This window comes from Ostrea edulis, chromosome 4, assembly GCF_947568905.1.
Source record: "Ostrea edulis chromosome 4, xbOstEdul1.1, whole genome shotgun sequence".
Classification (NCBI taxonomy): domain Eukaryota; kingdom Metazoa; phylum Mollusca; class Bivalvia; order Ostreida; family Ostreidae; genus Ostrea; species Ostrea edulis.
The window spans coordinates 40174509-40240368 of record NC_079167.1 but is presented as its reverse complement, the minus strand read 5'-3'; the positions used below and the strand labels follow the sequence as shown (position 1 = coordinate 40240368).

Here is a 65860-nt window from a genome sequence, read left to right as displayed (position 1 = left end):
CGCGAATAGGTACCCTTAGTTCACGGCATGAAAGGCTGCTGACAGCGACTACTTATCGGGATAGCCGTTTAGAGATTTGTTCAATTGAATTAAAGACATCGTATTAATTGCGCATAGCTAAAACAAGATTTTTAAGGATTTTCTTTATATATTTGTATATTTTAAAAAAAAAACCGGGGTAGGATGGGGCCACAATAGGGGATCAAAGTTTTACATACAAATATAGAAAGAAAATCTTTAAAAATCTTCTTCAGTCGGGAACCATTGGGCCAAAGAAATTTACATGAAAGCTTATTCCTGACATAATGCAGATTCAAGTTTGTAAAAATCATGGCCCCCGGGGGTAGGTCGGGGCAACAATACGGATCAAAGTTTTACATGCGAATATATAGGGAATATCTAACGAACAGTGATCAACCTCATAACTCCTATAAGGAATACGAAATAGAGAGTTGGGCCAACACGGACCCTTGGATATACCAGAGGTGGGATCAGGTACCTTGGAGAGTACTAAGCATCCCCTGTCGACTAGTCACACCCGCCGTGATACCTATATCTTGATCAGGTAAACAGAGTTATCCGTAGTCAAATCAGTGTGCCAAGAACAGCCTAACAATCGGTACATGTATGAAATACGTCAGACAACATTTGACCCAATGATAGGTTGTATTGGCAAACTAGATCGTTATAACGACCATAGAATTTGCGAAATGCTGACTTAAAGGGAAACATCTGTAACATCAACTAGTTTGTCAGTAGTCTACCTCGATTTACAAACTGATCATACGTAGAACAAGCTCTTGCGTATCGAATCGGTTGAAAGATATAAACACCATATGCAGGTGATAATGGAATATTGCTACATAAATGTAGGAAGTTGACGATGGAGAAGCTGAAATCATCCCGTTTGTCATACAGTTGAGTTGCTACCATGACGATAGGGTGTCACTTGTACTGTCTGTATGGAGTGTAATCTCTTTTGCTAGCGAAGATTCAAAATTAGTGTGTTCGTTGATTCATCCCGTTTGTCATGAAGTTGAGTTGTTAGTTTGTTGTTAATATCTACTTTCAATAAAATATCTAAGTAATCATGGTAAAAGTAATATCCAAACAACATAGAATATAAAAACCTGAATAAACATCAGGCTCAGAACATCGAAGGCCCCAAACTACGGAAATGAAATAAGACCAATACTTTCATTTCTAATGTTGAGTGCTTAGTGAAAGAACCTTCACTACCTATTCTAAACTTTAAATGTTACATCATGATTAAAAGACATTATCGGTGCGTCTTTATGAACACGTGAAGATAACAAAATCCTATAAAATATACAAAAGTAAGAGAAGGGCAAACACGGACGCTTCGAAGAATTAGCAAAAGTAAATGACCTTGAAATAGTGCACATCCTGTTGCTGCATTAGTTAACAGAAAAGGTAAAGATAACGAACATTGATCAACCTCATAATATGGAATATAGAATTAAGAGTTGTGCAAACACGAACCTCTGGACACACCAGAGGTGGGATCAGGTGTCTAGGATGAGTAAGCAACCCTTGTGAACCGGTCACACCCGTCATGATACCTATATATTGATCAGGTAAACGGAGTATTCTGTTGTCAAATCACTATTTAATAAATGGCCTAACAATTGATATGAAACACGTCAGACAGCATTCGACCTAAAGACGGGTTGTATTTGTAAATTAAAGCTTTATAAGGATCATAGAATCTGCGGAAGTGTTCACGATAATGGAATATTGTTCCATAAATACGGGAAGTTGACGATACAGACGATGAATTCATCCTGCCTGTCATAAAATCCAAGTTGTTAGTTTGTCATTAACATCTCTGTTCGATAACATATTCAAATATGAAGCAGATATGGAAGACTCTGTGGTACCTTTCAATTCGAGATGATCGATATCGACATATGAACGAAAATGATTATTATTAACGGATAAAACGTCGCTCTATTTAAATGTTGAGTTGAAGGCCACAGCAAGATATTTTTTCTTCTCTTGTAAAAGGTTTTCAATATATAAGAATACGAAAAACAGGTCAGATCTGGTATCAGTTCTAATCAGCGGACTCCTCACCCGGCAGCAAGAGATGGTACCAGCAAGATATTTCAATGACAATAGTAGTTAGGGATACTTGATGTTTGCAATTTTTATTCATTTTCTCTATCGTATATTTAGGATTGATTTCGAACTCGGAAACTAGAGATGGTACCATCACCATATCCCACAGCTGTGATACATGTTATGATATAGAGTAAATTTCATATTCCTAGTTACGGGTCTGCGGTGTTTAAACAGTGTCTTTATGGATAGAAAAAACTCGGAAACCAGAGATGGTATCATTACTATATTTTAGCAGCAGTGGAATCTTTCAATGGAAATCATATCCTGTAACGTTATGGTCCTTCAATGTTTCCGAGCCCGATGTTTATTCAAAATCTATAGAAAATGAATCATGTTTTAGTAGCAGTGATATCTCGTATTGGTTATGCTATCCTGTAAATTTTTATTAAGGGTCTTCGGTGTTTACTAGTTTCATGTTTAATCAGTACTTTTATTATATAGCTGGGATAGACCTTGGAGTTGGAACTCGGAAACTAGAAATAGTACTATCACCATATTTAAGCAGCAGTGATATAAATGATGCTGATGATATTCTGTATATTTCATTTCTCTAGGTAGGGGCCTTCATTGCTCACCATGATGTTCACTTGAAACTCAAAACTAGAGAGGGTATTATCACCATATTTTTGCAGACGTGATATCTTACAATGGTTACGATCTCCTGTAAATTTCTTTTGAAACTTTTTATTTCACTTTTTGGCCTCACATGAGGCATTAAAGTACAAACATATAAAACAAACAGCAACAAAAAGGTAAATAATGAGTAAAAAAAGTATGATAATTGTCAGGATGATAGTGGAAGAAATATATTTTTTAAAGTTGTATGGTCCGAATTACAATATTTTTTTCCATCTCGTGAAAACGCTATTAAATCATCGCACATATGTAGTTATGAGACTGTACGACACATCATAAATTATTTCACCTGTTTTAATCCAAATAATTTGATTTTAAATCATGTTTACAAATAACCGCGTCACTCTGCCATTTCAAGTGACAGTCACGTGACCAGTTCAAACTTTCGAATCATTGGTGGTCTTATCTGTGTAAAGCTGTGTATTTTGTTATAACAGTACCGCACCATAAGTTTAATAGAAATAAAAATATCAAATACCTTTTAGTAATTCGTTGTTTTACGCTCTTTCAGCCTTAAAACTAGACAGTTGCGTATGAGTTAATACATCATGTTGGGATTCCCCTGACGCGCGTGGGTCTATTTATAGACGTCTATTATGGGATGATTTATATATGTAGCCACTATATTTACTTTCTAAATAATATTCGCACTGTTTTCTTTTACATGCAGATGTTTTCAAGCATGTAATTAAGGGAAAGTTAATAACTTTATAAAGTAATTAATCTGCTTTAAAGTAATTATGTACAAAAATAATACATGAACATCGGGTCATACAGCTTTAAATATTGACATTACAATGGCCTACATTTTTGCAGTTACTCTCCTTACACCGGAAGTTGGGGGGGGGGGCGCACTTACGATTGCGGTCCTAAGCTTCACATAAATAGTATTAACAAATAGTGTATAGTAAAGCTTATGTTACCAAATTCTATAGTATACCAAGTTTTAACAGGTTGTATTATATCTATGACAAAAGCAAGGTTTAATTTCCATAATTTTATGGAGAAAACGTTTTATACTATGCACTTCGTCAAATTGTAGAGTTTGGAAAAAGGGAGGGGGTGTTAAAGGTGTATTTGACGTTTATTTTTGTCCAAATTATGCAATTAATACCTGGGAGTTCATTAGTAATCTGTTTTTAAAACAACAGACACCTAGAATTAAAAGCACATAGATAGTATGTGATACAATCAGGCACGTAGAATCGTAAGGGGGGGGGGGGGGGGGGGGGGGGGACTTCATAATATTGTCTAAAATTTCTTGACAAGTAAATTAAAAATAATAATAATAATAATCCAAAGCTCGAGAAGGAAGGTGGCAAGGGTTGATTTTTCAGTTCCATTCATCGGTTAAATCTTACATTTTCACTACTATTCACGACAATGTTTTTTTTATAAGGGGGGGGGGGGGGGCTATCCGACTATAGATCTATCTCTGCACGTAAAAATAACATAAGAGGAGGCAGACCCATTGTTGCTAGGAGCCTGATGGTTGTTTTTGTTGCTAGGAGCCTGATGATTGTTTTTGTTGCTAGGAGCCTGATGATTGTTTTTGTTGCTAGGAGCCTGATGATTGTTTTTGTGCTCATTTGAGTAATTGAAGTGCAAGAAGAGGTGCAAGTTGATGTACACAAAATCTAACTTTCAAAAGATTGAATCACACGCGAAAAAGAAATATTCTAACAGAAACATTACACTAGAGATACTAATTCGGGATAATTAACATGCTTTATATATTGGCACCTAGTATACATTTAGTAACAAGTAGTTTTGTTCATTGTGAAACGATAAATTGATAATGTACGTGTATGCGTTGGTTTTACATGTGTTTTTAGGCATATAGTATTGCATGGTTTTTTGTGTTTTGGTTGTAGAAAATATTGATGAAAATTGATAATGAAGAATTGCTGATATACTAAGGACATCATGATTCTGATCTAAAGAAATGGAGGACTAGGAAATATTTACATACTTTATTACATCATGATCATGCATTGCTTGTGAGAAAATCACACAAGGGACACATATAAATGTAATTAGTGACGAAGATATTTTGTTCAATTATACTATTTTTAAGTCATTACACTTAATTGTTAGAAAAATTCCTTTACTGGCGATTGATTGCAATCAAAAATTGTAAATTTTCTATTTATTCCTTATATGGCACCGTCAACTGAGGACCGCAATTTGCTGCGTGCCCTCTGTAATCAGGGGGAAATAACTCGCATATCGTTGTGAAAAAATGTAGGTCATTCTACAAAATTTGGCCAAACCGATAAGAGTGAACCTGTCATCACTACTAAATAAATTTGCAAAACTTATAGCATTCCCTAATTAAGGACCTCTGTTGTTTCCGAGTCCAATGTTGTGTTGGTATCTGTAGGAAATCAGGAAATCCGGACTTTGTACTCGGCAGTTAAAGATAGTTACATTACTCTACATGTATTTTAACAGCAGTGATATATTACAATGACAATGATATCATGTAAATTTCATCTCCCTAGGAAGGGGTCTTCGATGTTATCTAGCACAATGTTTCTGTATCTATTAATAGACCTCAAACTTGGTACACAGCGATGATGGAATCACCGTATTTGATCAGTAATGAAATATTACGATACTAATTATATCCTGTTATTTTCAATTGTCTAGAGATTCCGTGAAGATCCTAGTTAAAATAGGTCCTCAGTACCCCTTGCTTGACGAAAGAGGCGACTAAATGGGGCGGTACTTCCGATGAGACCGCAAAAACCGAGGTCCCGTGTCACAGCAGGTGTGGCACGATAAAGATCTCTCCCTGCTCAAAGGCCATAAGCGTCAGCATAGGCCTAAATTTTGCAGCCCTTCACCGGCAATGGTGACTTCTTCATATGAGTGAAAGATGTTAAACAATATACAATCAATGAATCATTTGTCTAGATAGAAGCCTTCGGTCTTTCCGAGCCTGATGCTTATTCAACATATTTATTAAAAATCAAAGATAGACATCGGACTTGGAACTCGGAAACTAGAGATAAAACCACCATTATATTTTAAAACTACGGTAGTGGTATATTACAATGGTAATCACAGGCTGCAAATTCGATATCCCAGGTAAGGGGCCTTGGATGAAAGAGGAAGATAACGAACAGTGATTAATCTCATAACTCCTATAAGCAATACAAAATAGATAGTTGGGCAAACACGGACCCCTGGATGTTTCCGAGGCTGATATTTATTCAGTATCTTATATTAAAGATAGGCCTCGGACTTGGAACTCGGAAACTTGAGATGATATCATCGCCATATTTAAGCAGCAGTGGTATGATATAATGTTGATAATATCCTGTTTTCTTTTCATAAACTGACAATTATATACAGATTTTCACATAGAAGACTGACATTTTTGTAGCTCGCTTTTGACTTAAAGTGTCGCTGTAACTTGAGATATGAAATATTTTTGAATTTGGAATAAATGATGAGCACTATCCTGACAGAATGGGAATATGGTTTTCTCTGCTAGAATCTGTCAGGGCTGTATCACAGTGACAATTAGTGGTTACAATAAAACTGACGGATCATAAATCAGTTCTCAATTCTGTGGTTTCACTTATTTGTTACCGTGCAAAAATTAAAGTGTTACAAAAATAAGTCTTAATTTTGTCCGAATCAAAATAACAGCTATGATTTTTTTTCTGTAATGTTTTATACACTGTTTAAAAAACCAAATACAGCATTTCAGTGTCTAAACTTTGACATTTCCAATGTTTTTGCCTTTTATATTTCTACAAACTGTAATGATATCTATTTCTTCATGAATGCGTTGCCATTGTAAACGATGAGTCTACCTCAACGCCTTGGAATTCCGACAGAAATGAAAGTTGGAATTGTAGTGCAAAAAAATGTAAATATAAGAAATAAACTTTATTTTTGAAAATATAACAAGCTTCATAAAGTACTACTATGCTGGCGTCAAAAATGAAATTTATTTCTTAACACCATGATCCGATCAGAAGGGGGGCAGCAGAGGGTTTTACATTGGATTCTACGGGAATAATTTCAGAATCTCTTCAAGAAGAATGAATATGCAAGAATCTTCGTATAGAGTAGATTGAAGTTTGTTCATATCGTGAAAGTGGGGCTATAGAATATATATGTTGGATAACAATCTAAAAGATCTTCTCATGAAAAAGAGATTTGATATTAAAACATCTTCAGATTGCAAGATTCAAGTCTGTTCAAATTACTAGTATGTCATCTGGGTGAAACCTCAATAAGGTTTTAATACATTTGTATTTACATAGAAAAATATAATCCTTTTTTTCACGAACCTAAAGTATAATTGATAAGGAAGTGTCTTTCCGTTGTGTAGAGTACATTTTCGTCATTCCATGGCACTATAGTCAGCAATAATAGTTCAAAGATGCTCCAAACATACAGGTCTTTATCGTTCTGCTAGCAAGGTGTCGTAAGTCACACTTTGGCCCCTGGGCTTCTTAATGTTCTAAAATTTATGACATGTTGTCATACGGGAGAAAGTTCATGAATAAAATACATGTAGTGCAACTTGATTTAAGTTGATTGACTAATTTTTGTCCGGATTTTTCGTGAATGAAATTATTTTAAAAGCGTCACACTGTCCACAACACTTTCCTTGGCAAACCTTGTGAAATTTGAATCCTTTCTTGTTTTTCAGACTGAGCTAAGGCCGTATTTCAATTTAACTTTAATCTGCGCTTTAGGAGACTGCCTAAATGGTCAAAGTTATATTTTGAATACGATCTAAATATTCCAACGGGTAACATCTGGACCTCTACTGTTAGTCCACCCTAACCACGGGAGACAGAAATGTATCCAAACTACTATGATACTTACATACTGCGCTACCCAAGTAAAACAATTGTTAGCTTATTGTCCTTTACAAAGCATTCTTTACAATATTTTTCATATCTGTCCTAGTCCCGTGGTGATCCGAGTTAGAATAAGTCCTCAGTACCCCTTGCTTGTCGTAAGAGGCGACTGAATGGAGGCGGTACTTCGGATGAGACCGCAAAAACCAAGACCCCGTGTCACAGCAGGTGTGGCACGATAAAGATCCCTCCCTGCTCAAAGGCCGTAAGCGCCGAGCATAGGCCTAAATTTTGCAGCCCTTCACCGGCAATGGTGACGTCTCCATATGAGTGAAATATTCTCGAGAGGGACGTTAAACAATATAAAATCAATCAATCTATCCTATTGGCCTGAGATGTCATACTCCGTGCAGTACATGAGTGTTCTTGAGAGCATTATTAAGATTATATCTCAGCTTCTCAACCTGGCTCTCTGACCCATGCCTTGTACAAACTGAAGAATATTACTGTAAATATGATGATACCCAATTATCATTTGACAAAATGTAGACTTAATGTTTTCAGAACTGATTTCACTGTGCATTCCTTTGTAAAACTTGTCTCCATCATGGCGCAATCCATCTTAGCTCCGGGGTCTCGAATGTCGACCTTACATTCGGATACTTCCTAAATCAGTCAACAAAGAGTACCTCATATATTCCTACGTACAATCCAACACCCCAATGATTATAGCGACCTATCTAAGAGGGATTTGAGAACACTGATTGAAACTGTTTGATAATTCCCGAATATCATTTTCAAAAATATTGAAGACTTTACTCTACACATTCATGCCATGCACGCTAAACTTGTTCTCTGAGGTCATGGTATGCACAAATTTAAATGAACACTATTAGAGGGTGACTGAATATCACTTTGGCAAATACGGGCCTTAGTCATTTATCTTTTGAACTATAAAGTCTCTCATAAGTGAAGTTGATAAAGGCAATTTATTGAATAACCATAAACTATCCTATGACATTTTTATCCTATAACTATGTCAAAATATTGTCATTCATCCATTATTTTTAATTCATTGTAGTTTTCTTTTTCGAGGAGGTTTTACTTTTCATCCTACTTCCTTCACAGTTATAATTGTTTTGTTGTTAAATGTATCACGTATCATACTTAACATTCAAATAATCTTCCAGTAACTGTGATTTCAGAGGTAATTTCTATCAATTAATTGGGAGGTTTTTTAAGGAAAAGTTCACTTATATTTACTGTCACAGATCCAAGGGCGCCTTGCAAAACGTTCCATACGTTGTAGTTGAAGAAGTGAGCTGTAAGTTGTGTAGTTGAGTACACTAATTATAAGCCTTGTAGTTGAAGAAGTGAGCTGTAAGTTGTGTAGTTGAGTACACTAATTATAAGCCTTGTAGTTGAAGAAGTGAGCTGTAAGTTGTGTAGTTGAGTACACTAATTATAAGCTTTGTAGTTGAAGAAGTGAGCTGTAAGTTGTGTGGTTGAGTACATTAATTATAAGCCTTGTAGTTGAGGACATGAATTGTAAGCCTTGTAGTTGAAATTAGCTGTTGGCATTGTAATTGAGCATGTGAGATGTAGGGCCTGTAATTGATGACCTGAGCCGTAAGCCTTTCAAGAAGGCAATGACGTAAACTGTAAGCTTTGTACATGTAGTTGAAGTAAGCTATTGATATTTAATTGAGGACGTGAGCTATACACGTTGTAATTGAGGACGTGATTTGTTGGCATTGCTTGTATATTGTTTAACGTCACTCTCGAGAATATTTCACTCATAAGGAGACGTCTGTTGGCGTTAAAGTTGGGGACGTGAGTTTAAGTTTTGTAGTGGAGGACATGAACTTTGAAGTTGAGGACAAGATATTCACCAGCTCTTACAACAAGTGCCCACGTTTTCTTATTTCTTTCCCTTTTTTAAAACAAATTATTAGTTTTCAGATTTCGCAGCTGCCATGACACGAGCGAAGCGCGAATCACGACCTCCCGATCACGAAGCAAACACTCTACCAGTGAGCTACCACGAACGGCTTGATATGACATAAGAGTTACAATATATATTTATATATGTATAAACTCTAAACACTTTCTAGAAATATTTCGACCGTGTTACCGGTCTTCTTCAGTCTTATTTCACGTGAAACACTACTAAAGAAGACCGGTAACACGGTCGAAATAGTTATAGAAAGTGTTTATAGTTTTTTATTTTAGATTTTACTTCGAAAGAAGAGACTCTATATATATATATATATATATATATATATATATATATATATGCAAAGTTAGCGTTCAATAAATTCTCAGGATATTGAACGCTAACATTCTCTAGATTTTACGCAGATTTTATAATAGACTATTTATATATATATATATGTGTGTGTGTTTTACATATATCTGTAAATATATATATAGATATTTATATCTGTGTGTGTATCAACAATGTATGTTCCAAACACAACTAATTTCGAGAAAGCTCAACCATGTGACTACCTCGGTGGTCTCTATGGTGGTTTTGAGGGATTGTAAATGACACCCATAGAGACAAATTGAAGATCATTATACGGCGAAGGCTCCATCAAATACAATATCATTGTAAAACAAAACTCTTATAGCATTACTAGGGGGCCTAGTTGTATTGAATCGAACTATCCCGTCTCGGTAGATAAATACATCGGTTTGCTCTGATAGACGCCTCGGATATCCCATAAATAAAACATTTTTTTTTTTTTATCTTTGCGCATTAATCTATCACGTATGAACAAATAAGCCAGAACTACTTATCCGTATACCTTAGTTGAGCCAGAGGCCCTCATCATGAGGTATCCGCTCCTTCCAGCGGACAATAATAATCAGACTTTTAACAAATCGTAAGATTATTTCAGATGAATTATATTCAAGATGTTGAACAAAAGACCTATTAATATTCACAAATTTCCAATCGGGAAATATTTTATTACGTACTCCTGACAGAGTTGAAACGAGAGCAACACTTACGCCACAAAATACGCCCTTCTAATATGAAAATAACAGTGATCAATCTCATAACTCCTGTAAAGAATACGAAATTAAGAGTACGACAAACACGGACCCCTGATACACCAGAGGAGGGATCAGGTGCCTAGGAGGACTAAACATCCCCTGTCAACCGGTCACACCCAACGTGAGCTCTATGTCTCGACCGGGTAAATAGAGTAATCCGCAGTCAAAATCAGAGTGTAAAGAACGGCCTCAATAATCAAAGCCGTTAGGTCACTTTGATCATTCCTTTTTGTTTGCTTGGAGTACAAAGACCGCTCAATTTATTTTGTGTACACAAAATTGATTTGATACCCACCACCCCCTCCACACCCTCCTTTGTAATGTCACTTTGATGCTAGTGTGTGTGCCTGATTTATTTGTAAAACCCACCTTAATTGATTGCAGGCAGCTTTATTTCATATGTGCTGTAGGGGGTCAGATTGCATAATCATACCTATGTGATACACATGATCTTGTATTTTTGTTTTTGACTCATTCTGACCCCAACTAGCTTATTCAGCTATATAACTTCGTCATTTTCAAAATAAATGACAATCTTTCAATTCACATCAGTGTCCTCGTTTCACTGCCTTTATCAAGCAACAAGCAAAGGCTACTTGGCAGGTCATATTAACTAAGGAACATAAAGGATTATCATATAAATAAACCATTTTATTAAACAAAAGAACCACCATGCGGAATATGTAAACCAGGTTTGATTACCCAAGCCTTATTTATACTTATTAGCACTGTGTTTATTCTTCCCACAAGGTGCTAATGGATGAACAGACGGACACAGATACAATTATCTGACCCCCAAGGTGCTGAAAGACGAACAGACAGTTCTGCGCTGTATCGTGATACGGGCGTATAAAAATATAGAAAATATGACTTCGATACAATGCATTACAAACATTGACTTGTTTAACGGTTTTTATTTGGTGTGTAGGTAATATGCAAGCTGTATGATTTACAGTTTCCCATATGTAAATTACACACTTTATTGATACAGATTAGCTTCTTGAAGGTTAACAATTGTTTTGCCGTCAGAACGAAGTGATTGGATACTTACAAAGAAGACAAAACAAAGAATTCCTTGTTAGATAGTGAGGCTCACAACCTGCGGTTGCTGACCTGTCATTGTTAACAGTGTCAGCCTATGTTAATTTTTGCCTCAGTAGAATGTCATATCATTGATGGTATTTTTTTCAAACTAGAAAAATGATGCAATAACAATTTAAGGAACATGAAAGCAGTAGTCCTACTGTACTTTCCGAGTTTGCAGGTTCCTGTGTATACAGTACTTTTTAGTGTACTCTCGTCTTCTTACCCCGACATTAGAACAACCCACGTATTCTATTTCCTTATCAGTCCCTTTTCGTCTTAAAATTGTAAAATTCTAGATAATTGAAAACGTTATGCAAATCCTTACACCTCCAAATATGTTTTATGCATAATGTACATATATAAATGTCTGCATACTTACCTCCAGGCAAATACAAATTACAAATTACGGTAAAAAATTAAAATCATGGTTCCTTGGGCAAGTTTCTGGTTTATTAGATTCATTCAGTTTTGATTCACTGATACAAGAGGGAGAAAAAATTGAAAATACGTCGATATTTTACGCCGTAATTTCATAATTCCTGTTTGAGGCCTTCTTTGGTGACATTTTCAGGTATTGAACTATTGTACGACTTAACAAACATATTAAAATTTCATTCTATTTGCATTGCCTGTTACTGTAATCTGTCAGTTTAGTGAAGCAGTACATCAATCAGATTCCTGAATTCTAATTAGTATAAATGCACACACTAATACGCGTTCACAGATGACGGAAAGTACTGGCTTGATGAGGAAAGAGGAAATTCCTCACAGTTTTATTTAGATTTTGAAAACAAACAAAGCGAAATTGGTATTATCGGAGATTGACATATATCTGTGAACAGTAAACATTGTTTTTGTGGTGTTCAAGGAAATTATATTCATCAGAAAGTAAACATCATTAATTGAATGAAGACAGAGGGAATGATACTGAGCAGTGTGTCTTCATTGTATATATACACGTGTAATGAATAAACTATTCTAACGACAAGAATAAATCACAGGACACCGGATGTTAATGACAAAATAATTTCCAAAATCAAATAAACAGTTTATTTGATGATAAGAATACGTTAAAAACACTTAACATGCAAGAGTTAAGTCTGAAACATGCACTTATATATATGCTTCACTTGTGTGTGTATATATATATATATATATTCACATGAAGAAAACATAATGCCATTTTGCTTTCCAACTACTTTCTAGTAAACAGTAAGGGGTATTAATGGTGTACAAATTATAATTGGGAAGGCAGATGTGTCTTGATTAAGAATGAAAAAGGTGAAAATAGCGACCAAAGATATTTCAAATCCTAGAGAGAATACAAAATTAAGAACATGACAAATATGGAAACTTCCTAAGTGGAACCAGGTGTCTAGGAGGAGTAAGCGCCCCCTGTTTACTTGTCACGCCACCGTGAGCCTTGCACGTATGTTTCTGTATGTCGTTAGATATACGTATTTCCTTTGCAAACCATACACGTCGTGTTTGATTACGCGCGGTCCGTATTTTTAATTAATCAGTTGTGTGAAGGTAATTTAGACGAAACTTTCGTAATATTGCGTATTTATTGTAAATAACCCAACGCGTAAATTTCCAAGTTAACAGTAATCCGTAGTCAAAATCATTATGCTAAAAACGGCCTAACAATTGGTATGAAACACATTAGACAGCATTTGAGCCAATGTTATGAGTCAAAATTAATCAATAGAAATGCCGGCAAAAATCAACAAGATTTAAATATTCAGCTTATAATCATTTACAATGAAATATATATACTAATTTATAGTAATAAAAGTTCTCAAAAGAATGTCCCTTGCTTGTTTACCGCCGAGCTAATTCACATACGAGTATTTAGGCCTATTTATGACGCTGTCGAAATTAGCCATTAAGTCCAGTACCCAGTAATGTAATATCCAATGATATCCCCAAAATGTTCATTATCACAAAATTAACAAATTTCTAGAGAATTTTATTTCTAGAAGGTATACATTACCAGTAAACAGGTATTATATCATCTATAGGACTCTCAAAGACCATTCTAGCAAAAGATTATCATCTAAGTCACATGTCAATCAACAAAAATACGCAGGTTTCAAGATGCGCACGAGTTATTTCCCTTTATAGAACTCTCGCACACAGTAAGGCAATTTGTTTACATGCGGGAATGGGACAAATACCAATCACTAAGTGAACATGCTCAGTAAGTTTCTCATTCGCTGTTATATCACCCGAATTCGACTGATACTCAACTAAGTTAAGTGATAGGTATTAAGGAGGTATGCTACACCAGAGAAATTTGATATGGATGAAAAGTGGATGATATGTACAACAATATTGAAATTCAAATCTTTCAAATTTACTTTATCTAGTCAAAAATGCAGTTTTAGTAGAAAGCAATTTGGAAAAAAAAAATCAAAACCCCTGCTGGACTCGAACCAGTTCAACAGTCAACGTGCTTCTTTTTTTTTTTAGCAGTCGACGCGCTAACCTACTGAGCTATTCAGCTAGGCGATGATTTTTTAAGTAAATACACAAATATTGCTGATATTTATATTTTCATCCATGTTTTGAAAGGAAGTCGACCATTATGACGATGTAGAGTACCTCCTTAAGAGAGCACTTGAATACTTGAAATTCTTATTATATCACGTCATTTCGTTGCTCGTATGTACTATATCTAGGATATTACTTGCAAACATGATATTGTTTTTATGTTTTCACATTAGTAAAACATTTCTCTCGATAGTATTTTGTATTTCTTACTTTTTCATATTTAAAGAAAAGCCATTTTACATTTTATCGTCTTCCTCACTGACTGTAGGTCCACTCCGTCCCATTTTGTCCCATGGAAAATACCCCTAAAAGCACCTCCTAGTGCTCTTCCGATGATCGATTATAATCGTAAATCGATAAATTATTTTATTCTAAACGATAATCGATTATTATTTTCAATAATCGATTTTTCAAAATGTGTTAACATGTGTGTATTATGGAGATTTTTCAATTCCATTTTGAATTTCCTCTTTGATCGTCTAGTAAGCAAAAACTCCATAGTTTGGAAATATTTTGGGTTAAAAAAAACCAAAATGGTGGGACACCATGAAAACATAATCTTAACATAGCAATCTATGCAGGAAACCTTGCCAAAACAAAGCTAAGCGCGAAGTACTAAATGTAAGAGGAAATTTTCGGACAATTTTAAAATCTAGTTGTTAGATTTAGTCTAGTCACTGAAAGGAAGCCTGAATTATTTGTTTGCTGATTTACGATTCTTTGTTTTTATTTATAATTGTTATGTTATTACACTTACATAAATATTACCCCCCCCCCCCCAAAAAAAAGTCTGAAAATTTCTTTTTAAGTAGTCTTTGATATAATTTTTCTTTGATGTGTTACATCTAATAAAGTTTGGTAAACAACCAAATTCTTACCAGATAAATATATAAACATGTCAAATTTTCACAAGTTCATTTAACTTAGAAAGTTAATTCATTTGCTTCTAATTAATACATATTGAGAAACCGATTATAATCGATAATCGCATCGAAAGGCTTCTCCGATTATTCCGATTAATCGGTTGTCTTTTTTTCATCCGATTCCCAACACTAGCACCTCCTACAAAGTAGAGCTCTTATCGCGAAACTGACGTATGGAAGGATGTGTACTGCTATGTACATAAGCAGTACACAACAATAATTACAGATCATGTATCTAACTACATCATTATGAATTTGCGAAATGCTTACTCTAAACCAGACAGTTGAAACATCAACTTATTTGTCAGTAGATCATACGCAGAACATGCTCTTGCGTATCTAATCACTTGAGAGACATAAAAACCATAGCGATAACGGAATACTGTAACATAGAGGTAGGAAACAGACGATGGAGAAGCTGAAGTCTTCTACTCTGTCATAAAGATGAATTGTTAGTTTGCCGTTAACGCTTATGTTCAATATAGCATCTAACTATGAAACAGACAAGAAACATCCTGTGGTGTCTTTAATTTCGAGTTCACTGGAATATATCGAATCGTCATATGAATGAAAGTGAATAATGTTACAGCACTAGATAAAATGCTGATCTATCTAAATGACGAGTTGAAGACCACAGCAAGAGATTTCGTGTAGAAACTTTTAAATATTCCCTCAGTTGACTACACTTAGAACTTCCATATTTTATACCGAGGCACTGAGTAGTTGATCCTGCAATTGAACATGGAAATGCAGATTTGGGAATAGAACTTAATTGCCCCTCTCTACAAGTATTAATTAATTATGTGTCGTTAATACTAGTTAATGTAGATATGTGAATTAAGTTTTCTGCAGGGCTCTCCTGAGATTCGATTTTCTAATTTGTAATTAATTTAATTTGTAATAATTTTATTCACAAAAAGTGAAAGGGACTGGGTCAGCAGGCATAGCTTATTTTAGCCCTCTCCCGACATCAAGGTCATATACATGTACATGTAGATAAGTATACACACAAGTCAGGATATGGAAAAAGTATATTAATTATTGTGTGACTAGGAAAGTCATAAAATCGAATATGTATTCTTGAACTCAATATATGTATGTTGTTTGGAGAGAGAATCTGCGCGGGAATCATATCCAGAATACAAATTGTAATAGCCGATGTACTTATCATGTTAACTTTTAGAGGACGAAATAGTAGGATTTTAAACGGTTGATAAGTGCTACAAATTAAGAATGTTTCAAGAAAATTGTAAAACTCATTGTCTATATATATGGTTTCGGTCTATTTTTGAATGTCATAAATATACATTTAATGTGTTTTAATGGGTAAGCTGCCTTTTAAATATCACTTTTCGCTACAAATATCGTGCATTTGAAATCATATTTAGATGAATTCAACTCGATGAAGTAAAATTCTTGAATTCATTATCTTGAATGCAATCTTGTTTCACAGTGAGACTATTTATGTATGTCATGCGAAAAATTTGAATAACATAGTTTTGCATTATTCTAAGCTTAGATTCCTGAAGTAATCATAGTTTTTTAAAAGAGCTCAATTTCTTTGGCCCCAACCTCTTTATTTCTTGAATTATTTCATTCATTTTTAAGGTGGAGAAAAAATATCTTTATGAGACGAATTTTGCTTTTGGGTATGACATTTCATAAATCCAACTTGGTTACATGAAAACTATATATCCTGATATATCATCATATATAGATTTGGTACACTGCAGTGGCAATTTGGCATCGGAATCAGAACTCGACAGATTTAGTATTGTTTCAGATTCGGATTCTTTTCGTAAAGAAAAATATGATCAAATGAGGTAACAAGGATAATCATATGTACTATACAACACTGATAAAGAATAATCCTTACATTACGTTACATATTTAACTTCCCGTGGGGATCCGGATTAGAATAGGTCCTCAGTACCCCTTGCTTGTCGTAAGAGGTTACTAAATGGGGCGGTCCTTCGGATGAGACCGCAAAAAACGAGGTCCCGTATCACAGTAGGTGTGGCACGATAAAAAATCTCTCTCTGCTCAAAAGCCATAAGCGCAGAACAAAGGCCTAAATTTTGCAGCCCTTCACCGGCAATGGTGACGTCTCCATATGAGTGAAAAATTCTCGAAATGGACGTTAAACAATATACAATCAGTCGTTACATGTTTAACGGATTTCATTTCACATGTCTTCATTTATTTCTCCCAATTTACTTATAAAGAAATCAAGAACTTTAGAATTAAATACTGAAGAATTCTTTGAAGGACAATCTGTAAAGAGAAGATAATTAACAGTGATCAATCTCATAATCCCAAATGTGACAAATTCAAAAGTTTATTCCAGACAAACACCAGGGGTGCATTTTACAAAAGAACTTACGACTTACGACCAACTTTACATATCGGATTTCTCCAGCTTATTGTAAGATAATTCACTCCAATGTAAAATAGTGAAGAATTAATGTTGAAAATTAAGTTTCAGAAACGTTTTAATTCCTTCATTCAAACTAATAACTGTGTAATACAATTTAAGACTTGCGACTTTGTCGTAGGTTGTTTTGTAAAACGGGTCCCAGTAGTTTTGTATCATTAGTGCTGTATCAGATATACACCAGTAGTTTTGTATCATTAGTATTGTACCAGATATACATCAGTAGTTTTGTATCATTAGTAATGTATCAGATATACACCAGTAGTTTTGTATCATTAGTGTTGTATCAGACATACACCAGTAGTTTTGTATCATTAGTGCTGTATCAGATATACACCAGTAGTTTTGTATCATTAGTGTTGTATCAGATATACACCAGTAGTTTTGTATCATTAGTGTTGTACTAGACAATCAGTGTATTTATTGATATTGAATTATATTTAGCCCAACTGTTCCTTCACATACTGAAATTACTTGACTAAGTCTCGCATAATCACATACAACCAACAATATCAAAGTCTCTTATAGGAAATTAATTAATTGGATATGCATAAATTTTATTTGTGAGCAAAAATCATTAATATAAAAATATATGCTGCTAATGACTTATCATCACAGGAAACTTTGACAAGTTGCATGATATACTGCTTTGATGGATGGTCACGTGATTGTTCCGCTTGGTTGCGTCTAACAACAAACCAGGTGTAAAAGAAAAGTTTGCCGTCTTTCATTCACTCATCTGTCTCTTGCTGTGCACATTTTGGATTTATTTTTTCTGGAATTTTCTGTAACTTATTTATTATTATACCTATGAAAGGATTAAGCCGAAGGTAGGGTTAAACTTTAAACAAATTGTATCTCTTTCACTGTAGCCTACATATGATACATTTGCTGGATAAGTCTTGTTGTCAACTTCAATGGGTTTTTTTTTAATTGAATTAATAATTTTATGAATGAGGATGATTTGTAATAGAATTATTACCTAAATTAAGGAAGATTTTAACAATTAATTTTCTCAAAAATAATTATGTTATTTTTTTTATATGTCATATCCAATTAAAGTGTCATTTCCCGGCTGTACTTTGTACGAATTACACGTGTTTCCTATGATTAATGACAAAAACACAAAGTCATAACACCTTGGAAGCGGACAGGACTCGCACCTGTTGAAAGGTGCTGTTTCTTCCGACAAATGCGTCACGTATTCGTGATGCCAGTATTTTCTTTCCCTTTTGACTTAAGTTTATTCCTACATGAATGATTAGATTAGCATGAGCATAATTTGGTTGTAGACCTGCACGATGTGATTTCCTTCTTTCATTGAAACAGTCCTGAGTTACTGTACAAGGACCATAAAGATCTCGCCTGTCATTTGGTCTGACCCATTCGTAAGCTCTCGACGCTTTAATCACAGAAAGGCAATGCAGTGTTGTTACGTCGGCTACTTCCATGGCGATAACAGCACGCTAATAAAGAATAGCATACTAATATAGAAAACACCCATCTCAGTGTGAATAATTTTACATTTTTACATGCGAGAATTTGTTTAAATTTAGACAGATGTATTTATGATATAGCAGGATGTTTTAAAGACGTGACCTGAAGCTCACTAAGGTGACCGTGGTCGGTTTTCATTAATCTGGTGTGCCAATTGACTTTCAAGAATAACAGATACATTATATTGTAGATATATTTGCTTGTTTTGGGTATCAAAAAGAAATTTCATTTTTCAGATTGATATATTCGTATATATAAACCAATATAATTAAATACTTGATTTATTACTTTTATCCGCAGTGTTGTATCTATAGGAATCGATGGAGTGGAATTTTGCTCAATTATTATTATTTTTTCATAATAAACAACATTTAAATTCTTTAAAAATGATAAAGCAGACAGTTATTACTTGTCGAAAATGTTATGGATCAAGAAAGAGATGTTGAGCCTATAACGATTCTAGACTCGAGCTATGCATAATTCATATAATTTCTTAACGACCCTACCGATGACTTGACAATCATTCTACTACTCTAACAATGACACGAATGACCCCGTTTCCGTGTTCTGGTTTGTGTTTGGCCATGCTGATGCAAACTTTCAGCCTCTGTTTTCTATTTTAATGACGAGTAAAACATCATCTTGTTGTTTGGGAACTTTGACATTAAGTACCATTATAATTCAGATTCATGAAGGTGACTCTGGTTTAAAAAAAACCCACGCAGGCTGAACCACGAGTTGAGAAGATATTCCATTTTCTTTTATGGGGGTGGTTTGATTTAACATTAATGACATGGGGGGGGGGGGCAGTTTGAGATTACCGACAACTGTTTGCGTGTTATAGAGGTTTCTTAGAATTTGTATGAAGACATTGCATAAGCCACACTCTATTTTCCAAATTAGATTAGTTAATGATGATTTTTACTGTCTCAACGTAAACCAGGTCTGTTCTAATTCTTAGGTTAATATTTCCATAGAGGTGTTCATGTTTCTCCTAGTACTGTTCAATGTCTCCACAATATTGTAGATATTTCCCTCGTCTTGTGAATATTGTCCTAGTATTGCTAAACTTTCTAATAGAACTGTTAATACGTACGTAGTACTATTGGTGTTTCCACAGTACTATTAGTATTTCCCTAGTTACTTAAAATATGTCCCTGGAACTGGAAATATTTTCCTGTTAATATTGATATTCCTTAGAACTATTAATGTATTTGGAGGGAGAGGGCAAAATGAGTTTTAAAATGTATGTCTAATCCCATTGTATACCACTGATACAATAGAATGTGTGTGTAATCCCATTGTATACTACTGATACAATAGAATGTGTGTGCAATCCCATTGTATACTACTGATACAATAGAATGTGTGTCTAATCCCATTGTATACTACTGATACAATAGAATGTGTGTCTAATCCCATTGTATACCACTAATACAATAGAATGTGTGTCTAATCCCATTGTATACCACTGATTCAATGGAATGTGTGTCTATTCCCATTGTATACCACTGATACAATAGAATGTGTGTCTAATCCCATTGTATACCACTGATACAATAGAACGTGTGTAAATCAGCTGTTAGTGTTTTCTTTGTAGTCTTCATGATTCCTTAGCATTTTTAATATTTCCCTATTACTTTTGATGTTCCCGAGTATTGTTCATATTTCCCTAGAACTGATCATATTTTCCTAGTTTTGTTCATATTTCCCTAGCACTCTTACGTTTCCCTAGAACTGTTCATATTTTCCTAGTTTTGTTCATATTTCCCTAGTACTGTTTAAATTTCCCTAGAACTGTTAATGTTTTCCTAGTTTTGTTCATATTTCCCTAGTATTGTATAAGTTTCCCTAGAACTGTTCATGTTTTCCTAGTTTTGTTCATATTTCCCAAGTATTGTATAAGTTTCCCTAGAACTGTTAATGTTTTCCTAGTTTTGTTCATATTTCCCAAGTATTGTATAAGTTTCCCTAGAACTGTTCATGTTTTCCTAGTTTTGTTCATATTTCCCAAGTATTGTATAAGTTTCCCTAGAACTGTTCATGTTTTCCTAGTTTTGTTCATATTTCCCTAGTATTGTATAAGTTTCCCTAGAACTGTTCATGTTTTCCTAGTTTTGTTCATATTTCCCAAGTATTGTATAAGTTTCCCTAGAACTGTCCATGTTTTCCTAGTTTTGTTCATATTTCCCTAGTATTGTATATGTTTCCCTAGAACTGTTAATGTTTTCCTAGTTTTGTTCATATTTCCCTAGTATTGTATATGTTTCCCAAGAACTGTTCATGTTTTCCTAGTTTTGTTCATATTTCCCTAGTATTGTATAAGTTTCCCTAGAACTGTTCATATTTTCCTACATTTGTTCATTATTTCCCTAGTAATGTTAGTGATTCCTAAGAACTGTTCAGAGAAGGGCAAACAAACAATATTTCTCCAGTGTTGTCATATTTCCCCAAATTTGTCTTGAGATAAAATAATACAGAAAGATTTAAAAGGGAAATAATCATACCTGTAAAGTACTTCCAACATGACTGCCGTCCTATTAGTGTTTGCAAACATTATGAATACCTGTAAGTACACCTTATTAACAGACAAGCATGCATCTGTGATAATTTACATGTACATAGAATAAGTTAGACAAGATTGAAGAGACTTAGGTCAGACGAAGTAAATAGTGTTGTTTGTCATATTACTTCTTATATATTCACAAACCGGTGGTATACTATTTTTGAAAATTTTGTTAAGCTTGCATTGTAGATTTCACACCTCTAGGTTTGGAATGATAATTAGAAGGGTTTCGAATATGCGTAAATAAAAACATATGTGGATATTGTAAGTATAGATAGCATTACTTTAGATATAACTCACAAAGCTTTCAACAATGAATAACAAAATTATAGAATAAGATTTCAATATATACACATCATAACTTATTGAATATTAAATGTAAGGTTTTAAACATTGAACCTTTTGGTTAAAGTACAACGCCCCATAGATACATCATGGTTGTTTGTTTGGTTGATTGGGGGGGGGGGGGTTATAATTATTTTTTTTTATTTAAGTCACATTTATTTTGAATATACGTCACAAGTTTTTAACTATATTTCAAGAAATACTTAGAATACATTCCAAGTTTTGCACATAGATACAAGTATCAAAACTTTGACATAATAACAAAAATATCATATCCATATAAAACACTAAATCATATTCAAATTGAAACAGTAACCAACCTCATTTTCTCTCTGTCCCGTCCCGATGATTGCTACTAGTCACACTGTGTGTGATTTCATTAACTCGTCCCGATGATTGCTACTAGTCACACTGTGTGTGATTTCATTAACTCGTCCCGATGATTGCTACTAGTCACACTGTGTGTGATTTCATTAACTCGTCCCGATGATTGCTACTAGTCACACTGTGTGTGATTTCATTAACTCGTCCCGATGATTGCTACTAGTCACACTGTGTGTGATTTCATTAACTTGTTTGAACTCCCTCGCAAATAATTATTGTTGTGATTAATTAATGAAGAAAGAAGTCAACTAATTTCATGAACTAGTTCCGAATGAATAATGATAATAATTAATATGTACTTTAATATGAACGTCAGACATGAGTGTGTCATGAACATTCCGTGTTCTTGCACTGGAGAACTTTTTAAAGTGGTAACAAAAAATATTAACTCTCAAAGAAATATAGCATGAAGCATTAATTATCTTTATAAAGAAAATACTATTCTTAAATAAGATTCTTAATATTTTTCAGTCATAGTGAAATAAAACTATGACGAACTGGTAGCAAACAAACTATTCACTCAAATTGTGACCAATTTTTAGTTAATTTGTTGAATGAAATAGCATTTCGACTGAAATACTGATGTACCAATTCAACTCCATCTAAACAACAAAACACATGTCTGTAACGAATCATAAACTGCATTTAGCCATCAATACTAATTAATCATCTTGTCCCCGTGACCTGAAATGATCGACAGCTGATTGGTACCACTAGGAGGACCGGAAAACTAATGCATTATAAATACGTCTGTCATATCGTCCAATCAAACCATAACGGTATTTTCATACCATAGGGTGGCCTCTACGTGGATGTATTTCACTTTTAAGTGACCCCCTAAATTAACTTGATGTAGAAATTGTGTACTACCGGAAAACTATCCTGTAACAAATACGCCGGCTAATCTTCGAATAAATCATCGATCAAGATGGTGATGAAATACTTCATGATCGAGGCTTATTTTGGTTCATCAGGTGCACCAGTAATTCTAAATTCAGTAAATCTCAAGCCACAGTTATAGTGAATGCTATATAAGAACGGACGTTTTTGGATAGATGCAATAGTCAATACCAAAATTTCATATTTGAAGGCATTTTATTTCTTACGAAAAGGAAAATCATGAAGAGTTTTGTCAGAAACAAATAATATTCCCGCCTCCTTATCACAAACTGTAACATGGGCTAGCAGATCATACGGAAATGAGAGGGATTGTTTCCTACACATCGTGTTTTACAGCCAGCACACGGATTTTTAAAATACGTCATCCACAACACGTGATACTCAATGAAGCAATATTCACAGTGATGATAACACGGACATAGTATGAATAATAATCTGACCTAATTTGAATATTACAGTGTGGTGTAATTTATTTCTTTTATATTTTTGTTTTTATTCATTTGTTTTCTTAAAATACCACACAGCGTAACGTACTATAAAAGTCCTTAGTTCTGGTTGAACATCAAAGACGGACCGTGCGGGGAGGTGGAAGGTTGGTCTCGCTGCTTTATGTAAATGCGTAGACTTAATTGATCATAAATGTTTATGTGTACTGCACAGAGAATAAGATTGACGAGTTTTCATCCCTGTCTATTGTTTAAACTTTAACCTTTATTTATACATGATACTCTCAGTCATACGATTTTGATAATGTAATAATATAAGTTGATATATATGTAGTTGGATGATGTTCATGCATGGGATACAAACTGAAAACAGTTTTGACACATTTTAACTAAGCATTCTCAATTCATAATGGGAGGAAAACCTGGGAAATCTTGTAATTTGCTCTTTTTTATCATAATTAGTAATTTTCATTTAAATACATCTTTTTTAATTTTGCGTTCCTGTTATTATTATTATTTATTACTATTTCATAAAACACTGTTTTAGGTAAACAATTGTTATATATGAAAGAACACCCCATTTACAAACAGTTACGATATGCTTGGCGCTTACGGCGTTTGAGCAGGGAGGGATCTTTATCGTGCCTCGCCTTCTGTGACACGGGGCCTCAGTTTTTACGGTATCATCAGAAGGACCGCCCCATTTAATTGCCTTCTACAACAAGCAAGGGGTTCTGAGGACCTATTCTAACCCGGATCACAATGGGATTTATTACTTGTGCATACAATACATTATGCGTGAAAATGTCTGCATAAAAACAGGACATATCCAGCATGCATAACCCAAATAATATGCATGACATTAACTTTATATTATTTGCACACCATAAAAATTAATTCTGATTTTTTTCTTTTGACTTTCAGATGACCAGAATGAATCTTACATCTTTGTTAATTGTTTTGGTAATTCTTAAAGGTAAGCTTTCGATTTCGTTTGTATAAGCCTGTAATCTTTATTTGTTGAAAATATCAGAACATCACATTGATATAAATTATAATCACATGCATTTGTTTTACAACGTCTGAATACTAAGAATATAAACCTAACGATACCCTCCTGAGAATGTCCGTCATTTATGCTTCCAGCGAATTGGCAACACAAATGTATTTACAGTCGTTCTCTTTTACGATAATTTATCTACAAATCATGTATGATATGATTGCATTCATCACCTCATATCTCCGAAAACAGCGACAGAACGTGGCTCAACCCGATTTTCTGTATCCTTCGTAACAGGACCGCTCTGAACAAGTGCACTGATTCTGATTGGCTGATACATGTACCTTCTATCTAGAATTATGCTGGGGAATTTTTTGAGTTATTTATAAGCTTTAATTTCAATATATTTTTGCTAATATACATTGTATTTATTTATGGCCATATCTCAACAAGGAGAATGATTTTTTTTTCAACACAACAATTGTAAGATTTGTATTCTGAACGGCACATTTACAAAGACGTCAGTGATGTGAGACGGAGAATGGTGCTCTTGAATCATGCTCTGTTGCTGTTATGGATTGGTTATTGGTATTACGTCACTCATATTGAAACGTCACCAGCTGTAGGTGAGGCATCACGAATTTAGGTCGATGTTTAGCGTTAAGGGTCGTAGCAGTGAGGATTCTTTAACGTCCAAACGCCTGTCGCAACATGGGACCTCCGTTTTAAGGTGATATTTGAAAGGCCCATGATTCTCACTTTTAAATGCCGAGCGTTAGGCGAAGGGGCAATCATTGCCTATATTAACGTCTTTGGTTTGACGCGGCCATGACACGAGTGGGGCTCAAACTCACGACCTTCCAGTTTCGAAGCGAACGCTCTACCACTGGGTTACCGCGACCGGTCTCCCTTTTTTATTTTATTTTTGGAGATAAGAATTAATTTTAAAATACAGTCATGCAAGACATAGTTTTGAAGATATATCGTAAAAGAAAACCGCCTAGCAGTAAATACATTTGCTTTGCTTATTCCCTAGAAGAGCAAATGACCGGTATTCTCAGGAGGGTATCGTTCGATGTAATTTTACCTTCTGTGAATTTGTAGTATACGGACATAGAAAATATTTACGGAAACAAGTGCCTTTAGAGGCAGAGAACATCAAAAGTGTAAATGTATTTTATATATTTTCCCTCTAGTTTGCCATAGTTACAATAGAGTGTGTTATTACACAAACTGGGCTCAATATCGACCTAACAATGGAAAATATGTCCCCGAAAACCTGGATCCGTACCTCTGTACCCACATTGTCTATGCTTTCGCCAAAATGAATGGTAACAGGCTCGTGGCTTTCGAATGGAATGACGAATCAACGGACTGGATGCGAGGAATGTATGTTTGAATTTAAGTGGAGAAAATATTGTTCTTAACCAGACTGATAAAATCAGAGATTGCAATTCATGTTACGCTGAAGTTTTAAAGGATGCATTCTAGTCACATTCACTGACATTTTATTTCAGTGGTGTATGAAAGATTTATCAGATGTATACACTTTTTTCTCTCAACTGAATAATAGAGACTCATTGGATTAATGTTCCTTCTTAATTGGGATGTTAATTTGATGAACGATAGAAACAACATACTGTATGCATTGGTATAGTAGATTATTATGTTAGAGACTAGGATTGATGTATTCTGCACCATATCATAACAGGTATGCCAAATTCAATGACATTAAGGTAAAGAACCCGGCCTTGAAGACTTTGCTGGCCGTAGGTGGATGGAACATGGGTTCTAAGCCCTTCACTCATATGGTAAAGACAGTCGAAAGCAGAGCAGAATTTACCAAATCCACCATTCAGTTCCTACGAGAAAGAAATTTTGACGGCCTCGATTTGGATTGGGAATATCCCGCCAACAGAGGCAGTCCCAGAGAAGATAAAGACAGATTTACCAAGCTTGTTATTGTAAGCTTTCTCTGTCAATTAACACACATATTTCGAATCTTGCTTACATGCTAAAGAAATAAACGAGGTATTTGCTAAATCTTTTTCAGCAACTCAGATCGGCTTTCAATCAAGAAGCAGCAATGACAGGAAAGGCGCCATTATTGTTGACTGCCGCTGTGGCTGCTGGGAAAAAGAAAGTAGATTCCGGTTACGACGTTGCTGCCATAGCAAGGTTGGTATTTCTAACCAAGACGCTCTTTGTTCACATATTTTGTGAAATATATTCGTATTAAGTACTTTTATCAACATTTCACTTAACTCGCTAGTTAAGCATTTTGATTTATTTCCCAGTCACATGGATTTCATAAATGTAATGACGTATGATTTACACGGACCATGGGAAAAGTTTACGGGACACAATAGTCCTTTATATGCTAGAAGTGTAGAAGCTGAACCCGAGAATGAGTTGAACGTCGTAAGTAGAAAGATGATGAATCTTAAATTCTCAACGCATGTATATACTATTTATGTGCAAAATATAACACTTCTCATAAAAAAGAAGCCGAGAATTTAAATTCTTTCATGTATACATTGTGAACAGGCTTGGGCTGCTGAATACTGGTTCCAAAAAGGACTGCCCAGAGAGAAACTGAATGTTGGTTTAGCCCTGTATGGGCGATCCTTCACTTTACAAGATCCCTACAACAACGGAGTTGGAGCTCCTGCTAAGGGGAAGGGCAATGCTGGAAACTACACAAGGGAGGCGGGATTCTTGTCCTACTTTGAGGTAAATTTATTTTTCTAACTAAGCATTGATAAAAGAAAAATAATCTGATACTGTCTAATACGCAAGTTTCGAGATGCGTCCGGGTTATTACCCTTTAGAGAACTCTCGTACACAGTAACGTGTGTATATCTGTTGCCGATATATAGGAAGAGTTCCACTCTCATGGTCCTTCGTCCTCTATTACTTGTAAATTGACATTTTGTTTTGATTTTAGCAAAGCATTTCTTTCGGCGGTATTTTATATCATAATTCCTAAATTTATTGTTTTATCGTTTTCCTCACTGACTGTTGGTGCACTGTGTCCTATATGAGCATTTATAGTACATGTAGCACTAAATACAACTCCTAAAAAGGAGAGCTTTTATCTCGAAACTTGGGTATTGCAAAGTAAAAATGATTTGTGTACATAAAGATAAGTGCAAATGCGTTTATTTTTACTATTTAGTTTTGTGAGTAAAGTACAATCCGACATTAAAATTTTCATGAAATAACGCAGCCTTACTCACAAAAAGAATCTTGAACATGGGTAAATTTTCTTTGAGATCGCTAAGCTTACCTACCTATTGATTAGGATGTGGATTTTTTATTATGTCAGGTGTGCCAGAAAATATCGGAGGGAGCTCAAAGACACTACATAAAGGAACAAAAGTCACCCTATATAACATATGCTGACCAGTGGGTTGGATATGACGATATGGAGAGTTTAGCTATTAAGGTTAGTAGGATAACAGCGAGAGGGACTGTTCTGCAACAGAAGTTAAGTTTATTATCAAAAATTTAACATTCACATCATATCCATATCGTTGGGCTCCCACTGTGAAATTCGTCATTCAACTCATTACATGTGGTCAAAATCGGAGAAATATATATATGCAAATTCGTAAATTAGAATGGACCAATCCGATACTCTGAAAACAATTTAGAACTCTTTCATATTTACAGAATAACGTTTATTGCTTTTTCGCATATACTTAGAAAAATCTGTACAATCATTTAAGGTCGTTGACGTCAAAATACAATCAATAATGGTAAACAGTCAAAGTCCATGTGTGAATAGTTCTCGAACCAGGTATCGCTATGTACAGACACATAACGCGAATTCTCATTGGTTCCAATCCATCAAGGTTTTGCAATGGCGTGGTTTCTTTATTCCATGCATGCTAATGTTAACTATCCACTATATTTTTTCGAATTTGCCCACGGGTGATAAGTAGAAATATTTAGCGATAGTATTTCCACAGAAATGCAAAATTAATGTACCGGTATATAGCTTGGTATTATGATTGTGTTAAATAAGACTACGGAAATTCCTTGCATTGTGTTGATATGAAAGTATATCTAGAAATTTGAACTGTATCAGAAAGAAATGAAAAACTAAAGATAGCAAACAGCGATCAATCTAATGTAAAACTTATACGGTACCAATTTTGATGCATCAGATGCGCATTTCGACAAATAATGTCTGTTCAGTGATGCTCAAGCCGAAATATTGGAAATCCGAAATAACAATAAACTTGCAAGAACTAAAAAGAAAAACAGAGTGCCAAAGACTGGAGTCAAATTCGTCTAAGGATCAGAGCTATGCATGAGGGAGATAATCCTTAATTTTGAAATTAATTTCTAATAAATCCTATAAATAATACAAAGTTGGAAGTAGAGAAAACACGGACCCCTCAACACACCAGGGGCTGGAATCATGTGCCCAAGGGGAATAAGCGTGCCCTGTTGACCGGTCATATCCGCCATTAACCCTGTGTCTTTATTAGGCAAAGGGGAAAAGATATAGTCTAACTCAGTATGTAAAGAACGGATTAACAATATGTCTGAAACACGTCAGACAACATTCGACTTAATGACAGATTGTATTTAGATCATTATAACGATCATAGAATTTTCGAAATCCTGACTTTCAACAAAGCTATTGAATACCCTGTAACATCAACTTATTTGTCAGTAGCCTGCCTCGATTTGAAAATTAATCATACGCAAAACATGCTTTCGTGTATCGAATAAGTTGAAAGACATGTACACCAAAACCAGGTGATAATGGAATATTGCTACATAATATGGGAAGTTGACGATTGATAATCTGAAGTCATCCCATTTGTCATAAAGTTGAATTGTTGGTTTGTCGTTAGCGTCTATGTTAGATAAAATATCCAAATATGAAGCAAATATGGAAGACTGCGTGGCTTCTTTTATTTCAAGTTCAATAGAATATATTAAATCAATAAATGACCAAAAGTGGGTACTGATAATGGCTAAAATGTCGTCAATATATCTAAATGTTGAGTTGAAAGTCACAGGAAGAGATTTTTTCCTTCCCATGTAGAAGCTTTTGAATAAATTCTGCCTCATAAGAATACAAAAACAGAACAGATAATAAAGGAGCACAATTCGTGCACATGAAAACTCAACAGACTGTTGGAAGACCTGATCACCAAACACTACGTATAAATTGTCAATGAGGAACTCCAGTGGGGGGGTTTTAATTTCAAATTCGGATTTAATCAAATCAGAATTTTATATTCTGAAATCATGCCTGTTTGTGCTTTTGTAGGTTGATTTCATCAAAAATAAGAAATATGGTGGCATCATGGTCTGGGCGCTGGATTTGGATGACTTCAATTTTATCTGTAATTCAACCACTGAGACCTACCCTCTCTTAAGGAGGATCAACCAACAGCTGGGTGTCACAATCCCGCAGTAAGACTTCCCTGTTTTTCATTTTTGTATTTTATTTGATATTTGAAATTTTCAGCTTGTTTGGTGTACCCACTCTATGATGCACTGCTGTAGTCAGTATTGTATGCCAAACATACGTGCAAAACACACCACGTGAACTTTGAAACCGTTTTATCTAAAGCAGATCAATGATAACATTAGTGCAAGCAGATTCCTGTGGAGAAGATATTGCATGTTAAAATGCATACACGTATAATGATCCTTACTTTTGAGTTCGTGTCTTACATAGTCTTGTTTTTATTAGGAATACATTTGAGAGACAAAATAAGATATTTTTTTCAACAGTGGGGGTAGTTCTGTGAATCGAGTTCCTCCATCTCAGCCCAAACCAGAATTAAGGGTACAAACTAGCAAACCAAAATTGCCTCAGGCTAGTAAAACGACATGGTTTCGGCCTAAACCAGAACCCAAGAGGTACCTCTAAGTTGGATTACTACTAGTATGTAGTTGAGTGGATTTGGTCGTTAGCGTAACTGACAGTAACCAAACTCTTGTAGTAACAAATAGAAAAGATGTTCCCTTCCATAGTTGTAGCATGTGTTTTGAGATAGTTTTAACCTTAACTAATCAGACAATCTAGATTAATTTATATCCTAACAACGATCATTGAACAAAAATTTGACATGATAATCCCTGCATGATGGACTTAGAATGGGTGACAGTTAATGACAAGAAATTATTAATTATCAATATGTACCAGGTTTGTATAGTTCGCAGTTAATGACAAGAAATTATTAATTATCAATATATACCAGGTTTGTATAGTTCGCATTTTGAACAATGAATATTTTTCATCGCAACTCATACTCTGTTCAAACACACCATAATACATTTTACACATTACACATTCCAGTGAATCGGACGTTACAAAATCTTCCTGTCTCTCTTTGCAGGACCCCGGCAAATACACGCCCTTCTTCTGGCCTTAGTTCTGGGTCAAAACCCTCTCGTACTCCTGGTTCTCGTAAGTCAATTGGATCGCATCTCATTCCTTGTAAATTCAAGTGGTTCAATAAGACAAATTTCTTAATACAAATTTGATCAACTTAAAGTTTTATATCATTTTCAGAAAGTCCCAAACCTTCTGGGGGCAAGGCATTTAAGTGTGAGGTTGGGGGAGATGGTTACTACCCTAGTCCATACTCTTGTGAAGAATACTACATGTGTAACGATGGACACGCCCACCACTTCAAGTGTGCCTCGGGATTGCTCTTCAACAGCCAGTTCAACTATTGCGGTTGGCCTAAGGATGTAGTGTGCGATTTAGACGCCGCCCGTAAGAAAGCCAACCAAGCCTTAGTTAACGAACCCCAACCCGTACATATCGAACCCAAACCCGTACCACCCAAGCCAAAACAGCCGATCCGGGGTACGCCTCCACCAGTTTACGATACAGTCCCAGATAACCGAAATGCATTTCAATTCAAACCTAATATGCCACAGCAGCAGCAACCGGTGATTAAGCAGCAAATTGTTAATCAGAAGATACAGCAACAAGTTCCAAAGCAACCGATTGTAGCGCCGCAACAGCCACGGCGAAATGTGCAACAGCAACAACCCCCACGACCGATGCCACAAAACCAACCAAGTGTTATGGATTCTGTAGCCTCTAACGACCCATGGAACTGGTCGCCATTCCAAGAACAGCAGCAAAACACTTTGCCATTCTACTGGAATAGTACGTATTTCGAGAACAATGGGATGGAATAAATGATTGATTGAATATTGTTTAACGTCCCTCTCGAGAATATTTCACTCATATGGAGACGTCACCATTGCCGGTGAAGGGCTGCAAAATTTAGGCGCTTTTGGCCTTTAAGCAGGGAGGGATCTTTATCGTGCAACACCTGCTGTGACATGGGCCTCGGTTTTTGCGGTCTCATCCGAAGGACCGCCCCATTTAATCGCTTCTTACGACAAGCAAGGGGTACTGAGGACCTATTCTAACCCGGAGCCCCACGGGATTGGAATAAATTAAATATACATACAACTTGGTAAACTTCTTAAAACATATAAAGATGGAGCAGAAAAATAGATTATACTATGAATTAACGTTGGCATTCCTATATTCAATCATTTAAAAATGTTATTACTAAAGTTACTGAGTGACTTATAACTTCGCAATTCATTGCGAGAGGAGATATAGTAACGGGGGCCTTTTGTGTGTGTGTATTTAACACTGAGCTTGTAGACAAACTACATGCCACCTTTTTTGCTCGATTGATTTGATACGTCATGTGTAGCTTTGTTATCAAGAGAGGAAGAATCCAAATGATTTTGTGGTCAAAAGGTCAAAATTCAATGCCACAACTGGACTTCATAGAAAAAGGCTGTAAACACTCTACAGGTCATATTGTTTGATTGATATGTAGCTTTGTTTTCAAGAGAGGAAGGAGGCCCTATTGAGTTTGGGAGGTCACTATGGGACTTCACAGAAAAGGCGTGAAGACCCTCGTTGTGAGGGGATATCCCCGGCCTTGTGGAGTTCTTGTTTTGTTTTGATATTCTTATAGTGACTGATTGGACAGTTATATAACCTTTTTTCCATCGATAAATGATTGATTCAATTCATTTCTCTTTATTTCAGTGTTCCGAACCGATTTATCGCAGGAGTTTTGCACTGGGAAGGCAAATGGTATGTACGTCGATTCCGACAATTGCCGTGGATTCATAGAGTGCGTTTCTGAAATATCGTTCAAAGGAATGTGCAGTCCGGGAATGGCTTTCGACTCCCAAAGACATTTGTGTGACTACGAACAAAATGTGGCTGGATGTTATGAAGCAAGCCTTGTTTAAAACAGTGCCATGGTTGAACACTGCATAATCATATATAATTCACTTGTACGTTGTAAACGTTGAGTCAGTCCCTAGAAAGAAAGAAAAAATATTAAATTCGCTAGAATATTGCCGTTTTCGCACAAAATCTCTGCAGTGTGTTAAATTCGCTAGAATCTGTTTCTATTCTCGAAAAAATTGTAACAAGCACGGTGATAATGTATGGTCAGATTTAAATTTGTAAATATTTCTAGGGTTGCCTCTTCCATTAATTTATTACGCTTTAAAATACAATCTGTCTTTTTCTTTTTCATGGCTAATATGCTAACCATGCACTTAGCTTTATGTGATTTGCTGTTGTATATATATATTAAAAAAAAACATACGTTGGCTCTGGGGAATCCAGGCATGAATATTTATAAAATAAAGGTTTTAACAAAACATTCGGTTTTTTTGTTGCATATGTTTAACATGATGAAGTTCCTGGCATGGCTTGTTTTATAATAAGATACATATATACTGTACAGTGGTAGACGTTGCATCCTGCTTAACGCTGCCGGAAATTCGCGCCATAGACAGGACCAATCACAATGGTGTGGCTACAATTTATGTTCAACAGGAACAGAGACCTTTAACATTTTAACTACACTAATCAAACAGACCTTGGTGAAAGACGTGTCGGTGTATTGGCGCTACGCACGATAATGTTGCCGAACGTATTATATAAGTTTTTATACAAGACGTAGCTTGCAAGGCTTTACGCAAAACTTCACCTGAACACCAGTGCTGTATAAGGCGGTTGTACTGTAAAACTTCACCTGAACACCAGTGCTGTATAAGGTGGTTGTACTGTAAAACTTCACCTGAACACCAGTGCTGTATAAGGCGGTTGTACTGTAGAACTCTGAACACCAGTGCTGTATAAGGCGGTTGTACTGTAGAACTCTGAACACCAGTGCTGTATAAGGCGGTTGTACTGTAGAACTCTGAACACCAGTGCTGTATAAGGCGGTTGTACTGTAGAACTGTCCGTCTGTCGGCACTTTCTGTGACACGCGATAAGTTTTCTTGGGAAGATTTTGATAAACTTTGCACGAACTTAAGTACCCCTTTTCGTAGACAACGAGAAGATCACTGGGACAAGACACTGGGCACTCCATTTCCATACGAGTGCAACGACAACATAGACAATGTGCGAAGTATGTTATCCGCACATAAAATAACTTGAATGTGTCTTTTCCCAATACATAAAGACGTGTATGTCCACACCTATTTGACAGACTTGGGTTATTCTGACTTTAACACACTTATTTGACAGACTTGAGTTATTCTGATTTTAACACAGCTTGTATTTGCATTCTTCCATTTGATGAACTTGTATACAGTTGACTTTAAAACGGCTTGCTTTGCAGTCCTCCATCAATTGAACACACATTCAACATGAAATTTGTGTGAGGTTTGGTAATTTATTCTTGAACAAATGACTTGAAACAAAGAAAATGTTGAGATAAGATTATGCAAGAACATAATTATAATATCACAACACTTGCATTACATAATTGCAAGAAATGAAGTCTCATCCCATCCCATGACACAATTATTGCATATTTAACTCAAAATATTTACATAATTATGCAAAAAGTCCGTGCATAAACAGGCCACAAAACATGGCAATTACAATTTGTATCTGCCATTTAGCACCAAGGACGTAAACGTAGATGTGGACATCCCTCGGACGACAAACCAAACATACACGATGTCTCATTCCATTCAAAACTTTTACTTTACGCCATACTGGTATTCGCACAAAACTTTACTATTTTCTTTTGGAAGTTTTGAATACCTTACTTGAAGAAGCCAAAGCTAGTCCATACATGGATTTCTCAACACCAGAATAGAGACTGAATCACAGGCTCTTTAAACCATTGCGGGTCATGGATGATAATCCTTCCGAATCATAACGTCAGTTCCTTAAACTTTTATTAAAGACATAGGGTCTATCTTTTATCTCAAAAATGACATCACAGTATTTTGTAAGAAGAACCCCAAAAAACAAATTTGTAGTATTAATTATGAGTTATATGTAGCTGTAGCGCTTTGAAATTGAAGTCATTTTGACGTTTTAACCCTTTATAAAATGTTTGTCTGGAGAACAATATATTAAACTGGTACCCCGCTGATTGGTGGCTACACACAAATATAAGAGATGTGAAGTCAACAAGGTACCAGTTTAGGCAAATGAGAACTGGGAATTATTTTGTAATTACTATCATATCCAATGTGTTTGTAAACATTCTGAAGAACTTTTTGTGATTTTCTAGTTATGGTCTTTAATTTTGCCACCTTTTTGAAACATGCAAAATTTTACCAATATCTTAGACCCTATGCCATTAACAAAGCAATAGATGCAGTCAACAGTAGCAACTTTCTTCGTCATAACAAAGCTCAGTCTTATTTCAAGTTCGAGTCTACACCCAGTATTTCCTACAAATAAAATTCTACTATTGCATACAAACTAGTGTTGGGAATTTCGGATGAAAAATGATAATCGATTAATCGGTTTCTCAATATATATGCATTAGAAGCAAATAAATTAACTTTCTAATTTAAATGAACTTGTGAAAATTTGACATGTTTATACATTTATCTGATAAGAAATTTGTTGTTTACTACCCTTTATTAGGTGTAACACATCAAAGAAAAATTATATCTAAGACCACTAAAACAAAAGAAATCTTCAGACTTGTATATGTTTTTCTATGGGAGGGGGGTGTAATATTTTTGTAAGTGTAATAACATAACTAACAAATATAAATAAAAAAAAAAAAAAAAAAATCAAAAACAAATAATTCAGACTTCCCGTCAGTCATTAGACTAAATCTAACAACTAGATTTTAAAGTTCTATGAAACTTTCCTCATACATTTAGTACTTCGTGCTTAGCTTTGTTTTGGTAAGATTTCCTGCATAGTTTGCAGTGTCAAGATTATGTTTTCACGGTGTCCCACCTCTTGTTTTTTAACTCAAAATATTTCCAAACTATTGAGTTTTTTGCTTACTAGACGATCAAAGAGAAAATTCAAACTGGAATTGAAAAATCTCCATAATACACACATGTTAACACATTTTGAAAAATCGATTATTGAAAATAATAATCGATTATCGCTAAGAATAAAATAATTGATCGATTTTCGATTACAATCGATCATCGGAACAACATTAATACAAACTTTATAATTACTTTACAAACTTTACAGTGCCGAGATTTAGACCGTCTTATTCAAACCCATCAACAGGTTTGTGTTCTTGCCTATATTTCAGCTGGACATGTCATTACTGGTGATGTTGATATATAGTTCAGCTGAACATGTCATTACTGGTGATGTTGATATATATTTCAGCTGGACATGTCATTACTGGTGATGTTGATATATATTTCAGCTGGACATGTCATTACTGGTGATGTTGATATATAGTTCAGCTGGACATGTCATTACTGGTGATGTTGATATATATTTCAGCTGGACATGTCATTACTGGTGATGTTGATATATAGTTCAGCTGGACATGTCATTACTGGTGATGTTGATATAGGTGAAAATGATGACCTGAAGTCACTTATTTTAAAAGGTCTGAAATTCAGAAAGTCCAGATCTTTCAATTGGAGAATTTCATCTCTATCATGAATTCTGTTGAAGATTATGCCAGACGATGGGCTAAACATAAAAATGAAGAACTTCACACGTTGTCAGAATGGATAAAAGGTCAAAGAAGAAAATCAAAATATCAGACACATTAAAACAAGCGCGTACCATCTTCTTTCTTTTGTAAACCAGAAGTGATGAAAGAATTAGATAGCTTACATGAGTATATATGTTTTGGTCCCAGCTTGTAACAACTTTGTCTTTGTTGATAAGATTTGTTAAATATTACATATATACAGCTGTTTTTGGCTTTAATTTCACATTTGATCATCAAACTTATTCTCGAAGTTTCATTTCAAGAAACGAAATTCTTCAAAATCAAAATTCAGTTTTAAACACATGCAGTACTCTGGTCAATGGGACGAATAAATATAAGTTACCTACATGTACCTATAATGGATTGCTTGCTTGCTTGCTTGATTGATATGGCACAGTAGTCTGAAGTTCTCTTTCACAGCAATTGATATTTTCGGGAGGAACAAAGATAAAAGCTTGGTAGAACATTCACTGGATCCGGCTAAAGTTTTGGAATCAATTATAGACTCCCTTGGGGATCCGAGTTAGAACAGGTCCTCAGTACCCCTTGCTTGTCGTAAAAGGCGACTAGATGGGGCGGTCCTTCGGATGAGACCGCAAAAACCGAGGCCCCGAGTCACAGCAGGTGAGGCACGATAAAGATCCCTCCCTGCTCAAAGGCCATAAGAGCTGAGCATAGGCCTATTTTGCAGCCCTTCACTGACAATGGTGACGTCTCCATGTGAGTAAAAAAAAAATCTCAAGGGGGACGTTAAACAATATACACTGTACTACTAATGCAACCTGTAATTGGTTTAATGCTTATAAATGCTTTTATATTCATCGATGTTCATAGCTTCTCATAACTCCTTCTTTTGAAAACTTTAACGACTGCTAAAATATTTGGTAATTAATATAGCTCCCTTCTCGTTAAAATCTGCTACTGGAATTTCTTGAATTGTAAAATCAGATAAATCTGACACATCACTGAGACTCACTGTGCCAATTTTTTTTTTTTTTTTTTTTTTTTACAAAGTCTTTTGAAAAACGCACGTTTAGTTGGGCTGCGGCAAGTTTGTGGAATGACCTTCCGCAACATGTTAAAGCTGCCAAAAACATTAACGTTTTCAAAAACTGTTAATTAAAAACCCATTTTTTTTCAAACTGCTTTACCTGACTTTTATGCTTCTTATACATTACAAGATTTTGTCAATGACCGTTTTAAAATGCAAATTTCTATATCTTCTTAATGTTTTATTTCGTTGATTTCTATTACTTTACATAGCGCTCCACATAAAAAAAAAAAATAGCTATTGATCTTAATAGTGTTTTATTTTGATAATTTTACATATATAAGATCTGATGTCCTACTGTCATTTAATTGTGTTTTATTCCTCGTTTTACCCTTATAAAGCGCCTTAGCGTAATTTATTTGATATAAGACGCTGTATGAATTTTATCATGATTATTATATAACCAATCCATATGATCATAATTAATTAAAGGAATCTGATGTTCTATCATGGCGCGCAATCAGGAGTGATTCAAGGTTTCAGGTTAAGAAGGGGAAGTGGTGCGGACCAATCCTCAGAAGCAATAGGTCTGACGAGTCCGCCGTTATGCTTCCAGTGTGTCCATGGCTAAGCCCTGGTGGTGCATGAGATGAAGCCCCTGCACTTATAGAGAAGACACACACCCTCCAACAGTTGGTTCCCTCTACGGAAAATCTACTTTATGTCTGGTCATTTAGTATTACTTTAGGAGAATTTAGGATACCCGGGTAATGGAGAATCCAGATGGGTATTTACGACCTATGTTGAAAATACAAAAGTTATCCTCTGTTCACTATTCATTAATCGTTTGTTACCATATGAACGTCCCTTTAAATTTAGATCAAACTAGTTTTTGATGTGTTTAGTGTAAAAACAAGAAAAGACTAACGGAGTGTTAGTTTGCACTATAACTTTACACGTACATGTACTCAAGAGTAGGATAACAAACCTCTCTCACCTGTATTTCATATACAAAACTTTCTTTTACTTAGGCTAGAGAAGTGGAATTTTACATGAAAGCTTTCTGACAGAAAAGATTCAGAATACAGAGGGATGATTCAGAACACAGAGGGATGATTCAGAATACAGAGGGATGATTCAGAATACAGAGGGATGATTCAGGGATGATTCAGAATATAGAGGGATGATTCAGAATACAGAGGGATGATTCAGGGATGAATTCAGAACACAGAGGGATGATTCAGAATACAGAGGAATGATTCAGAATACAGAGGGATGATTCAGAATACAGAGGGATGCTGATACATGTATACAGGAGAGTATATGTATCCTTCTGTCCATACATTGTGTCCTTGTACAGAGTACAAGAGTTTCCTCCTTGCCATTTGTCCTCCGAAAACCTGGCTATAAACCAGCCCCACCCCACCCCTGGAAACCTGGCTATAAACCAGTCCCACCCCACCCCCGGAAACCTGGCTATAAACCAGCCCCACCCCACCCCTGGAAACCTGACCAACTAACAGTAGCATCCCCACGGAAATATGGCTATACAGCGAAATGTAATAAGTATTGAAGATATGATTACTTGAGAAGGCAAAAACAAAACTTGGGATAAGAAAATAATTTGGTTTAATTGATTTGATACATTTTAAAAGATATCAGTAATTGATTTAAAGATACCATTCATTCAATTCCATGCATAGTGTGCGGTCATTGAATTAATGATGACATCGGTTATACGTAGTACCAGAAGTGGAATTATTAGGATATCTTCAATTCAGTGTATGGTATAATTGTTTCTTAATGGAAAGGAATCATCTTTATTTTGAAAAATAGATAATACATCTAATTCGCTTCGGTTTAAATTCCTTTGAAGATGCACCTTATTCAAAAACTGATCCTGGAGAAGCTCATTCAATGTAGTAGTTGAACGACTGATAAAAGATTAATAAATTGCAACCAACCACGTATGTGTATTGTAGGGAAAGTTTCACTACTAGTGTGGAGCGCCAAATTAACATAAACTCAAATATATGAAGACATCTTTAATCATTTGAAGATATCATCAATTCATTGAAGAGAACAATCATTCAATTGTTGCACGTATCAATTCAATCAATGCGCGCAATAATTCTCATCAATTGATTCAATGCGCGCATCAAATCAATTATGCTCTCATCAATTAATTCAATTGATTCGCGCAATAATTGAATTGATGCACGCAATAACTTAATTGAGGATGAAAGGCGAAGATAACGAATAGTGATCAATCTCATAACTCCTATAGGCAATACAAAATAGAGAGTTGAGTAAACACGGATCTCTGGACACACCAGAGGTAGGATCAGGTGCCTAGGAGGAGTAAGCATCCCCTGTCGACCGGTCACACCTGCTGTGAGCCCTATAATTATCTTGATCAGGTAAACGGAGTTATCCGCAGTCAAAATCAGTGTGCCAAGAACGGCCTTCTCACTATAAATAGAAACACATAAAATAGAATTTAAGTAATAACAAGCCTAAATATTCACAAAATTCTGAAGACGTGTACTGTAACGTGCTGTGGGCTGGCTAGTGTATAAATTAAAGATGTACTTATTTTCTTTTTATATTTTGGCGACGTTGCTTCTTTAACACAAAACAAAATTGAAAGATAACGCATATGTGAAATATAGATGTGTTGCACAACATTTCCGAAGTAGAAAATCTAGTATCTATAATGACTTTTAATATACCCATCAAACTCGTCTGTGAGAACACCATCTGAAACTACAGTGATTGGTGTAATGTGATAATTAATGTTTCAAACGATCATATAGTGTAATTTGTAGATTTCGACCGGATTTCCCAACGATCACGTGGGATTTCCCAATTATTGTAAGAGACTGCATTCTTGAGAGAGAGGAAAAAGTCTTATTCTATTTGAAATCTGTTTCATTCTTTTATTTAAAAAAATGTCACTTTCGAGTTTGGTTTAAGAGATGTGCATTTTTTGTAGAATGCGATCAATTGATAATTTTCATGTTGTGCTTTCTGAATATCAAATTATATAGGTTCAAATCCCATCTAGAAATTAATGATTTTTAGTTTGCGCCTTTTGAATATCGAATTATAGGTTCAAATCCCATCTAGAAATTGATAATTTTTAGTTTACGCCTTTTAAAGATTGAATTATAGATTCAAATCCCATCTTTTAGTTTGCGCCTTTTCAGTATCGAATGATAGGTTGCGATAAATTGATAATTTTTAGGTTGTGCTTTTTAATATCGAATTATATACGCTCAAATCCCATCTAGAACTTGATAATATTTAGTTTGCGCCCTTTGAATATCGAATTATAAGTTCAAATTCCTTCTAGAAATTGAGAATTTTTAGTTTGCACCCTTTGAATATCAAACTAAATAGGTTCAAATCCCATCTAGAATTTGATAAGTATTTAGTTTGTGCCTTTTCAATATTGAATTATTGGTTCAAATCCCATCTAGTATTTAATAAGGTAATCCCATCTAGAAATTGATAATTTTTAGTTTGCACTTTTTGAATATTGAATTATAGGTTCAAATCCCACCTATGCTTCAGGTGACAAGATGGTCAAGTGGTGTTATTACATGTACGTGTAGAATTCCGAATCATGAATTCAAATCCCAGATTGGAATGTAATTTTGTTTTACCTAAAACAACCATTACAAAGACAAATTTCATGACATGTGTTTTGTTATTACTCTTTAATCATAAAAACACGAAATATTTGACAGTTCTCAACTGACATATTTAAATCTGTCTTCGTTTACTATTTTGGGTGTGCTTGTAAACAACTCGAAGAATGGTTTTTATGTAGCTTTAAAGTATCTGTCATTTTATATGAATTTTCTGTCAAATTTCCTTCTTCAAAATTATATCTGCAAACAGTAATTATGAACTAGACTCTACAGCAAAGTATTTAGGAAATAATTTTCATTTTTGAAAATGCGTGAGGGTATGAACTGTGACGCTTTACGCCGGACTACTTTTCACGAAGCGCGTTTAGCGTCGTGAAAAGTTTGCCGGCGAAAAGCATTGTAGTCCATACCCTTGTGTATTTTCAAAAATGAAAATTATTTTTTTATATAAATAGGAATTTTCTGTCGGAATTCACAGCCGTTAAACTAGACGTACTATATTTACAAGACTTATAAGAGCATTGTTCACAACCGCATCGCATCCATGGAGAAATGTCTATCGTTACAATGTGTAAAGATATTAAGCGAAAACAGTCTTCATTTTTAAGAAGCGCGTTAGCGTTTCACGGTAAGTATGACAGTATGAAGCGCTGCAGTCTTATGAAATTTCATAAACGGGAATAGTACACTCCCATGCAACACCTTTACCAAAATAGAATTAGTAATATGGCTCGCATACATTTTATAAATAGCAATACTCAGCGACCCGTCATTAATATAATTCTACCGTGTAGCTCCCTTAAAGTTGCAGTCTCAATCCTTGCCAAATTGGATGCGAAATTGGTATAACCTAAATCGATATAACACTCCCGATTTGATAATATATCATAAACTTTTGTGAAAATCAAATAATCCAATATTTAGTTTCGTTTTTACTTAAATTCTATTTCAAAATTAATTATTTGAATTATTGATCATGTTAACTTAGGTTTAAATAACTATCCCAGTTTCCGCTATGTCGACCTCTCCTAGACGTTCGATTTAGTAGCGGTCATTTTAAAGTATATTGATCGTGCATCCATATTTGCTATGCACTCCATATCTCACGAATATTCATTCAAAAATTCGGGGAAAGGGGGAGGGGTACCTTCTCTTGTGAAAGCACTGATATCTTTTGTTTTTCTTTCCATGGCTTACATTTCATTGCGTATTGTTTTTATTTTACTTCATTTTACCAGCGAGATGTCGCCTACAAGTATTTAAAGTATAGGATAGTATCTTCGTATATTTTACATTTTGCTTCTCACAATTTTTTTTTAAAAAAATTGTTTCCATGAAATTTATGTCAATCCTATATTTTCTACTCTATCGATAAACATAAATTCGGGAAAACAACTTCGTTTCCTCCGCTTTTACTAGATGTACATCTGGGAAATGAGCCTAAAGCAACCAGGAAGAAAAATGTACTTTTTATAGTTTATAATATTTTGATATAAAATGACAACTGGTGTGACTGGTGAATTTGTTTTGTTTTTATAGACATGTCTCTTACCCTGTATATACAAATAGTGACACACTCTGAATACACTGGGTGTATTACCTAGTGAGTTCTATTTGAAACCGCCAGTGAATTCTACGTCCGTTACTACGTATTTGCCATTTTCTCCAATATTTAGAGGTACCGTTCACTCTTCAAAATGTCTGAAACAATCAATCCCAGTTATCACAAAATCTAATATTTTTCCCGCCCTTGGTGAAAAGTTTTAGTCATTTGAAATGAGACTTTTATTTCTGAGCTGACAATAAACAATGCATGTATTTTGATGTCTTGGTGTTTATTTGTTTCTCTCGGCTGGGAAAGCTAATCTTTTTTTTCCTTATGCACAAGTCCCAAAGTCCGTGACCCCCCCCCCCCCCCCCCCCCACCACTACTCTGCTTCCTGTGCCTTACGAAATTTTCATAGTGTTGCCAACGATAATACAGAAAGACCCCGTAGCGAAAAAAAAAAATGCAGCGCAACCAAGACTGGATGGAGGGGTTAAAGTATTAATTTTAACACGATTGCTATGTACAGTAGATTTTCTTAGAGTATATCCACTATTAAAAATAAGGTGACGGGGAAAACCGATATCTGTTGAAAATATCACCCCCCCCCCCCCCCGGTCAAGGATCAACCGTAAGTTCTGCACTGACGAAGTCGTCTGACCGCCATATTGTTGTGGGTAACTACACTTGAGATTTTATTTGAGGTTGCTATTTGCCACTCCAAGTATTTCTGAGAAATCTCGGATTTTTGTCAACTGAGATCAAAAATGTTATTTTGAAAAATTTCAGATTTAAAGTTATACTAGCTCTAATTTTTATGTCGAAAAATTTTGTTACAAAATTGTGATTTACTATTTCAATGACAGAAAATAATAAGGTTTATAAACTTTTGTTATTAATATTTGTGTTAGAACACCTATCCAGAGCGTCTGAATGAAGTAAAATTACATTATTGTCTTCTCGAACATAATCTAATGTATACATGCATTCAACAGAACCGAAATCTTTACTTTGATAAAATCTTAAACTTAATTTTGCTTTTTAATCAATGACTATGGTTAAAGTTACATACAAAAGTATCGTAATGGCACATTTCTTAAAATAAAATAAAAATTTAAGATTGATAGCTATTATAACTTTAAGAAGAAAAAAAAACCCTCAAAACTATATCTGAGTTTGAGACAATATTCATTTGGTGGCACATATATATAGCAAGACAAACTCAAAATGTTCTGAAAAATCTCGTATCATATACAAAGCACTAAAAATGACCAACGACATGAACAACAGTGAATTTCCAAATTTTCGGGACGACCTTCCACAGGACGATAAAATATTTATAAAGAAAACTAAATTGAAAAGGAAACGAACACTACAACTAAACTACAAAATCTGATAACAAACAAAATGTATGTATATATATATATATATATATATATATATATATATATATTGATAACATATATAATTGAAAATGTTTATGTATATCTATTGCAAATATGTTTGTATATCTATTGAAAATATGTTTGTTATCTATTAAAAATATATATGTATAATTATTGAAAATATACATGTATATCTGTTTTGAAAATATACATGTATATATCAGTGGCGGATTTAAGGGGGGGGGGGGGCAGCCGGCGCCCCCCCCCCCCCCGCCCCCCCCCGAAAATTTTCATTCAAACTTAAGGTAAATCGTGATATCTTGTTCAGAAAAATGTACTAAACAATGTAAGAAGCAATAATTTCTTCCACTCCTGGAGAAATAAATGACAAAATCTATTGATTTCTTGAATTACTTTATTGGGAGAACTTAATTTTTTCCAAAAACCCTTAAAATTTGCGTCATTTTATTACTTTCACCTAATAAAAAATGATAGAAAATAGTACAAAAGACTAAATAGGAGATATATTTCAAGCCCTATAAAATCTGTAAAATCCAGGAGCTTCCGGGGGCTTCGCCCCCTGGGCCCCCACCAGGGCTTCACCCCCCAGACCCCCTGCCTCATAAAGTTGCGCCCCCGTAACCACAATTCCTGAATCCACCCCTGTATATGTATTGAAAATATATTTATAAAGCACTAAAAATTACCAACGACACGATCAATAAGAATGTCTCTGGACGATTTCTTTTGTTTTGAAAATATTAATGTATATCTGTATTGAAAATCTGTATTGATACACGCAGTTGCTGTATTAAGAACGTTGTCTAAATATCCATTTCTGAGGTTTACCGCTGCATAAGTTCAACAACCTCTTCTTTCGTTCTGAGGTGCCTTTGGAGGGGGTTATTTTACTTATTGATTTTTCTAATCCTTTTTTTATTATCACTCCTATGTGCCCTTAAGGTGTTTGGGAACTGGAAAAAAAATAAGTGTATGCATATAGCAAACCTTAATTTTTGAGACTTCAATTCTTTCTCCTTCGACTTCAGAGCGTTAATTTTCGCTACATGTATAATGCACGATCTTTTTTAAATCGATTTATACACCCCCCCCCCTCGTTTGATTTAATAGTAACTGTTTAACTTTTATGATAATTTGCATTTTAAAAAGTCATAATTCTTCGAAGCATGTATATGTTCATCATAAAATCCGAACAGATTGCCCATATTTACATGCATTTTAGAATAAACAAAACAATTTCCTCTGTTAATTTAATTTTGAATTCTAAGAGGGGTTTTTATTTTATTTTTTCTCTCGTTGATTTAAGTGTTCTTTACATATATTGAAATAAGATTTCCATAATATTGTTTAGATATTTATAAATGAGAACTACAGTGGATATGAATTTAAAGTATCTTCATAAGTATGACCAATCAATTAAAAATAAAAATAAGTGGTCGTTATTACATCATTTTCAGCAAAAATTTCGATTTCTTTTATCAAACAATGGAAAAGAAAATTAAGGTTATACATGTAAAAATTGGGATTTATTTTTTATATACGAGATTATATTCATTTTAGAATTAAATCATCATTTAAGGTGGAGAAGGTAAATATTGTTTCCTGTGAAAAATTACTTTCATAATGATATCATCCATTCATAAATGAATTTATGAATGCATTTGCATCTTTCTTTCTTTTTCAAGTATGATTTTTATGATATTCTTAGATGTAACACTAGCTATTTAAATCAGATTGTACATTGCTTTTCAAGAACTAAATATTTGATAAATATCGATCAAGAGAGAAATATACCAATATTGATGTATTTTAATCATACTGTTGTAATCATTTTAAATTATCAATACCATTTAGACCTATCTTATCAGATTATTTTTCTTTAGAATTATGATTTGTATACTATAGGCTAAATTTTATCTTTCTTTTTTTTTCCCGCATTTAATGTCTTTTTCATATATTATACATTTAGTACGCATTAGCGTTGCAATATTTTCTGTAAAAGGAGAAATATAAATTTTGGTTTGAATATCCGTTTACTAGATCTAACCAAAGCAATTTCCTTTACACCCCCTGAAATATTTCTCCTGTTGACCTAGTGCCCGTTTAAAATGCTAATGATGTGTGACGTCACGCAGATGTATTATGGGATATCAAACAACAATATCCGCGTTGCAAAGATTAGAAAATAATTAGAGAAAATGTGCCTAATTTTGACTTCAATATTATGGATGTAAAAGAAATGGGGGAACGAGTATTTGCTGCGGAACGTTTGCTTAAGAAAAGGATTCGAAAGGTAGTAAATTTGCCAGGTTTTCTACTTGCATTTCATCGCTTTTGTTGTGCACTCGGCCCAAGTATCGAATTCTGTCTTTCATTGTAGGCGCGTGTTGAGTATTTTGTGAAGTGGAAAGGCTGGTCGCACAAGTAAGTTTTGTCAGTCCAACCTTTCTGATTTTCTGTAAGAAAACAATGGCGTGTGATGAGCATAATGTCATCTGCAGATTCATTCTATTGTAGGTTTAACACATGGGAACCAGAAGAAAACATTCTCGATCACCGCCTTACTGAGGCGTTCAATTCTGGGTAGGTGAATAACCCATGACTTGTATCAAACAACCAGAATTGACAAATATATTTTCGAGTCAATCTTGCATGACAATATCCATACTCAAAACTAGGGCCTATGTACTTTTTACAGTCAATATACTGCACTGAAATATGCAATTAATATTTTGTGACATAGCCTAATATTGATGTAATGTTTATACATATATATGTATATATGAACTCTCTTGTTTTAAATATAGATTAGACAAGGAAACTTTGCCCAAAAAACGGGGACCAAAACCGAAAAAACGGAAACCTGAGGTAAATACTCTATGTACCATTTCAATACTGTTTGTTTTTATTTTGACTAGGCCTATTGGAAAATTATGTGTCATCGAGTAAAATAATATTATTTGATAATCACGTTGTTCATTCCTTCAGTTCATTTTATCTGGAGTCTGGGAATAACATATAGCATGTCATTGGTTTGGGTTTAGTCCGATTCCCAATTGATTTATGGCTCAAGCTGCCAGTGATAATCTTCTAAACCCCAGCTGTTCCAAAGATTTCTGCATTAAAATTTTGTTTACAAAATAATTAGTCGACAGACGATGTCAGTTTTTATTATTTTGTTTTCTTTACAGACTAACACGTTTTATTCTCTTAATTAAAATTTTGTTTTTTGAATTATTTGTATAAGAAAAAAGGTTTTAGCTGTATTGAAAACATTTTCAATTATTATGAAAGATGCTTGTAAAAAACTGTATACCTGTAGGGTGTGTCTTTGTGTGTGATTTTTTTTAAAAATTATTATTTTTTGGTATTTTTTAAGGGATACTATAAGTGTTCTTTTTTTCAAAGTCATTGTTTCTCTCTGAATGGAATATATTGATAACTTGACTTTTTATTGGTATAAGTAATTCATTTGCACAATGTACTTCTTCGGAATGTACCTAATGATTATGAAGGGGGGGGGGGGGGGGGTATACCCAGTATGCTGTTGAATTGTGATTGCTAATATGAAATAAAGGTTACTTGTGAGAGATTCATATTTTCATGCATTATCGTTAATTCCATATTCCGACTACTTTTGAATTTGTACACCAATATCTTGTGCTATTTGATACTTCGTAGGAACCCCCAAAAGACGATAATGCTGACTCCTCTGACATGGAGACCACAACGGACGACGATGAATCGACGACTACGGATAATTCTGGTTCTGAAACGGAAGACGAGCCATTTCATTCCCTCAAAGACGAGCATTCCAAGAGTATTCCGTCAAAAGACTCAAATGTTGACGAAAAGTCGAGAACAAAAGGCAGCGAGCGATTGGATAAAAATCACGACACGGATGATGAGGATTCCCCCCACATTTTTGATACACCTGGACTGAAGCGTTCCGATTCCCCCTCACCCCCAGTGCTGACCCCTATTCGACGATCTTACCGACGCAGACCAAGCGGACGAGGTCCGGGCCGACCGCCTCTGAACCGACCGTCTGTTTCATCAAATGATGGGAGCGGACCGCCATCACTGCGAGTGGTGATTCGAGGGAGAGGTCGCGGAAGAGGTCGGGGCAGGGGGCACTCTGAACCTCGACTGAGGGGTCGAGGAAGAGGTCGGGGCACTGGAAAAGTGGGTCGTCCACGGGGAAGCGGCAAGGTGGGCCGACCCCGAGGCCGTGCGTCAATTCATTCGTTCCGGCGGAGACCGCGACTTAACATTCTGACTGGGCTTCCAGACGACCGCTATTTGCAGGACAGACTAAAAAAAATAAAACTGAAAGCGTTGGGACTGAGTACCAAACAGACAAATGTCGCCAAAAGTAAACACAAAGAGAAAAATAAATCGCTACTGGGAGTTAATGTTGTAGAGAATCACAAAAGAGACGGTATGAAAATGTGTGTGCCAAAATTAGACGATGACAAGGAATATTGGTGCCCCTCCCCTGCGGTGACGAAACATCTGGACCACGTGATGATTACGGACGTAGCTGCAGACGATAACATGATTACTATTAGAGAATCATCTTCAGATGTTGGGTTTTTTAAAAATCGGGACGAAAATTCGGAAATGGCTGGAACTTAGTATTTTCAAAGTGTTCATTTTAGAGACTGAATCTTTCAATCTGTTCATCGTAATATTTTAGACAAAGTATTAATAATCGGTGCTATTTTAGAATTCAGTTATGTGCAAAATTCAAGAGGCATCCCAAATCGAATTTACAGAAGCGTAAACATTTCAGTGCGTTTTAGTTTTAATCTATCCACTGGTGGCCATGTCGTAGTATGTATAATGTTAACATAATAAATTGTTGATTGTTTTCATGGATGTAACTTATCTTTGTAATTTTCAGATTAAACAGTTTGTGTAAACAATATGCGCGACAAAGATCTAAATTTTAAATGAAGTACTATAAACATTTAATTTATTTAGAATAATATGAGTTGTTTTGTACATTCCGATTTATCATGATTTTTATTAATTTTTTTTCACAATGTGAACATAATTTCGTCCCTATATATGCCGAGAATGGTATGTTGACGTATACCACGAGATATACATGTCCTGTTATAAAAGAATAATTCCAATGTTATTTATTACAATTGTTTTGATTGGACAAAAATAAAGCTGAACAAGAGTTTATACATCAATAAATCCGAAAACGCGATGTATTGATACACGCCGGGTAACTATTCAAATTTTTGCAATTGTAAATAAAGTGAATGAATTGGAATTATAAGAATCAAACATTCTTTTTGAAGAATTTATCGATGTGTAAACTCCGGACATTTTACTCACAAATTTAACATAAAAGTGCTTCGCACTTTTATTCAGTTTGTGAGTAAAATGTCCGGAGTTTACACATCGATAAATTCTTCAAAAAGAATGTTTAATCCTATACATGTATTACGTTTCTTTTCATTTTGCCATGTACACATGTGTGTTTTGTTACCAGAGTGAAGTGCGCTCAATGTTCAAACAACCTGTTAGCGATCGTAAAACAACACTTGAAAAGAATAAGAGGACAATATTTGAGCGAAAAATATTGAATGTTTGGAAATTGGAGTAAAGTTAGGTTTTATTTAATTTACCGAACAATTTCCCGTTAGGTAATGATGTTCTAGCGGGCGATTTTAAAAAAAAATATCTTGAACAGACCAGTATAATACACTGACCCCTTTTAAAATTCTCATCAACATGGATCAAGGTTGAAGTGAGCCTTTTAAACAAGATAAAAAGTAAAATGTCATTGAATTCATAAATAATCCATGTACCATACGTAATTGACACTGATATACAGCGCATTTATATTGAGAAAATCGTGTTTTCCTGCTAATTAATTTATCCAGATTTTTTTTTTATACCGGTAATCCATTTTCCACTGAAATGTCCTATGAAATCTCTAACAGTCACTGTTTAAAAATTAATTTTACGAAAACGTTCTGCTAATGTTGCAAAAATTCGATTTAAACGACAGTCCATAGATACATCTTCGTTTTTTATGTTATTGAAAAAATAATGGGGAAAAAATGGTTGTTGCAATGCATATGTTTACTATTTTAACATGAAAATCAATTCGTACAGTGTAGAGTTCCCATTTTATAATAGATGTTTGTGAGATACAGAAATTTTTGAACCTACACATTGATACAAGAATATACATTTCAATATATGAATTACATTCAGTACAAGGTATCTTGAAAAGAAATTGTCATACGGAAGGCAAAATATAAGAGGCACATCACCACTGTCAATACTACTCTCTTACATTCCTTATGAATTCTGTATTTATAAGGGAGTTGAAGGTACACAAAGGATCAAGTCAAGGTAACAAAAGAGAAATTCGCATTATATCAAGTTTCTTTAGTTATTTTCCGTATACACACACACACACACATTATATATATATATATATATTGTAGGCCTATATAATTATATATATATAATTACATATATAGAGTTTTTATATTTTCTAACCTTAGTATAATTTATTATCTATTATGTTGAAATTAAAAGTTGAGCACCCTTGAGGTCGAAAAAAAAACAACCCACAAAATATAAGGGAGTCAGTTTTTGAAAACTGTTCATATTTACACGAACCTAACTTGTGCTGAATGACTCAGTCAGTTGCACCGCTGACAGTCTATATTGTGATCATTTTATGCTATGTTTCGAATCCGCCTTACGCCGCACTTTAATTTTTTATTTCGCGTTTTCAACACTTTTTATATCTTATATAATTATGTGTATATTTTTCTTCAATAATATAGTTTAAATGTATATACATTCTTTACATAAAAGTTTTTTAAACAAATTACACAAACGCAGTCAAGTGGTCGATTTTATTCCAAAGATAACCATTCACTCCGTGTTATACTTGACGGAAGCACATGTGCGACGAAAAAACAAAACATACCATACAAGATTCGTCCTCAACGTTGACACTTGCAAACATTTTAGGGAAATAAACCAATAAAATATCCATTATCCTTATCATAATTCTTGCCACATGCACATCTTCTATACTCATACAAATACTCTGTAAAATAAGAAGGTCCTCGCTTGAAAACTGTGGAAGAAAAAACGGACAAATCTCTGTGTAAAAATCCTCAAAACTGACTAAGTTCAACAACCTGTAATTTTAATTTTCTAAAAAAAAAAATTGAAGAAAATCAAGAGGGTTTTCTCTTGAAAACTATGGGAGGAATTCACCGTACAAATTATGTACTCTCTATATGTAATATTTCCTCAAAACGGACTAACAATAATTTTCAAATCAAGGGGGAAAACTCCTGCAAGAGAGGTCGAAATAAATCAAAATTGCAAGACGATCTAGAGTGATCCACAAAGAAGCTACATAGCAAGTTTCAGCTTGATATTTGACAGAGAAATGAAGTTATAAACAGAAAACCACGAACTGACAGACATCGCTGTACCATACATGTATAAAAAGTATACAGTACCATATTACATGAACACAATTCGGTAAGATATATGTTATTAGAAATTATTAATGATATGCAGTACAGGCGCGGATCTAGATAATTTTCAAAGGGGGGGGGGTGAAGAGGAAATGTAGGGGTGGATTCAGGAATTGTTGTTACGGGGAGGGGCGCCGCCACTTTATGAGGCAGGGGGTTTAGGTCTTGAGGCCCCTAGTGGGTCCAGGGCGAAGTCCTGGTGGGGGCCAGGGGGGGGGGAAGCCTCTGGATTTTACAGATTTTATAGGGCTTAAAATATGTCTCCTATTTAAGTCATTTTTACTATTTTCTATCATTCTTAATAAGGGGAAATTAATAAAATGACGCAAATTTAAAGGGTTTTTGGAAAAAATTAAGTTCTCCCAATGAAGTAATTCAAGAAATCAAAAAGATTTTGTCATTCATTTCTCCGGGAGTGGAAGAAATTATAGCTTCTTTTATCGTTTAGTACATTTGTCTAAACAAGATACCACGATTTACCTTAAATTTGAACATTTTAGGGGGCGCACCAGCTGCGCCCCCCCCCCCCCCCTTAAATCCACCACTGAAATGAGAGTTGTTATAACGTACGTTAACATAGTTAAACGACAACTTAACAGGAATGCTATCAATTTGTATTTCTAAATTCAAATTTGGATTCATGTTATTGTATAATTATCAGACGTAGATCTGTCACTCTTGATTTTAAAACGAATCCTGTTTTAAAGTGCATTCCGATTTACTCCCAGTAATTCATTTTTTTAAAAATAAAATGAAATATTACAGATACAAACTATATAAAAGATAATTTGAATTATCATCACCTGTTAGAAATGTTGACGCACAATTGTATAAACAATTTCCATCGCCTCGGATTTTAATAACTCTACGGTCATTCTCTCTCTCTCTCTCTCTCTCTCTCTCTCTCTCTCTCTCTCTCTCTCTCTCTCACTCACTCTCTCTCTCTCTCTCTTTTTAGTGAATCCAAAGGAGGGGAGGGTTGCAACCCCCGTAACCACCCTCTAGATCCACCACTGCAGTAAGTCTAGAGATAACTATATATTTGGGGTGTTGCTAAAACCGGAAAATATTTTATGTAAGAACATCAGGATGAGGTCATCATTTTGTAAAATCAAAAGGCTGATGAACAAGGGAAGCAAAGTTACGAAAAGAACGGGAAGACATATACCCAGAATCCACCGTTTTATATACTTTATACAAATACATGCATGTGTATTTTAAAAATCATCATACTTTATCATGAAAAAATATTAAGCAAACGCCTGTGCTTACCACCCCCTTTTCCCAGCTTTGTCATTTTCTGACCCGCCCATCTCCCATCTCCCACCGATTGTGACAGTATGTTGTAAAAAGAAGAAAAACCCCATATAAAATGAAAAAAGATTTGAATTATAATTTAACCTTTTAAATTTTATTACTTTTTACTGGCTGTCACCATAAGAAACGATTTTATAAACCTAACCAATGGATGAGAGGGTTTTACCACCACCTCTACCCCCTGAAAGCAACATTGAAAATATAATATAATTTTTTCAACAATCCGAAATCGAACTTGCTATTAATCGAACTTTATATTTTGAAGATGGTATTGGACTTGAATTTGACTTTAATTATACACCTAATATAATGTGATGATATGTATCATATCTCTAAATCGAACGAGTCTGATGTGTATAAAAGGTTGGCTTCTTTTGGAATCGATTTATGTAAAGTGAAAGTTCGTACACGTACCGGTATCCTGCGGATAGGTGTTGAACCCGAAGAGATACAGCGGGGGGGGGGGGGGGGGGGGGGGGGGGGGGGGGGGGGACTGAAACAGAACCAGTGTATACTAAGGAGAAGTTTATGACCCTAGAATGAGGAATTCACAGATTTATTTCATAATATATGAAATAGCTAAAAGGTTAATAGAGAATTTATGATGGAATTAAAAGGTCATCTCATTATCAATCTAAATGATAAGATATCAATCGTTAGATTAGAAATCAACAGGTAGAAGTTCTCGCATATTTAGTATTGGAGTGATGCGGTTACTTACCAGTCTCTGATAAATCAAACAACATGGTGACTTAATAAAATCACGAATTATCTTTGTTTTATACACACCACACTCCCGTTATGACCGTGTAGAGATTGATCATAAAGCCCGTAAACAATGTAAGTATACACTGTATCATGTGTAAATACAGGTGTGTGAAAGACGTTTTGCCACGTGAGGGGGAGAGGGGGGGGGGCATTTAAACCCTGATTGTTCCTTCCATATTTTCTACTCTCTGTCTCTGCTCACTGCATGACACCTCACCTCTATCAATGCTCAAATTTCAAGATTCTTGTCAAACTCTTTGAAAACCTTTATACAAACGTAGCTTGATTAATTTATGGCGCTGAATTTTAAGATAAAATTGTTTTATTATTTATTATCATTTTATATAGCGCTTTATCTAATTAAGACAATTACTCTAAATCGCTTTACATGTAACACAATAAAAACAAACGAAAACAAAGAACAATAAATCCATAGAAATAGGCATCAAATAATTCTAAAACCGAGGTAACACAATAAAAACAAACTAAAATCAAAGAACAGTAAATACACAGAAAAGGGCATAAAATAATATTACAAATGAGGTTTTTTTTAAAAATTACTTTTTATTTTTTAATTTTTTTAATTTTTTTTTTTAAATAACTGTTTATATAAATACCTAATTACAGGGTTAAATGCAAGTTTAAAAGATACGTTTTAAGTTTGATTTTTAAAACAGGTAATGGACTCTCGACACGAAGATCTAATGGGAGGCAGTTCCACAGAGTTGATGAAGAAACATTAAACCGTCTTTCGCCATACAGTTTAGTACGAGCGCGTGGCTTTAGAAGGCATAACGAATCCGCAGAACGAAGTGTTCGCTGTGAACGGTAGACTTGAACTAGTTCCTGGATATTTGCTGGAGCTAATCCATGTAGATAAGTATACAATAGGATTTTATATTTCGTTCGATATGTCTCAGGTAACCAGTGAAGCGATATGAGAATTGGTGCAATATGGTCATGTTTCTGTGAACGTGTTACTAGCTTGGCAGCAGTGTTTTGAACTGTCTGTAACTTCTGCAAGGATACTGAATTAACAGTATAAAGAAGTGCATTTCCATAATCAAGACGGGATGTAATCAGTGATCTAACAAGTGTCCTGCACGCATCCTCCGTTATAAGAAATATAATTCTACCGATATTACGAATTTGGAAATAACATGATTTAGTCAATGCACTTATTTGACACTCCATGCTAAATGTGCTGTCGAAAAACATTCCAAGATTTTTGACACATGAAGCATGAGTGAGACAGATCCACCGAAAGCCAGTTGATATCCTGAGCATTTGCTAGCTTTACATTTTGGTGTAAAGATGATAAGTTCTGTCTTTCCCTGATTCAGCTTGAGTACATTGTTTTGCATCCAGTTGTCAATATCAGAAAGACACCATTAAAGTTTGTCTGCAATGTTATCCCAGCTTCATTAGGATTTATAATCAGGTATACCTGAGTATCGTCCGCGTAGCAATGATAACATGTTATGCCTCCGGCAAATTTCTCCCGTTGGTTTTGAGAATATACAATATGATTCAGATTCTTTATTTTCCGTGAGCCACAGGCTCATTGGATATCATATACATAAATACAATTATAAAACAAACAAAAATGGCATTATGGAGAGTGAGTAGACAACAATGTTACAACGATGTACAATTTAGATTAAACAAATGAGAGCACACCATATAAGAGCTCCGTAGCTTAGTTGTATACTGTAAAAACATTCCAACATTAATCAGTTCTTTAGTATTTTTAACACTGAGTATAAGTTTAATCAGTTTGTAAACACTGGGTTTTGTATAATAGAATTTCTTAACATATTTTTTTATCAAGTCATCATATAGAGGGCATTTTAAAATAAAGTGGAACTCATCCCCTACATCATTTAGCTCACAAACAGTACATAACCGTCGTTCTCTGTCAATATTATTATGTCTTCCAACTTCAACATTCAGTTTATAAAATGAAGTTCTAAAGCGAGTAATAAAAGATTTGTGCACAGAGTCAATGGGTTTAGTCAAGTAAAACTGTAAACAAAAGTTACCAATCAAATGTGGATATAAATAACCTTTTGGTGAATCTGAAATGTTTTCTAAAATTGTTTGTTTGTAAACATCAATCAGACGGGGTCCTAATACAGAACCCTGTGGAACACCAAAGTGGAGTAGGAACTCTTTGGGTACTGTAGATCCAACAGTAATTTGTTGATTTCGACCAGAGAGATAAGACTTGATGCATGGCAGAGCCGACCCCGTGATACCAAAAGCATACTCCATACGCCTGATCAGAATGTTATGGTGTATGACGTCGAATGCGGCTGAAAGATCAAGCATCACGAGTGCTACACATGAATTCCGTCCAGAGGTAATATCACGATGAACCCGTAATAGAGCCGCTTCTGTGGAGTGACAATTGCGGTAGGCAGATTGCACCGGGTCGTGAAGCTCATGATCGTTCAGATGTTTTTTCATGTCGAGCTGCCACTGCTTTTTCCAGTATTTGGTCTGTAATTTTTGTTAATTCATTCTTGTCAAGTCCTTGGCGCTTAATTAATGGTCGTACATGTACTATATCTTTTTTTGAAATCCAAATGGCACGTTCGATTCCAAGAAAGATTTGTTAACAATTTCAGTAATGATTGGTAAAACACACCCCAAACATTGTTTTAAAACTTTCGTGGATATCGGGTCTAATTTGCATTAGGGGGCGTAAAGTTATCTCCTTTGATTTTTTAGGTGCATGGATATCGATGGTGGCTTGTAGGACAGCATTATAACACATAGTAAGTTTTTTCAACGGACGTATCTTCCTTTATGAACCTTGAAAACTTCAGGTCGTTTTTGAATTTGTTGATGTCAATGTCACGTAGTTTCCGGATAATTATGGTTTTCCTCTCCCTTGAAGTTTTGGTGAGACGCAGCAAAGAACGAATTGCAAGATGGTTCCCAATAATGTTGCCATAGTTGTAATGTTACCGCTTGTGAACAAATTCTAAAACTTATGAAAATAAGGCATATTTTTCACATTTTTAGTGTAAACTTTACAATATTATAATTATTACAATTCTTAAATTTCCGTTCCGCATTTAAGTAACACCCATATGTTCACGGTGTATTAGTATGTCTTGTAAACCAACAATATCCATATGTATACATACATTTGTCTTTAGAATAAAAATACTAAAACATGTAATTTTGCCCCAATAGGCGGATCCAACGCCGGTGACACCCCCCCCCCCTCGTTAGTATGTTTCCCCATACCTACCTGTAACCCCTCGTTCTATATCTATAAGTGACACTTCTAGGAGAGTTCTACGTGTATGTGACACTTCTAGGAGAGTTCTACTTGTATGTGACACTTCTAGGAGAGTTCTACGTGTATGTGACACTTCTAGGAGAGTTCTACGCGTATGTGACACTTCTAGGAGAGTTCTACTTGTATGTGACACTTCTAGGAGAGTTCTACGTGTATGTGACACTTCTAGGAGAGTTCTACGTGTATGTGACACTTCTAGGAGAGTTCTACGTGTATGTGACACTTCTAGGAGAGTTCTACTTGTATGTGACACTTCTAGGAGAGTTCTACTTGTATGTGGCACTTCTAGGAGAGCTCTACAGGTATTGCAAAAGCCTAAACATAAATGAACAAGTGAAGATAATGAACAGTGGTCAATCTCATATTCCCATAAAGAATACAAAACAAAGAAAAGGGCAAACACGGACCCCTGGACACACCAGAGGTAGGATCAGGTTCCAAGGAGAAATAAACATCCCCTGTTTACAGGTAACATCAATCGTGAGCCCTATCTGTTTATCAGGTAAACGAGGTAATCTACAGGGGACGGAAAGGGCAACAACACCAAGAGAAGATAAACCTTTAATAATTCCAATGACAACGTGTAGTCATCAGAATTATATAGTCAAAATTAGTAAAGAAAGGTCAAACAATGGGTATGAAACACGTCAGACAGCATGCAACCCAGTTAGCATGCGACGACAGAATTTACGAAATGCTGACTTTAAACGAGACTGTTGAAACCCTTGTAACAATTTTGAAGGATTTAAATCAACATAAATGTTTATTTTTAAATAATGATGAAAGTGAAGTAGATAAAGTTCACATGACTGGTGGATCACTAGACATGTATTTATTCCGAGACGAGGTCTTTCATGCAAATACCATCAAGAATAATTATTAGCTTCACGAAAAATGGAAGAGAATATCGTTAATCATAAACATGGACGAAGACCAAATAAAGGCGTTAAACCTGGCCAAAGAGACCATAATTCCACTATAATTGGCAAAGCCGGTTGTGGAAAGACTTGCATATTCATAAATATGATTGAAACCTCCAGAGTTTTTTTTATTCATTTTCACTTTCCTTGGTATTTTCTGACACTCAGGACATCAAAGAGAAATCCCCCTATATTTCATGCTATATAAGCCTAAACTTATCCGGTCGTGTGTACGCAATAAACTAGCGTCTTTTTACTATCATCGGTATTCTCTTACCTTTTCGTGCAGCTAGGGGTATTCGGAAACCTCGTCTCTTTTTTTTTTTTTCGTTTTGAAAATAGTGGGCCGCGACAGAAATATATCAACATCACACCATCCATTCGTTGTGGGTGGTGAGGTTAAAACATTGCAATTAGACGGCATGAAGAAATTATTGCGCACAAATTAGCAATACATTTAATCCAAGAATCATCATAGATTTAGAATAACTTTTTTTTCATTTGGTAGTTGTTCTTTTGATAGAATTTTTCAGCGAAGTGCAGACCCCCCCCCCCCCCCCAAATAATAGTAGCTAATTTTGTAGATTGAATAGTAGCTATTTTACTGTCATTTGTTGATGCTTACGAAGTTATGTACGTCGTGATTTTCCTAGCTGGTTTACACAGAGCTCTAGGAATCGAATTTCAAATTTTAAGTAAGATCATACACAATTTTAGAATTAAGTACAAGTTCTTGTAATGAGGAATGGTTTAATTGTGTAAGTCATGTTAATCGTTAAAAGGAGTTAGGGAAAAAATAAAAAATTAACATAAACCCAAGAATTAATAAGTTATGTATGGAGTTTTTCAAATATGTTCTTGTGCTAGAATATTAATGTAGTGACATATTTTGACAAAAATTAGCAATCTTAAGAGTATATATATATAATTATTGATATGTTGAAATAATAAAATACGACCCAGACAAGTACCAGTGTGTATATGTATAGGTAGACATAAATAATTGCGCGTTGATTGTTATAGAGACACAAAGTACGTTTATGCGTAAGTTTAGGAATTTTGAGTGTACTTCTTTATTTTGTTTTTTATTTTGGAATAATTCTCAATCCCAGAAGCATCTGGTGCAAATCTACATAAAATCAACTCCCATCAATACTTTCAGTACTTTGATCTAAAAATGTGTGGGGTGAATGATTAATCTTATTTCATATTTTCATAAAGAGAAATTGTATTTAACTTTCTACCAAGAGATTTTTATGAAAATATATTTTCGTTTAAAAATAATGTAATAAAACATGCTCTTCCCATAGACTTCGATGTTAAATTCTAGGTGAAATAAATCAAGCCGTAAACAAAATTTTGAAAATTTCTCTGGTGGATTATCTTTATTTGATGAAGCCTTTAAAATCAGTAAGGTGAAACATGAATTCGTCACCCTCAGACCAGTGTGGAGAAATAACAACCTTAGTATACACACCAAGGTTAGGCTGTTCAACACCAATGTCAAGTCCGTGTTGCTGTATGGTCCGTGTTGCTGTGTTGCTCGGAGACCTGGAGACTCACAAAGAGCCTGGATAGCAAGTTACAAGTCTCCATCAACACCTGTCTTAGCCACATCCTACACATCAGATGGCCAGAGCGGTGTTCTAATGAGGAACTCATCAAGAGCAGGAAGTGGAGTTGGGTTGGACACGCCCTGCGCAGAGGACCAAACATCCCATGTCACACCTTGGACTGGAACCCACAGGGAAAGCGAAAGAGGGGACGACCAGCCACCACCTGGAGAAGAACTCTACAGACAGAGCTCAGGAACATCAACATGACCTGGGGTGAAGCCAAGAGAACAGCCCAAGATAGAGAAAGATGGAGAACAGCAGTGTAGGCCCTATGTTCCGAACGGAACGAAAAAGACCAAGTAAGTAAGTCAAAATGATGCCATGAATGACTACAAAAATCCCACTACCCTTTTATTGGATATGAAATATAGCCATTATACACTGAATACCTTAAAGAGTACTGTTTGATAGTAAATCGATCTCAAGCGACATAATTGCCTATAGCCTGAATCAATTTAGAAATTGATTATACGTACATCATGCTCTCGTGTATCGAATCAGTTGAGACATAAACACCAGGCGGGTGATAATGGAATATTGTTAAAAATAAATACATGGGAAGTTGAAGATGGAGAAGCTGAAATAAATTGTGTTTGTTATAAAGTTGAGCTGTTAGTTCACCGTTAACATCTATGTTCAATGAAATATTCAAATATGAAGCAAATATGGAAGACTGTGGTGTCTGTCATTTCAAGTTCACTAAAATTTTGAATGAAATTGAATATTGTCTGAACAATAAAATGCTTTCTTTGTTGTTTCATCGAACGATGAAGGTAGCTAGCATTGCATAAAAAATTCATAACCCGCATTTAAACGTTTTCTTTGTTGTTACAAATGGAAACAATAAAGTCGATTGTGAATTTCGTCTTAATTTTGAAAGGGAACTTGGAGTATAAGTTGGATTACCAAATTAGAAACATACAAATGTATGTACATATAAAGGGGTGTCATGGAGTATCACATCCTTATCTTTTTATGAAAAGTTAAATGAAAGCGGCTATTGAGGGGAAAATGTCGATATCGCAGATAGTTTTTTTTTTTTTACACAATATCTGAGCAAACTTTTGTGTAAATAGTATAATAGTGCTTCGATACACAACTTTGCTCAGTTTGCGTCAAAACTCTGTGGTCCCACTGGTCCCGGAGTTTTCACAAAGGGGAAAATATGATCAATCAACAATGTCATCAGCAAAGGCCAAATCTGTCAGAATGCAGACATGAGATGCCATATCTTAATTAAAGAGAAATGGGGCTTAAATATTCTGATATATTCTTTTTTATTTTTTGTCGAATAAAAAAATCTGGGACCGGAGCGAAAACCGGGTTTTGGTCACGGGACCGAGACCGAAGTTCAATCAAGACCGGGTTTTACTCGGTACTTATCTCGTTATACCAGTACCTTTACTAGGGTATGTAATAATAAATCGGGATCGAAGTTCTGATTACCATGCTTTGCTCAGAAGCTAGATTCTATTCTAAGATAGACTGAGGACATTTGCCTTGCTACCTATTATGTATATATACTTACGAAATTTTATTAGTGTATATTTACGGTCAAGCTGAAACTCTCTCATTATGTTTCGGGTTTTTCAATTCTGTGAAACTTGTACGAGACTTTGGAATGGTGCAAATATGATGTCAGTTCGACTTGCCTCTGGTGACGTTCCCCGTTCATTCCGTGTTGCTGTGCTGAGCAATGGCGGTAAAGGAACAAGTAAAAGTCTAGCTGTTATCGCTGATAGACAATCAAAATTCTCCAAGTAAGATATTAGGCCAAAGATATTTTCCAATTTTGATTTTTCACCCCACTTGTGGAGTAAGAATTACCGACAGTTAGGGTCCGCGACGTTTCGTGTGCGCGACTGTTCGGCACCTGATGCAACGTTTCGGGAGTTCAGTGACAACGGAGTTTTTTAAAGACAGTTCGGGAGTTGATTATTGAAATTAATATGTTTTACGGCGTGACCGTGTTTGAGGGCGAAGCAAACAAATTTTGGCATTAGTATCTATATCCAAAACAGAACAAAAACAACGCGAAGTTAGCACGAGGACGGAGCTGTATCAAAGTATCCTAATTTTGGATATTTGATCCGCCTATATATTGAACGCGGGAAATATAACACAATTGATGTAAACAGTACATTGCGACGTCATGTTCAGTGTCGTTATTTAGCAAATTTACAAACATAGCATTTGAACCACAACAACAAACATGGCGTTAATCGTGGAGTGATTATATGTGATTAAAAAAGTAAGATTTACATGCTTTTACGAATTTTATGTAACATCTCAGAACGACGTGAACTAGGGTAGACGAGATTCAAAATGGAGAAATACATGTCCATGTGCTAATATTCGAATCGACGCCATTAGTACCAAAATTTTCAAGTTCCATAGGTATGGTTTAATTTTTCATTATTTTCCTGTATTTTCCTTTTAAACATGTATATACGTGTTACCTATAGGGAGAGCTCCGCTCTCACGGCCCCTTGGGCCGTGAGAGGGCTTTGCCCTCTATTAAAAAAGTAAGAGTTCACGTACTTGGAGGGATGCACAACGGTTCGGGAGTTGTCATATGTCGCGCATCCGAACTGTTCATTAGTCTGACTGTTGATAGGTCTAATTCACTTGAAGTAACAAAATGCACAAATATTTCTTTTGGTTGTGTTATAATATAGCAGAGTTATTTTGTTATTCAATACACCAGAGGAATTTCGTGCTATGAAAGTTTCTGACATAATGGGATAAATGTTTACCGTTTTCAGCAGACAGTGTCTGTAACCTTTGCAAAAATGCTTATTATCAGCATGTAAAAAATAAATTTCAAATGAGAATATCAGCAAACAACTTAGGTTTTGTTTCCTTCAAGCTGTCTACTCTATAGAAAAATACTTTTTGGACGAAATAAAGACATTTTTACCCTCAAGTGCAACATTGAAATATTGTTTCCTTGATTGTGTTTCACCCCTTATATGTATAGAGTTTCAACACTCAGAATTAATTCGTAAATACACAAAAATATCAAAATAGCACTGAAAGTAACGTTTGTCATGAATCTTGAATCAATCCTGCATACATTCTGAAAAGTTCACAATGATTACGCTAAAATTAAATTTTTAAAAAAGGAAGTTTTAAATAGGCCTTTAAATGAAATTCAAAAGACAGGAACTACTTTTTGATCCTTGAGTGTATAGTGAAAATTGAAATTGATCAGGTCGGATAGATATGCAGTACTACAGTACATGTAATTATATTACAGAAAAAAATAAAGGTTTGGAAATGGTTGAAATAGTAAATCTAAGATGATTTCTGGGCATATTTGGACTTTCTGCTGTCTTACTCTGAGAAGACTGACATGACAGGAGATTAAGGGGACGTCAATCTTAACTATGGTGCTCCTAATTATCACCTTCCCATTGAGAGGGAAGCCAATTTTCAATAACAGTGCTCTTATAATTATCACTTGCACTCTCCCTTTGGGTAATCATTGATGTTATAAGAATTAAATTATGAGATGTAACATACATGTAATTTAAAACATCAAAATTAAGTATACATGTCAATTTTAAAACCGAGAAATAACACTAATCTAAATATCAAGTTTATTTACCAGCTCCTGAACTGTCGTGCCCGAATTGTCGCGCACCCAAACTGTCGTCACCGAACTCCCAAATCGTTGTTGCCAAACTCCCGAACTGTCATATATGCCAAGTCCTGAACTGTCGCGATCCCGAAACGTTGCGCATCCGTGGAGTAACGAGGGTACACATGACTTCCAAACATACATTTTCGTCTAAGTTAGATAATTTCCATTCTAATGTTCAACGGGCCACCTTTTTCATAGTTTTGACAATTATGAAAAAGGTTGCCGGTTTTCTTTAAATTCTAAATGACTATGCACATTTGGGGCGATTTCAAGGTCACAATGTAATATAAAGATTTTAATTCTGCACACATGTTGCAGATTTCAAGTAAAATCCTGAACACGTTTATTATATTCAAAAATATTTTCTTTTTTAGATATGCAGACAGATTTCTCATTAATTACAGTGATTCAGCTCAAAGAAATTGGCAAAAACTATGTACAGGGTAAGGAACATTAAATGTTGTGAAATGCACTCCAATACAACAGCTTTTTGTTTGGCAGCATTTTTATCTGAACAACCATCACATTTTTAGTTCACTTGAGCTTTTCTGATCACCTGTTGTCTGTCCATCTCTCTGTAAACTTTTCATATTTTCAACTTCTTCTCCAGAACCAACGGGTGAAGGGGATTCAAGTTTGTTCAAATGAAGGACCATGTCCCCGGGGTTTCAAAGGGGAGATAATGACGAAAATGCAAAAATAGGGTGGGGTCATTTAAAAATCTTCTCAAAAACCACTGAGCCAGAAAAGCTGAAATTTACATGAAAACCTCTCGACATGATGAAGATTCAAGTTTGTTAAAATCATGGCCCCTGGGGTTAGGATGGGGCCATATAAGGAGATCACAGTTTTACATACAGATATATAGGGAAAATCTTTAAAAGTCTTGTTCTCAGGAACCACTGGGCAATAAAAGTGGAGATATACCTGAAAGCTTCCTGGTATAAAGAACGTTCAAATTTGTTCAGATCATGGCCTCCGGAGGTAGGGTGGGGCTACAATAGGGGATCAAAGTTTTACCTGTTGATATATAGGAAAGTCAACTTCTCCAGAACTAATGGGCCAATTTCAACCAAACTTGGTACAAATTATCTTTGGATGATGGGGAATCAAATTTGTTCAAATGAAGGGTCATTTCCCCTTCAAAGGGGAGATAATCACAAAAATGTAAAAATAGGGTGGGGTGATCTAAACAGACACTACAGCTTATTTTCCATATTTTAATGAAGTGTTTTTTAAAACACATATTTATAAAATGATAAAAATCATATCGATACAATTACTGACAGTTTTGAACAATTTGGATGCATCAATTTGCTCTCAACTGCACTTTGAAGATCATCTGGAGTTCAAAGGTTTCTTCATGGTGACTCAGACTTTTGAATGCTTATTTACATCACCTGATTTTGAATGACAGCAAAGGTGTTGTGTAAAAAAATTATTGAAATACCATTTAGGGGGTTCACACTCGCCTTTTAAGTATGAAATTATTCCATGCTTCTTATAATCAATTAATTATAAATCATAATCTTAACAGAAACTAGGGCTGGGACGATTCAGGGTTAGCTCGATTCGGTTCGGTTTCAATTCAGAACAGCACGGTTCGGTTATTTTCGATTCGGTTTATGTTAGGTCCAATTTATCTAATGACAGCACAAATATTGACAATTGTAATGAGTAGCATATTTGATTTGATTTTATTCAAGTTATATAACTATATGTTGTCATTTGTAAACATCATATCTATAAAGGCATTTTATAACTTTGATAGAAAAAAGAAAACACTGACAGTCTATCAAAATTTGTTATATTAATGTGCTGCATAAGTTTTGGATTATTAAACAAATCTTCTATAGTGAATCTAAAATGTATATGATATTGTTTTCATTGATATGTAAAAATTAAACAATTTTATCAATTGAAAGTCTTTGAAAAATCTCTCCTTTATTGATTTACTTCTCTCCTATTAACTGTCAAATCTGTGTCATTACCTACGATGTTCATTTCACTCCACCACTGACAGAAATGCTATATGTCATGTAAAGATAAACTGCAATGATCTTATAGACCATATTCTGTTGGTATCTGAGTGGTGAAAATGCTAACTCTCAACACAGTAGTGATTTAAATCTCTGTTGCGTAAAAAACCACATGTTTTCCTTATCACTTGGATGCCATATTTGTTGTTTTGGTGTATGTAAAACCTAAACCGAACCGAAATCCGGAATTTGTAATCGGTGCATCGAATCGAATGTTATGAATCGTGGTGCACCGAAAATTTCGGTGCACCGCACAGCCCTAACAGAAACTCCTTCATGTTCCTATTGACCAATGTTTTTACAACTA

At 35.0% G+C, this 65860-nt stretch overlaps 3 protein-coding genes and 1 long non-coding RNA gene across 7 annotated transcripts in view; 3 read left to right on the top strand and 1 right to left on the bottom strand.

Annotated features, from left to right (window-relative positions):
- Nucleotides 1-17060: 17060 nt before the first annotated feature.
- Nucleotides 17061-22510, bottom strand: LOC125671189 (uncharacterized). Of its 2 annotated transcripts, XR_008802405.1 has the most exons (4): nt 22398-22510; nt 21674-21732; nt 18964-19135; nt 17061-17509 (listed from the first exon to the last, which is right to left on the bottom strand). It is a non-coding gene; the product is annotated as an uncharacterized LOC125671189 (long non-coding RNA). The 2 variants fall into 2 exon arrangements; XR_007368539.2 differs by lacking the exon at nt 17061-17509 and having other exon boundaries at nt 17560-19135.
- On the top strand, nt 18340-33503 carry LOC125671168 (acidic mammalian chitinase-like). Of its 3 annotated transcripts, XM_048906693.2 has the most exons (13): nt 23230-23782; nt 23886-23953; nt 24732-24783; nt 26004-26196; nt 26519-26771; nt 26861-26985; nt 27105-27228; nt 27355-27540; nt 28136-28255; nt 30101-30246; nt 31179-31249; nt 31355-31963; nt 32873-33503. In XM_048906693.2, the coding sequence occupies exons 3-13, from the start codon at nt 24732-24734 to the stop codon at nt 33079-33081; spliced, it is 2088 nt and encodes a 695-aa protein (XP_048762650.1). In that variant the 5' UTR covers nt 23230-23782; nt 23886-23953; the 3' UTR covers nt 33082-33503. The 3 variants fall into 3 exon arrangements, with proteins under 3 accessions (XP_048762649.1, XP_048762650.1, XP_048762651.1); XM_048906692.2 differs by lacking the exons at nt 23230-23782; nt 23886-23953 and adding an exon at nt 18340-18499; XM_048906694.2 differs by lacking the exon at nt 23886-23953.
- Nucleotides 33504-46519: 13016 nt separating this feature from the next.
- Nucleotides 46520-49272, top strand: LOC125671174 (chromobox protein homolog 8-like). The gene is made up of 5 exons (XM_048906706.2): nt 46520-46692; nt 46780-46823; nt 46917-46982; nt 47207-47267; nt 48081-49272. The coding sequence occupies exons 1-5, from the start codon at nt 46624-46626 to the stop codon at nt 49035-49037; spliced, it is 1197 nt and encodes a 398-aa protein (XP_048762663.1). The 5' UTR covers nt 46520-46623; the 3' UTR covers nt 49038-49272.
- Nucleotides 49273-61294: 12022 nt separating this feature from the next.
- Nucleotides 61295-65860, top strand: part of LOC125671167 (zinc phosphodiesterase ELAC protein 2-like) — a 41431-nt gene continuing 36865 nt past the window's right edge. The window contains exons 1-2 of the mRNA XM_048906690.2: nt 61295-61628; nt 63889-63957. Of these exons, the coding sequence (XP_048762647.2) occupies nt 61444-61628; nt 63889-63957 (254 nt within the window). The 5' untranslated portion in view covers nt 61295-61443. The remainder of the gene's footprint in view (nt 61629-63888; nt 63958-65860) is intronic.

Bases quoted from the DNA above. Each gene is read 5' to 3' on its own strand.
- LOC125671168 (XM_048906692.2), top strand. From the start codon at position 24,732: ATGACCAGAATGAATCTTACATCTTTGTTAATTGTTTTGGTAATTCTT. The intron at 24,784-26,003 runs GTAAGCTTTCGA...TTTTCCCTCTAG, and splicing joins TGTTTTGGTAATTCTTAAAG to TTTGCCATAGTTACAATAGA. The intron at 27,541-28,135 runs GTAAATTTATTT...TTATTATGTCAG, and splicing joins GATTCTTGTCCTACTTTGAG to GTGTGCCAGAAAATATCGGA.
- LOC125671174 (XM_048906706.2), top strand. From the start codon at position 46,624: ATGGATGTAAAAGAAATGGGGGAACGAGTATTTGCTGCGGAACGTTTG. The intron at 46,824-46,916 runs GTAAGTTTTGTC...ATTCTATTGTAG, and splicing joins TGGAAAGGCTGGTCGCACAA to GTTTAACACATGGGAACCAG. The intron at 47,268-48,080 runs GTAAATACTCTA...GATACTTCGTAG, and splicing joins CGAAAAAACGGAAACCTGAG to GAACCCCCAAAAGACGATAA.